At 43.1% G+C, this 72,089-nt stretch overlaps 2 protein-coding genes across 2 annotated transcripts in view; both read right to left on the bottom strand.

The window, feature by feature from the left end:
- The window catches only part of LOC120530510 (guanylin-like), a 14,652-nt gene extending 5,421 nt beyond the window's left edge, over positions 1–9,231 (bottom strand). Inside the window, exon 1 of the mRNA XM_039754941.1 lies at positions 9,105–9,231. Within this exon, the coding sequence (XP_039610875.1) occupies positions 9,105–9,173 (69 nt within the window). The 5' untranslated portion in view covers positions 9,174–9,231. The remainder of the gene's footprint in view (positions 1–9,104) is intronic.
- Positions 9,232–47,986: 38,755 nt separating this feature from the next.
- On the bottom strand, positions 47,987–63,350 carry si:ch211-220m17.5 (guanylin family protein). The gene is made up of 3 exons (XM_039754940.1): positions 63,256–63,350; positions 49,202–49,388; positions 47,987–48,621 (listed from the first exon to the last, which is right to left on the bottom strand). The coding sequence occupies exons 1-3, from the start codon at positions 63,325–63,327 to the stop codon at positions 48,557–48,559; spliced, it is 324 nt and encodes a 107-aa protein (XP_039610874.1). The 5' UTR covers positions 63,328–63,350; the 3' UTR covers positions 47,987–48,556.
- Between the last annotated feature and the right edge of the window lie 8,739 nt (positions 63,351–72,089).

Here is a 72,089-nt window from a genome sequence, read left to right as displayed (position 1 = left end):
GTCTTTATCTTCGAGACACCTTTTTCATCTCTTGTCTGGGTTTTATACTTTTCAATTTTGAAGGCAACTCTCAGTGCGTTTCATCTCAGTCCTCTTCTGATTGTGTCACCAAAACCAAATCAGATTGCTCAGAGGGATTGGACACACAGACCTGAGGGTTTTATTAAATAGTAGATTATGTTTTTCTTTAATAATGTTTTATTTAAGTACTGCATTTCATTTGTAAGCATTATGTTTTTTTATATCTTTTGCTTTAATCCCTTTTGTTTTTTGGGTAGAACCCAAAGAGGCAGGACCAGTCTGACAGCACAGCTAAAGCACCACCCTCAGACTATATATTAAGCAGATACTTCAATGGATCATTTATGGTCATAGATAGCGTTTATAAGTACAGTAAATCTTATCTGCAGATTTGGTACCCACTGATTTGCTTATCAGATATTATAAAAGTGTGACCCGTTTTGCAACACCTGTTGTCTACTCATTCCTATTCACAGATAAGGTCCTTGTGGCCAGGTTGGGGATGGGACGGGATGAACATTAGATGGATTGTATTCACGATCGTGTGCAACAGATTACAAAATTCTGAGAAGCCTCCAGCACATGAGCAACACGTGAGATTAAACAACAACAGGTCTGTGATGTCCTTAGATGTCCAGGACTGCACACACACTAAACTGAATGGATCAAAGTGTGTTTGCTTAGTGCTGGGAGGTAAGGGGAAGCTGCTGAGTGCTGTTTGTGATGGGCACTGGGGCTTGCAATTATTCCCTACAAATTATCTCCCAAGCCTTTACCACCTAACAGCTAAGGTGTGGTGAGTGTATTGGTGCAAAATTGCTGCTGTCGTGGTTGAAGTGGCTCTCCACTTACTATGTAAAGTGCTTTGAGTAGTGAGAAAAGCACTACATAAATTTAAAGAAATTGTTATTACCAATCCATCCATCCATTATCCAACCCACTATATCCTAACTACAGGATCACGAGGGTCTGCTGGAGCCAATCCCAGCCAACATAGGGTGCAAGGCAGGAAACAAACCCTGGGCAGGGTGCCAGCCCACCACAAGGCGCTCACACACACACACACCAAGGACAATTTAAAATCTCCAATGCACCTAACCTGCATATCCATGGACTATGGGAGGAAAACAGAGTACCCGAAGGAAACCCACTCAGACACAGGGAGAACATGCAAGCACCACGCAGGGAGGACCCAGGAAGTGAACCTGGGTTTCCTAACTGCAAGGTAGCAGTGCTCTCCACCGCGCCACTCTAATTATTATTAGTATTATTGTTATTATTAAACAAGGAATTCCTTATAAGTATGGGTCATAAGCTTGCACTGATGTTCTTTGTACACACTACCCTTCACTACTGCAGTGCTGGCACATTCTCCCCGTGTCTCTGTGCATTTCCTTCAGGGACTCAGATTTTCTACCCACATCCAAAAGATGTAATGTTTGGCAACTTGGAATTGGCCTAGTGTGAGTGTGTGTGTTAGTGTGGCCTGAGATCGACTAGTGATTTGTCCAGAGTTGGGTCTTGCCTTGCACTTGATGCTGCACCAGCCTCCCGACCCTGAAATGGATGAAGTGGCCAGATAATTAATGAGTGACATGAAACAATATCAAAATAAGAGAGAGATGTTGGGAGCATGCACATAACAAACCACTGAATTGGGACCCGAGTGCAATGGGTGACACCTCAGATCCACACTAGAAAAGTGTAAGGTTTTTTATGGTGGCTGGAATGCCAGTCCTGCCCCCAACCCCCACATAAGTCCCTGTAAATTGGAGGATCCGCTTTGCAGGGCTGGATGAAGATTAACGTCATACCCAAGATGGAGCAATTGCAGGTTAAGGGCCTTGCTCAAGGATTCAATGGTGTAGGGTCACTTCTGACATTTACAGGATTTGAACTGACAACCTTCTGATTGGAGGCACAGATCCCTAGCCTCAGAGCGACATTATTTCTTCAAGGACACTTTATTTGTTGAATTAGTTATACATCCAAATTTTATTGTTAAATTAAATCCAGAAATATGAGCAAAATCCCTCCAGTCTAAAATGTAACACACTGCCTGAGACGCTTAAGGAAGGTAAGCAGAAATCATAAAAATGTGAGTGCATGGGAGGGAGGATCGGTGGCTGTGTAGAGTGCAACATGTTCGTGTCTTAGGGACATGACGCATTCAATGTACTCCGGTTACACAGTTTGAAAATTTCTGAGTATCTATCTATCTATCTATCTATCTATCTATCTATCTATCTATCTATCTATCTATCTATCTATTATATAGTGCCTTGCCTATCTATTCTGTCTATCTCTCCATTTATACGTAATTGTCTATTTCTCTATAGTATTCTAAAATATACTGTATATTAAAGTGAGGACCCAAAACATGCATATAAAATTGACATCTATGTTGTTATGGTCATGTGAAAAAGTAAGTATACATACGTATATGTTTTTGTTTTCTTTTTTTAACATGTGGAAGTATCAAGACTTGATCTTCATTTTTAGATAAAGGTGAAGTAATTGAAGAAAACAATGAAAATTCACCAACAATTTATTCACCAAACTGATATGCCATTTTCATCAATGGTAAATGAAGTTCCCCCCTTGGTTAGGTATTGACCCCTCAAGTAGGCGTTTTTGTAACTAGTAGACTCTGACATCAACTGGCAGTTCTTCCCACTCCTCCTTGCAGAATTCCTTCGGCTGTGTGATGTTTTAGGGTGTCTTGTGTCCACAGCACAGACCCCCACTAACCACCACCACCACTGTATCTCTAAAGGATTCAGACCCCGGCTTTAACCTTGCCATTTTAGAACCCTACATTGCGTTTCAGTCATTTCTTGGCATATTTCATATTTCCAGCACTAATTAATTGGACTGCAGTTCCCAGTAATTATGGGAGTATTATGCCATTGGGCAAGTTTGGATCTGCATGGGGGTTGCTGAGAAGAAACATGATTAGGTTCAACTTTTAAACAGGAGCCATAAGTCACCGGAAAGAATCACGATCATCCATGTCTGTTTGTTTCAATGCGTCACATTACAACTGGATTACAAATATTATTATTCTTTGGATTACAATTTCTTTGGATTTATTTTATTGTCTTGAGCCTGTCTGTACATGTGATTTTATCATGGGTGGATGCAGCTTTGTCTAGGGAGTGTTCCCAATCACTTCAAATCTTAACATTAACAGCTGGAACTTGGCAGGATAGCTCTTTTCATTACATTCAGGTGGCTGTTCACTCGATCATCATCGTTTGCATCTCTGGAACCAGACTGTTTGTGGGCCGCATCATGAATGTTTACAATTTACCGTTTTGCGCTTTTTGTCTGATTTTGTTTTGTGTTGGTTAAATATTTGGGTAGGATTTTGTGTGCATGTTGTTTGTTAATTGTTTATTGCTCTCTTTATTTGTTTAATATATTCTTTACTAGCCATCCCCCCGTGGCTTCACCTTCCTAGCAGTGAATCAGGACAGTGACGAAGGCCCTGCTCCCCATTCCTGACGTCATGCTTCTCCCTCCCCTTGGCCCACAGCCTCTGTCTTGGAATAGCATGAATATGTGAATTATGATACATAGTGAAAAGTTAGGGTGAGGTGAGTCTTCCATGAGCGTTATAGGTCATGGAGACATGGTTTCGATGACCTGAAGTGACAAACACTAATGGGTAATAAATGAGGTATCCAACCTATTGAGATCACCTCAGCTTCTTTCAGCGTATCAGGTCATTGGTTGTCATCACCGGAGAGCTGCCATTTATTTTGAGCATTTCTTCTTATAGTTCTGCGAAGGTGTTATTGCTGCACATTTGCTAAAGCAATTCCTTAGCTGCTAGACCACACTAGGAAATGGCAAAAAAACATTTTTACACAAGCACAAATCCATTTTTTTAAGTCACAGTCAATTTCTTGTAACATGAAAGATTGCATATGGTCTTTTACTTTGAAAGTCAATACATTTTCTGGCAATATTATGTCACTTTCTCAAAGGGAGAAGTTACGTCTTGTAGTACTACATTATCTACTACTTAATAAAGCCCTAAAGTCTGTGTGCTCAGTCTCAGCAATTGGATTGGTCAGTTTGGCTTTGGTGTCGCGACGAAAGTGAAAGTGTGAGTGTTAGACACACAACGGGGTGCATGAGAAGAGTCACCTTCAAAGATGACGAGTATAAAAGCAGGATAGGATGCAAGGAAGCTACTCAGAAAATAATGACAGAGTCTGAGAAACAGGATTTACAGGTGAGGGCGCCAGGGAAGAAAGTAGCTAAAAGTACACGTAGTTTGCAAATATTTGTAAATTATTCAGGTTTATACCACTATATCCTGAGTTGGGACTACAGTTCTGTTTCAAACTCAAATGTATGGCATTATTATAACACTTTTAACATGTCAGCACTTTAGGCTGCTTAGATAAAGAAAAGTTCTACCTGCCCAGCTGAACATCAATATAGAAGATAACCTGATGACTGCTGATATCTGCTACTGATCTAAAGCTGCATGTGCACAGCATGTGTTATAAATGTGTAGTGATGCACATGAGACTGTGTACTGAGAAGGACTAAAACGACTTCTTCAAAGTTAAATAAGGTGGGACACCCTAAGTGTCTCCACATTTAGGGTTTACCAAAATGGACCTCATAAAGAACTGCTAAACCCTCACTGCCACCGTGGACATTACTTTGTGGCATTCTGTTCAGTATGGTGTCATGTTAGTCAGCACACACTAAACCACAAGTAGGAGAGGTTGAGTTTGGGGGGCCTGTGAGAACCACCTATACGATTTTTTTTACTTCTGTTTCATTGTTAAGTGAGCAAGTAAACTGCATCATACATCCAAATACAGCTTTATATAAAAATTCAGTTGTTAATCAGGTTCTTAATGTTACATGCTGTTTGTATAACTTATACTTTATATGTTATAGCTGTGGTTGTTTACTGAAGTAAAGATTGCAAGCTTAAAATTGGGACATCAGGATGTTCCCAGTACCTTATGTCCCATTTACAAATAAACTGTATGCCTCAGTGCAGCTGTTGTATAATTGGATTTTAACCAGTACGTAATAAATAGCTTATTAAAAAACTGATTTGTATTTAAACACCTTATTTATAAAGTTATGTTATAATAAACAGGCAAACAGACATTAAATAATTTTTTTGTTCTTTGCTTCCTATAAAGGAAAAACATGTTTTTGAGTATTAAATATACAGAATGTGAAATGAAGTGAATAATTCAAAACAGCGCTTTTGGAAATGCCAGACTTCACCATATTTGTTCAGTGAGCCATATGGCATGTTCTCTAAATGAAATTAGATATACTTCTCATTAAGGAAGTAATTTAGCCTCAATGTCAAGAAAGACGGATACCTAAGGCAAATTTCAACTGAGCTCAAAAATTGGATTTGGGAAGAGAAGTTGTGTAAAAGCATTATTATTAGAGTGGCGACTTACAAGATTTCGTTACATTTATTTTGTTTTTTTCAGTTTGAACGCAGGTAGGTGATGTGACTTGCTCACACAGTGCCAGTAGTGGGATTTGAACACACAACCTCAGGGTTTTAAGTCCAAAGATTTAAGCGCTACTCCATATGGAGGCTATCAGCCTAGTAGTAGTGGTGGCAATGGTGTTAATATTGTCAAGGGTACAGAGTAGAGTGAAATTCTCACTTGCACGTCTGGCCAGCATATAACACATTGCTTCTCTGGGCTGTCATGATAAATAAGAATTTATTATAATACAGAACTTCATTTTAATTTATAGGAAGCACAAAGCATACCTGATGTATTCCGTATGCCTGCCTCTATGCTTCTATTAGCATGAGAGCATGTAACCTGATAGCATGTAAGATTACCAAAAGCAGAAAATTCAGGTATTTCTCTGCTATAAAAATCTTTACTCAATATATAATATAATATAATATAATATAATATAATATAATATAATATAATATAATATAATATCCTTCTATATAAAAGCAGTCGGGACTGTCCTTCTGTCCAGTGAGTGCTATGCAGGCGCGGAGTTTCACACAAGCCCCATCCATTTTGCAATGCACGATGGGATTTGTAGTTTCGTTTTCCAGGTAAAAGATGATTTTCTACTCCAGACTGTGTGATATCTTCTTCTTTCTTTCTTACTATATGAAAGCGGTCGGGATTGTTCTTCCGTCCCGTGAGTGCTACGCAGGTGCGGAGTTTCACACACGCCCCTTTCATTTTGCAATGCACGATGGGATTTGTAGTTTCATTTTTCCAGGTAAAAGATGATTTTCTACTCCAGACTGTGCAACATCTTCTTCTTCTTTCTTACTATATAAAAGCGGTCGGGATTGTCCTTCCGTCCCGTGAGTGGAAAGCGTAGCGGTATTCCGCTTATCACAGACTTACTACTTGCAGCTTGCGTGCAGTGACATGATGTGAGCAGAGTTCTGGTGCTCCCATCGTTCCCTTGCTTTTGTGCGATCGCTGGAAAAATAGACAAAATTATGTCTCTGGAAATAATTAATGTTGATGGAGTACAAATGCCTCACCGCGTAGTAAATATCAGGGGGGTTCAAAAGGGCGACCTCAATATAGAAAAAAGTTTAAATTTCATCACAAAAATAACAGAAACTATGAGTATTAAAGTAATACCGCTCAAATGCAATACAACCCAATTAATGAGTTTGTATAAAATATCAAATTGATCTACATATTGAATTGCCTTAAGAAGTGGTCAACTAAAAAGGCGGGTCAGCCTAGTAATATAATATAATATAATATAAAGTGGGCAGCACAGTGGCGCGGTGGTAGCACTGGTAAGGAAACCTAAGTTACTCCCTGCGTGGAGTTTGCATGTTCTCCCCTTGTCTGCATGGGTTTCCTCTGAGTTCTCCAGTTTCCTCCCACAGTCCAAAGACATGCAGGTTAGGTGCATTGGCGATCCTAAATTGTCCCTAGTGTGTGCTTGTTGTGTGTGTGTGCCCTGCGGTGGGTTGGTGCCCTGCCCAGGATTGTGTTGGTTGGGATTGGCTCCAGCAGACCCCCGTGACCCTATGTTAGGATATAGCTGGTTGGATAATGGATGGATGGATAATATAAAGTGACACATGGGCTGCACAGTACCACTGTGAGTAATGCTGCTGAATAGTTAAGTGACTAAGTCTCTACTATTAAAATCTAAAATAATATAATATAATATATCAATTATCTTGGACAATGTTCCTCAATATATTTTAGACTGAGGACCGCGTTATCAAAGTCAAAGATATGAAGGACCACCTGTGGCCAACAGCCCCTTATTACTATAAATTCTGTGTGTTACAATTAATTCTTTCTCTTTTCTATATGCACTCATGTGAAAAATACTAAAATGACCCAAGGTACAAAGAAGAAGACTTGGCATACAGACTGTAAGAGTGAGTTAGGAAGCCTGAGTGGGGCTGTTTATTGGAAAGCTCCTCCTCAGTTCATTGTCTGTGCTGCTCCTGCTGTCATGCCTTTGGAAGGCTCTCTAAGAAAGATAGCAGAAAGCCAGCATGAACAGAACTCGTATTGCTCCTCAGTCTCTTTTTGTGTTGCAAACTAATTCTCATAGTGCTATTCTATGAGCTGCCATACTGGCTTCTTTTTTGTGGATTTTACCCTGAGGTCTTCTCTGCCTCTCCAGATGTCTTCTCTCAGCTCTGGATGGTATTCATAGTCCCTATTTCAGTCTGTTGCCTACCAGTTGCTCAATATTGCCTACCTGGAAGAAGAGTATGCATTATAAGACTAATATTCAGAACATGTCGGGTTTATGTTTCGAAGTCCCAGATTTTAGTCAATTGTCCATAATAAAGCCTTAAAGATAGTGTTATGGCATGCAGACCTTCTGTAGAAAATAATATATCAGAAGCAGCATGTATCAGTGTCCACATGGAATTAAGGGACTGCTGTTGCCTAGGGTTGACTCTTGAGGCGATCATCAACGTGGATTAAAAAAATTGTGCCATGTAATAAGGAAGTTAGATTGCATGGGAGAAACACTGAAACTCTGAATTAATGTCAGAAGTGAGTAACAAAGAATTATTACCACCATACAGGATCAGAGTGGGAAGGAGTAACAAAAGCACAAAAGACATCAGACAGAATACTTTGCAGTTGGTGTATTAGAGCCATTGCATATGGTCTTATCAACAACAAAGATGACCATGCTCTTGGACCACTAATGGACCACTTTCAGGACTAATGATCTAGGAAGCTGGGTTCGGATATAAATCAATATCATTTTGGAGTTTGCATATTATCTCCATGAGGTCTAGATCCCCAAACTATGTCATTGTTAACATGTTAGAAAGTGAATGCATCCAAAAAGGCTTGGTAACCCATCTATGGTTGTTTCCAGCTTTCCTCATCCCCATTGCAGGGGTAGAATCAGCAGCTCCAGAAGATTGCTGGATGGATAATACAATATGCCACAGTCTATGGTATAAGTGACAAATGGGTGGCATGGTGATGTAGCTGCTATTGCCATAATTATAACCCCTGTGGTCTCTGTATTCAAATAATGTTTGGGTCACTGTCTGTGGGATGTTTGAATGTTTTCCCCATTTCTTTATGGGTTTTCATTGTGTGCTACATTTTCCAGAGGCATGTCAGTAAGCTTGATAGGTGACTTATTGGCCCAAAGTGAGTGAGTGTTGATATGTGTATGTGCATGTGCCCTGCAATTTAATTTATGTTGTTCTCCTGGATTGACTCCTGCCCTCAGTGCTACCTAGAAAAGCTCCAGCTTCTCATTACAATGAGTTAGAACTAGTAAGCTTATAATATAATATAATATAATATAATATAATATAATATAATATAATATAATATAATATAATATAATATAATATAATATATCCATCTATCTATTATCCAACCCACCATATCCTAACTACAGGGTCATGGGGGTCTGCTGGAGCCAATCCCAGCCCACACAGGGTGCAAGGCAGGAAACAAACTCTGAGCAGGGCGCCAGCCCAATGCAGTAACATAATATAATATAATATAATATAATATAATATAATATAATATAATATAATATAATATAATATAATATAATATAATATAACTTACCTGAACCTGAACACTGTAAGAAGAGTACTGAAGGAAGGCAAAAACAAACAACACCAAGAGAACTTTCATATTTTCTTCTGCTTAGACTTCCCTTATGGCCGAGTCACTTATGTTTTGCTCTCTGCTGTAGTTATGGAGCTGCTGGCCTTTTAAAGCCTTGCAGATCTCTTTACTTGGTGATGTATTAATTCGCAAAAGCTTTATAGTGCCTGGCACTAACACCTTCAGTTGTTATTGTTCTTATTTTATTACAATACTTGTCCAGGTCTTATCAACTTTTATTGGCCTACGACAACATCTCCATTGTGTGGGTGATGGAGAACTTTTACAACTTAATAAAATTTTACTAAGACAGACCAATTGCAATATAAGAGAAATGTATTCCAGAAAGAAATGTAATTTAGCTCTTAGAAAAACAAATCTTTGCTTAAGAAATCTGTTAAAGATTAATTTGTGAAGCACTTAACAGGCACTTACTCTTCCTCTTGTGCAGCAGATCCCTGACCTTCAGCTGGGAAGACCTAAACAACATAAGACATGATCAATCACTGAAATGTCTTATCTAAACTAACTCATGTGTATAATGGAAAGGGGTCTTTATAATTCAAACTCTCCTTGAGAGAAATGCCAAAAAATCAATGAGTCACCCCATACCGGAAAATGCATACCAAAATGCATTTTCTGCAATGTCCTTGATTAGTTTAACGTTATCTCCCACACATTAGGTTGGTAGCCAGTTGATATAATGTTCTCAGGAATGTGATTTATTTTTAAGGTGGAAGGGCTTCATTCATTTAGCAAGCAGAAAATGTTTCCACAAACTCAGTAATGGGGATCTGTAGCTGCATTTAATGAAACTCCAGAGGGCTGAAATATTCCATTCATATAGCGCTGGAGTTCAAGAGAAAGGTGTTGCACCCAAAATAAGCGGGTGGCTGAGTGACTCCTTGCCTCTTGTTCAGGCTCCACAGGCTCTGTGGGGCACCACTGAGAGACCACACCGAATTGTCTAATTACTAATGGGGTGGCTGATTCTGTTTTCAACTGGGTGAACAACACCTTGTTTTCTTTGTAAAAGATAATCTGGTGCAGTTTTAAACACATCTTTTTCAATGGCAGAAGTGCAGCAAGCACAGATGCTGGCTGTAGTTTTATGCGTCCTCCATAGCATCAGTGACTTTGACTAATCTTCCTATAACCGATTTCACATGCTCTTGAACATGAACTCTTTTCTCAGGCGCAAATCAGCTCTGCTGTACATCTACCAGAGCCTTCAGGGAACTTATTATGCAGCAGTTCACAAAGAACAGCTCTTCATTTAAAGAAGCCATTTATGTTTCCAAACAAATTTCCTTCCAGTAAAACATTAGAATGCATTGTGGGAGCACTCCCGAATATGAGAACCATGACAAATCAGAAGGGACGGCTGCCAGCCAGAGAAGAGATCAAAGCAGCCCTTTCAGAGGTTTATTAGGCACCTGCACTCCTTGATTTACAGCCCAAACGGTTTTCCAGCAACCGCTGCATGTCATATCCAACTTCAGTGTCTGCTTCTACATGTCTCCTTGTGATGTTCAAGAATGTTGTGAAACTTTGCGTGACAGAAAACGGCTCGGCCTCATGGTGTAATAGCCATAATGACAAACAGACGTCAGCTGGATGAATGTTCATAATGGAATGCTTACAGTTTAAGGATTTGTAATTACCGAGCAGAATAAATCCATCTTTGTACATGAACAGTATGTATGCTGCAAGGAACACTTTTAAGAAGTTGCTCCAGAAATGACAAAGTGAGTTAGGAAGTAGCAATGTGGAGAAAGAGAGAATGAGACAATCTGACAAAAGCTGTGAAAATCCTCTGGCTCGCCCATTCTCTAAAAAAGGGAGAGTTACAGAGAGCCTGAACCAAGTGAGCTGTAGGCGAGATCCTATGAATCCATCTGTACTGCTCACTTAATAATGCACCTTTCATGCCAGGCACCATCAGCACTTGAATTGGTATCACTAAACACTATATGTGCGTATTGGATATATGCAGTGGTCACTAGGGGGCTCATCAAGCTTAGAGATGAGATTTCAGATCTGCTTTGTTAGTACAGTTTACCAATGATTTGGAAAAATGCCTTTAATGTCCGTATTTCAAAAAAGCTGAATACAATGCCGTAGCCTGCACATGGAGCACAGCACCCCAATCTGACTCAGACACAAGTGTAGCACAACACTCAGGCCTTTATTTTGCTGTGGGAAACTCTTCCCAATCATTTCCCACACAATAAGCACGGTATAAAACAACAATACAGCAAACAGCAATACGCTTTTCTTCTATTTGTCTTTTCTTTCTCTCTATTCTTCTGCCTCCACTCCTCCTCCAGCATGCTTTGCCAACTTCCTCCCAATTCTGGCTCCCAGAGTAGTGGCATGCAGTTCCTTTTAAGTAATCCCTGGAATCACTTCCTGTTTTCCAAAGTCTTGGCCTGAGAGCTCATCTGGGTAAGGCTGGAGGCCCCCAAAGCAGGGCTCTCCAGTCTTTACTGTATCCCCCGGTGGCTCCCACGGGACCCAATAGGGCTGAGTCAAAGAACTCTAATTCCCATGATGCTCTTTGGGAAACCGTGGCACTGAAGCAACCCATGGGAGCTGCCATCTGGTGTTCTGGGTGAGGCAGTACCCTAAAGAAGACGCCATCCTTCCACCTCATGAGTGTCCTGGCCGGGTAAGGCTGCCAGCCATCTCTTATAAAGCATTATAATGTCTGTCTTAGATGCCAGGAACAGATTCCATTTAAAAGAAGACAAGCAAGTCACCCTTCTCTCATTTTCACTCTCACTGTTATATACTGTATGCCTATAAGGGGGCTGCTCTATTGTGGGTTCACACTCACACACCACGGACGGACCTCCTCAGTTTGCAGATTTACACTGTGACCAACTGCCGGTGGTCAGTCAAGAACCTGCAATGTCTGCCTCAAAAATTGTGAGCTAAAAAGAGAACTCCTTCAGTCAGAGACCATCTCTGAACACTGCCAGTGGATCCCTTCCTGGTGACGCCAGCTGAGCTCTCTCTCTCTGTCAGCCCCCAGCTTTCCTGTTCAAGCTCACAACTACAGTATATTCCACTTGTCCACAGTGCAAATCCCATACTCATCGCCAAGTGAATTGCCATGGACTCAACCCCACAAAGCATCTCAGGTTGAATCTTTGCATTGTGGAGAACTGTTGAAAGTCTTGTTTTGAACATTTTAGAACTATGGATGGGTTGAGTATAGTGGTGATGCTGTGCAGAAAAGGTGGGGGCTGGCAGAGAAAAATATGCTGACATCACCAGGAAGCACTCCGCCATCTCAGTTCACAGATATATACTGTGGTGAGCTGCCGGTGGTCACACACAAACTTGCAATGCCTTGCTCAGAAGTAGAGTCCTTAAAGTGTGAGCTAATAGGAGAACTCCTTTAGTCTGCAGTGATAAGACATCTCTGAACAAAGGTTAGGCTGCGGCCTTCTTTTAAACTGCACCTGGAAATGCTTCCAGTGTCATGGCAATGATCATCCGAAGCACTTCCAGGTCGTGTAAAAACCAGGGCAGTCCACCCCTGGCAGTGCCCTCTGGCGGCAGCCAAGGATTCAGACTCTTCCAAACTCTAATAACCTATGCCACCCTGCAGATGTCTTAATTGGGTTCAGCCCAGAGGAACACTGCCACCTGCCGTGTGTTTGGGGGGTTTGGGGAGGATTAACTGCTCCGAGCCTTCATGTTTGCAAAGTTGATCCATTATTCTCACAGCTGGGACAAAGATTGTAAGGTGTTTTGGCCAGGCTATCTCCCACTGTCCTTCCATCATGACCTCCTGGCTGGGCAAGAAATCATTGTTCATCCTTCCCAGGATATCTGTGCTTCCTCCATGGCACTTGCATTATGAATAATGTATATACAGTACTCTATTATATTGCATATAAACACACATAAGGAAACAGTACCTTTGATTTGCACTATTTAGAACTCACAGTACATACATGTCAAACTATATATAAAAAAAAAATACAGATTTATATTATACGAGAAGAAAAAAAGAAAGAAAGAAAGAAAGAAAGAAATCAGTGTTGACACAATTATACTAAACTAGGCAATAGGCTTCATCTGAGGCTCCTGATTCCTTTGTGCCCTTTTGTAGGAACATAATAAATAGTGATAGGCACCCATTGATCCTGAGGGCTCATGCATTGATGCCCCTGGTGAACTGGTTGTAGCAGCATCTGCTGTTGCTGTGGAGTCCAACTAGAGATTGGAGGTTCTTGCCGCACCATGTACAACATAACACTGAGGGAGCTTAAACATCTTGGGCATGAAACTTCCTATGGACTCTCTTATCATCAGCTTTCTGCATCACTTCGGTTTCAAACTTCAAGAGACCTTTCATCACCACCTGCTTCCAGGCAGTCCCACCTGAGGTGACTGACTGCCAACTTTTGATGTTGATGTCAAGAGCCTTAAGGTCAGGTTTGAAGACAATCTTATAGCACGTCTAGAATCTTCCTGTTTGCCTCTTGCCTTGAGGCACTTGTATGCGTGCGAAATATAACCCAGCCAGTTCGTATGTCTGTGCTTAAGGAAAGTAAAGATGGAGGTAGTGTCTGTCCTCACAAGCACTGCGTTTGAGGGTGACCTTGCCTCTCCAACTGAAGACAAATATACACCCGAGGAAAAGGAGTTGAGATGCTTTTGCTGAGTTGAGATGCTTGCTGATGTAAAGCAATGTGGTCAGCATGCAGTCAATATACACCTGGACTTTGGTGTTTTCTGTAAGCTTGTTGTTGGCTCATACTCTTGAAAAGGTTGCAGCATGTCTTTCTGATGCACTTGTTGATCTCGCTCTTGAATGACAGATTGGCTAAGATAGTTGAGCCCAATTATACAGTATGAAGTCATGGATGACTTACAGCTTGTAATCTATGACTAGGCTGACCCGCCTTTTAAGGCGACCGACTTTTAAGTTGACCACTTCTTAAGGCAATTCAATATGTAGATCAATTTGATATTTTATACAAACTCATTAATTGGGTTGTATTGCATTTGAGCGGTATTACTTTAATACTCGTAGTTTCTGTTATTTTTGTGATGAAATTTTAACTTTTTTTCTATATTGAGGTCGCCCTTTTGAACCCCCCTGATATTTACTATGCGGTGAGGCATTTGTACTCCATCAACATTATTTCCAGAGACATAATTTTGTCTATTTTTCCATCGCATCGCGCACAAAAGCAAGGGAATGATGGGAGCACCAGAACTCTGCTCACATCATGTCGCTTCGTACCGCAAGCTGCAAGTAGTAAGTCTGTGATAAGCGGAATACCGCTACGCTTTCCACTCATGGGACGGAAGGACAATCCCGACCGCTTTCGTATAGTAAGAAAGAAGAAGAAGATACCACACAGTCTGGAGTAGAAAATCATCTTTTACCTGGAAAAACGAAACTACAAATCCCATCGTGCATTGCAAAATGGACGGGGCGTGTGTGAAACTCCGCGCCTGCATAGCATTCACGGGACAGAAGGACAATCCCGACCATTTTTATATAGAAGGATGCTAATGGAGACGTACCATCATCAGCAATGTAAGTAAATGTCCATAAACCCAGAGCTGTACTTTGATGGTCAGCTTTCTTTAAATAATAGAGGGAAAGTATACAGTTCATCTGAGGCTGCCTGCTGCTATTGTTCTAGAGAAGATTTCAATTGTCTAAATTTGACCACATTTACTATTGTCAGGTAAATTACACAGGGCATAAAAGCAGGGATGTAGCACAAAACTTTGGGCACTGCACACAGCATAGTTTCTGGGTGCACAATGATGGAGTGGTTTAGGGACTCTCTCTAACTGTCCTTGAGTTGCCCAGCCAAAGCTTAGACTTAAACCACAGAACATGTGAAGAGACCTGACAATTACAGGTTACAGACACTTCCTACCCAGTCTAATGAAGCTTGAGTGGGTCTGCCAAGAAGAATGGGAATAACTGCCTAAATCCAAGTGTGCAAAGCTTGTTGAGACTTACCCTAAGAAGGGTGGAAGCAGCAAGTGCTCCCTAGGGGCTTTCAACAAAGTACTATACTGAATTAAGGACCTGAAAAGTTATATGAGTGAATGATTCCAGTTTTTGATTTTTAATACATTTATAAACCTTTTAAAAAACATATTTTCACATTGTCATCATGGGTTATTAAGTGTAGATTGATAAGCAAAAGTTCCTATTTAAAATAGAATCTACAACACAATAAACTGTGCTGAAAGTGATGGGGTCTGACACTTTTCTCAATCCACTGCATGACAACATTTAATAAGCATCCACAATAAAAGTAACCCAGAAGTAATTTGCATTTAATTAGTCTGTACATATTATATCACTTGTGGCGGACAGCCAGGTCCTTTATTAGGCTGGGACACCTATGTATTGGAAGGACTGGGAAAAAGAACATGCACAGGGCATAACCTCCCCCAGAGCGCTATATGGCAGCCCTAACTGGGTTGCTGTGTCACCACGGATTCCCACAGAGTTTCACGGGAGTTGGAGTTTGGTACAGGCCAGTTGGGTTCTCTGGGTGCCTCCAGGGGGTGCTGTAGGAGTTGCAGAGCTCTATCTTGTTGGTCTTCCACCTCACATGGAAGTGCTTCCGGATCATGCTAACGGACCACTGGAATATGGCAGCCCTATCTGGGTTGCTGCGTCACCACGGATTCCCACAGAGTTTCATGGGAGTTGGAGTTTGGTACAGGCCAGTTGGGTGCTCTGGGTGCCTTTAGGGGGTGTTGTAGGTGTCGCAGAGCTCTATCTTGTTGGTCTTCCACCTTACATGGAAGTGATTCCGGATCATGCTAACTGACCACTGGAATAGCTCCTGGGTATAGGATAAAAGGAGCCAGCTGCCACTACTCCGAGAGCCAGAGTCGGGATGGAGAGGATGATACCTGCCAGGTGGCATGGAGGAAGAGAAACAAAGACAAGAAGTCCTGTGTTCTTATTGTGTCACGTACTGTGCTTTGGTACTGCGCTGTGAGAAATGTTTGAAAAGTTTTTCCCACAAATAAAGAGCATGTGTGTGTTGAAGAACTTGTGTGTGTGTCTGCATATGTTGGTTTTAGAGAGCCGGTGCACCCCCTGCAGGCCACAGAGAAAATACTTCTGTATTATAATCACAGTTTAACAAAGTAACTGGTCATCAATTTCTTAATTTCTTTTTAATTTTTTTCTGGTCCTTCTCCCTCAAATTTCAACGTTTCTTGCATCTTCCATCTACTTGTATTTCCTTGTAGACTTACAATACTTCGTGAGGTGTTGCCTGATACTCAACTGGGTGCATCTCACATCCTGGAGCTTTCGGTTTTATGAAGTACCTCAGCCCCCTCCAGATCCACTTTCTCTAATATCTCTTACTTTTACAATCTGTAGCATTTCTTTTTTATTTCATTCAGTGATTTACATTTTCCCCACCTTTGTTTACTTATTTTTTCCAAACAATTTTTCTACAAATTCCATAGTTTCTGTATTATTAGTTACTCCCATTTTAATTATTCAACTTTTCTAGTTGTAGTTCAAAATTTTTATCCTTACTTTTGGTACAGCACACTGAATACTTTATGTTCAATCGTGCCAAAGTGTCATCCTTTATAGTTTGGGTGGCGTGATTTTCTATAGATTTTCCTTTATCTAGAAACTGGTATTATTTTCCATCTTGCATCACTGACAGTTATAGGTTATGAGACTTGTCTTATCTTGTTTTTTTATAGAGAGTATAATATATGGGAGTAGACATTTTAGTGTTTATTTATGTTAAACCTTTATCTTATAAGAAATGTTTGTTCTGTCCCTGCACTGTTAGTTTTAACATGTGTTTTCTTCACTTGACATCATTGAGAATTTACAGAGGCAACAGCAACTAAAGAGAGTATGAGAGTGAAAACATTCTACTACCACAGAGGAGTTTTTTCTTTATAAATTTAAATGTAATGTATTCTGGATGAGCTTGAACTGCAGGTCTAAGTGATTACTGAAAACTCAGCAGTGCTTCTCACTAACGCAGACATCTCTCAACCCTTTGAGGTCTACAAAGGTGCTAGACACTTTTGTCTCTTATCCCTCTGTCTTTTTCATAGCATACTTGAATCCCTTGTTGTTGTTGTTCTTTGCAATCTCGATTTAATTACCCCTATTAATGTTATTGTGAATGACACCTTTCATAAAATTTACCTATAAGCAGACAATATCTTTCCTCCCTCTTGGAAATGATCCTTCTGATCTCATTTACATTTTTAGTTTGTTCAACTCTTTTAAGACTCTATCTTGTTATAGAATCAGTTGTGCCAAATTCCCTCTCCTCCCTCTCATCTCTCTATGCTGTGTGAACCACCACGAGGCACTCCAGTCACCCCAACCCAGACACAGACAGACGCTAGGCACAAGTGCAGTACATTGTACATTTTATTCACAAGTAGGGAATCACTTTTCCCTCACTGCCCACATCACCACAGTATGAAGCACCAATATACAGTTCAAATCACTATCTTTCATTCTTTTTTTCTTCCTCATTCTGCCTCCACTCCTCCACGGGCAAGCTTTGCCCCTTTTCTTCCTGACCCTGGCACTCCAAACGGAGTGAGGTGGCTCCTTTTATGTTACACCTGGAAGTCCTCCAGATGGCTCAACAGGGTTGACTCCTGGGGTGTGACTGAAACCTAATACAGCAGGGCTCTGCCATCTCTGCAGCTCCCCATAGCGACCACCATGGAACCCAACAGAGCTACATCAAACTCCAACTCCCAGCATGCCCTGCAGGAATCTGTGGTGCCACAGCCACCCAAGGGGGGCTGCCCTCTAGGGTCCTGGAGAGGGTAGTGTCTTGTGGATGCTCTTTCCATTCCTTCCATTCAGCTGGCATCCTGACTGGGTAATGGCCGTGGCCATCCATTACAGCTGTCAATCTGTTTTTCTTCTGCACATTCCTCTGACAAATTCATTTAAATAACTAAACATTGACATTTCTCCTTTCTTGCTGCATATTGTAACATCCTTGCATATAATTTGATACTATCTGTATGTATGGTGTTTGTATCAATACCTCGACTCAATACAAGTTAGAACCAAGCAATGGGACTCTACCTCTGTAATTAGAACATAACGTGGCAAACACAGTATCGCATAATTGGCTAAGAATGTTCGAATGCTTCAGTGACACCACTGGACGGCCGAGTATAGTAAGGCGGTGTTGGTTCGAGCAGATAACAGTAAGTTCGGTTGGTTTTCAGAACATTGGTTTGGTGGGGCGTACTTTCCAGGACTAACATCGTCGAATGACTTAAACCCTTCGACAGTTCTGGAACCGTAAGTAATTTAGAACGTATCGCCATTTGCTTGGTATGTTGAAATCTATCTTTGGGCAGTTCGGTTTTGGCATCAGTCCTTCTGATATTAATTGGCAAACTGAGTAATGATGGCTAGGTATTAACAACGGTCATTGTTTAAATTTTAGCCGATCTCAGATCCAAAATGACCACGCCAGCATAATTATTACTCCGACTCTGATTAGAGTTGTAATATACGGTTCATGTTGAAAATTTATTTGCCTGAAAAAATCAAAAGAGGTGCACCAAAGAGCTGAGTTCACGTCTCACAGCCCCATTTAAACAGGAAGCTCTTCATTTACATCGGCCGAAAAGGTCTATTTTAACCACAAATCAGTGCTATTATAACAAAATCATTTCAAGGACTTTATAAAAGAAATAATTCTTTGCAGAGAAAGTATGGATTTCACAAACATAGAATCTGTAGCCCAATTCGATCGGGCTCCCAGTCACTAGTGGAATTATAATAGTATATGGAAAACTGTAACATGATCCTTTCATGATTGTCCTCTTATTATTTTATTCTACAATGTAGATGAGTAATTATTAAAATGAACATAGTCTTGCACTTCAGTTTTGTTTGCATGATGCTCCTTCTCCTCCTCCAATAAATTACTAATCTGAAGTTAGATCTCTTCTGCCTGCCTTCCTTGGGAATGGCAAGAGACCATGCATTAAGCACTGCATTCTGATTTGTGATAGGTTGAAAGGAGGAGTGTCTGGGTATTTGATCTCTGCCAGTTTGGAATTGTTTGAAGCTAAAAATAAACTCACTGTCCTGGATTCTTAATGAACATAATATGGTCTATGCCAGACTTCTTGCCATACTTCCATATACCTCACTGAAAATAAAATCTTGCTCCGGTAATTTAAACCCCTTAGTTTTCTGTACTCTCCAAAATTTATGAAAAGTTAAAGAATCATCTTGGTTGGCCTCTAGTCTGGCACATAAACATTTAATTCTCCCAAACTGATGCACTTTGTATTAGATGGAATACAAAGTCTTTCTTTCACCTTGGGCAGAAGAAGACATTATGGAATCAACAATAACATTTCAGTCACTGAAGATTCTTGGCTTCCACTTCTTCCTTCTTTTACTATCTCCAGCTCTAATCTTTCCTCGAGGCAAATGTTTCAATATCCTCTCCACTTCCTTTCCACCAACTCTATAACATTTTAAGTTGATGGTCTCCAAAATTAAATCCACTGCCATTGTTATATGCAACTCTACAGAATGCATTGGCTTGACCTCTACTATTAGTTTCTGTCTGTATTGTTCCTAGGAATTACACCTGAAATCTGACTAGAATTTTTATGTTTCCTACACCAGAACAGATGAGCAGCTTCATAGCTGGTAAGCCCACAATGTTGCAGATAGAGTTCCATCTAGAGTAGCAAACATAAGATTTCCTTTTAAGGATAGTGAGCAACCTAAAAGAGCCATGAATCCATTCTGACAATTGGAACTGATGCCTCATTGGTGTCAGAAGGTTGACAAGAAGACCTACCAAGACTACCAAGAAGTCTGATTTAGCAAAGCCATTAAGAAATCTGTTTTGGCACTTTGGCCCTCAATACTATATACTTTATGAACTACTAGGGGGCTTTGCCCCCTGTTCACTTCGCTCCCCAAAGATACCAGATGGCAAGTTCTCTGCAGCGTAGTGGTGCCCTGGATTTCTGCAGGGCTTCAAGGGATCTGTAGTTCGACATCACAGCCCTGCTGGGTACCATGGGTGCCACCAGGAGATGCTGCAGGAAGATCTGGGGATTTTTATTTTCCATATAGCCCGGAAGTACTCCCAAGTCACAGGGTCAGAAGCCCCAAAGTACTTCCGGGCTGAAGAAAAATCCAATACTCCATCTGACACGGAAGTGCTAGCAAGTCACGTGGGTAGAAGAACAAAAGCACTTCTGGGTCAAGGACTATATAAAGGACTGCTGGAGACCCAGCAAGGAAGCCAGAGTTGGGAGGTAGTAGGACAGAGCTTGCTAGGAAAAGTGGAGGAGTGGATTTATTGTATTGTTATTATTGCTTTTGCCTGTGTATGGTGGTGGAAGTGCTTCAGGGCAACACTAAAACAAGAATAATAAATAAATATCTTCTTGGTGGTTTTACCCTGTGTTCAGTGTGTCTGTCTGTTGGGTTTAAGGGGTGACAGTGACCCCTAGCGTCTTATACTATGTATGTTATCATTATTATTATTAATGATATTAATATTATTATTATATCAAAACACATCAAACCTGTTTATCTTAATCTTAGTACATTACTAGCATATGAGGTTAAATCAGACTCTCACATATGGCTGAAATTTTTCTTTACATTTCCTAAGCTGAAGTACTCAATCCTGACTACAAAAACAGTCACTTTGTGATCTTGTTCCAGTGCTTCATATGATCTTTTCATTTTTTTCATTTTTATAATTCTTCTTCATCATTTTTATGGACATATGTAAATATGGAATTGACGGTCAACTCTTACTGTGAGTTGAGCTGGATACAAAAAGCTATATCTGATATCAGCTTTGTGTGGGTGATGTTTAATGCTGTAAAATTCAGCAGCTGTAGCTGAGAAATCTGGAAATGTAATCTGAGATAGAATATCACATTTGCTTTATCCGGTCAAATTTAACAATAAGTCTCTAAAGCTTTAGTTTGTTTAGGCAGATGGTAAGCATTTATTATTTGCTTTAAAGTTGTTACCTAAGATTTTAGAGCAGAATTCTGCTACAAATTTCTCCAAATTAGGACATTTTTTTCTTTCAATATCTGTCTTAAGATTTTTCAAATTCATTATGGAGTGTATTGTATTCAGATTTTACATTTTAACACGGTTATTCTTTTATCAGTGGCTATCAACTTTAGTTCCACTAGTTTGATGCATGTCATGAGCTCCATATACTTGAATTTTATTCTTAAATGTATGTCTGTAGTACTAGGGTGTTGTACCGTGTTAACCATTATGAATGTAGAGAAAAGCCAAGCAAAATGACACCTTTTATTGGCTAACTAAAAAGATTACAATATGCAAGCTTTCAAGGCAACTCAGGCCCCTTCTTCTGACAAGATACATCTTGCCTGAAGAAGGGGCCTGAGTTGCCTCGAAAGCTTGCATATTGTAATCTTTTTAGTTAGACAATAAGAGGTGTCATTTTGCTTGACTTCTCATTATAACCCTGTAACAGAAGGTACCGGTTCAATAAATTGATTCATGAGTTGATGGTTGGCCTTGAGGGTAGAACACCTTTTTTTTTTTTTACAAAATATATAAATAATAAATACCCATCATCGACTTTTTCATTCTTCACCTTTACACCTGTTTTTCAGCTACCTGTCCAACTGGGAATAAAAGGTGTCATTTTGCTTGGCTTTTCTCTACATTCTAAAATGTACTATTTTTTCTTTAACTATCACTTTTTTCAGCTTTACATTGAAGCTTTTTCTCAAATGTAACCTCCTGAGCTCCTTTTGTCTGTGCTTCCATTTGTTTTCTTCATATACATCCCAAACTTCCACTTGGAAACCCCATCAATACAATCTTCCAAACAATGCTCTGATAGTTTTTTTGAAGTAGATGATGGGATGGCCCATGGTTTGTTTGTGAAGATTTTGGATGGAGATGGTAGATTTGTTTGTAGCTTATGTTTGATGAGCTTTTATCTCCAGCCTCACTTTACATATTCTGTAGGTTGCTAAATGATCCATGGAAGTATTCTGTGGTCATCTTCATCTGTCTCCTCATCTTCAAGCTTGGACAGGCTGTAGTGTAGCACTGATATTGGCTTTGGCTTTAGAGCAGCAAAGGTGAAAAGTCCAGTCAAGGATAGCAAGCCACTTTAAAGAGCCATGTAAAGAGCAAATAATCCATTGTGACAATCAGCATTGGTGCTAACTTCATGTTAGAAGTGGGTCTTCACCACGTCTTTATGATTCTTCTCACTTTTTTTTAGGCCTCTACCTATTGTTTGATTGGTATTGCCCCCTATACTGTTGGCAGTTCCTCCCGGATTATTAAATTACAAGAAATTTTGAATATCAAAAAGAAAAATAAACACCATCACCAGTAGAGTGCTTCTGCAGGGATCCATCCCAACAATGGATGAGACCAAACCTCACTCTAGCCATCTGAGATCAGAGGCAACACCACCTGCATTCACTTTCGCATGTCGGTGAATTCAGCTGATCCAAGCCAGAATCCTCCCTGTAATTACAGTCACCATCCTACTAACGCCTATGGACTTAAGGAAAGTATCAGGTCTTGTAATGTCTGCTCAATAAGTGCTCAGTCACCTCTCTTCTCAAACTCTCTGTCACACACACATATGCATACACTCAGTCTTCAAAGCTTCTCATGATGGCTCTACCCCTTCTGACAATGTCTCTCTGTGTGGTTCCACCATGATGCCAAAAACACCACTGGAATGGCTCCACCACTACAGTACCTGGTTATTCTTCTTTTAGGAATGTGTTTTTAACAGTATATGAAGATGTAATTGTAAACAAACACAGTATGGGATATTTTTACCCCATTAATAACATCTGGGGTCAATGAGTGCAAAGTCTGAACAAATATGATTCCAGCATATTCTATAAGTAAGAAAGACGTGCTCCGCTGTTATCTCTGCCTGTACCCCAGCCCTCCTTATTAACACCTTTAGTATTGCAGTGAGAAACATCAATTTTTGTTTCTTCCACTATTCTTTGTTCCTTTATTCAGTAAAGTTTATCCTTGTGATCAGCGCCCTTTAACCTTTTCTTTTCTCGCTAGCTTATGTAACTCTATCAGAATGAGGTATGAGCTTTTAGTAAGGTGATGCTGTGCCAGTAACTGCACACAGATCTTCCTGTTGGGTGAGGGGAGGGCAGTCGAGGAGGACTGGTGGAAGGGGAGTGGAGGGGCTGACCTTCAGAAACAGCAGGCTTAGCACCTCAGGGGCCACAGGGTGGTCAGCTCAGCAGTCTGCCATTGACATGTCACAGCTGGAGTTATACTTCTGAAGGCTTTGGCAAAATGTTTGAACCAAAAAGAAAAATAAAAGAAAAAGAAAATAATGCAGTGCATTCTCCATGTGGTGGGATCAACATATAGGGGCAGCAAGAAGTCAAGAGTTCTCAAACTTTTTTTATGGTAAGGAAACCCAAAACGCTGCACCATCTGGTCAGGGTCCCTCACTAATATAAGCCCAATGATGCTGTGTCTTTTCCAGGTTCCCAAAATCGAGCAGCTACTGAGTTGGCAAGGTAGGATCCAACATGATTTAAATGAGTAGGAAAAAAAATTCCACAATCCAATATAGTTCATTAAAAAAAATTGGTGTAAATTCAAAAAAATACAATTACTAATTGATTACTAATAGTTTGTAGTGTGGGTGTGTGTCCTTGGATTTTTCTTTTGTTAAGACAAGTGCTTTTTCATTTTTTTTTTCAGTTCACTTTGCCTAGCAATAAACTAACACACAGGCTAAACATAATGTACAAAATAGTGACTCCTCTATCACAAAGAATTTGATAGATAGATAGATAGATAGATAGATAGATAGATAGATAGATAGATAGATAGATAGATAGATAGATAGATAGATAGATAGATACTTTATTAATCCCAATGGGAAATTCACAAATTATTGCCATAGCAAAAACTTTTTTTAAAAAAACATTATTAAGGACACGTTTAAATCTATACTAATAAAACGCAAAGCCCTTACTGACTGACTCACTCACTCATCACTAATTCTCCAACTTCCCGTGTAGGTAGAAGGCTGAAATTTGGCCGGCTCATTCCTTACAGCTTACTTACAAAAGTTGGGCAGGTTTCATTTCGGAATTCTACGCGTAATGGTCATAACTGGAACCTATTTTTCTCCATTTACTGTAATGGACTTTAACTTGATGGCCGTGGGGGGCGGAGCTGCGTATCACATCATCACGCCTCCCACGTAATCAAGTGAACTGACTGTGAACGCAGTACGTAGAAAAGAAGGAAGAGCTCCCAAAGTGCGCTGAAGAAAAACGCATACAAGCTTATTCATAAGTGCAGCTACTGCGGAAACAAAGCATGGTGTAAACCATAAGTTTAAATTAAGTTTATGGACACGCTCCCGCTGCCGTTTGTCATGCCTTCGTCGAATACTTTATTCGCGAGATACAAGTTTAATGAGAAGACACGAGGTATAAACGAGACTTTGCATCACTTTGTAACGGAGTTAAAATTTCTGTAGCGAGAAACTTTTAAGTGCCAGGTCTTAACTAACATTAAATAAAGCTGTGGACATTGCAACATCACACAAGAGAGCAGCAGCTCACGTGAACTGGCTGAACGCAGTACGAGTGATCACTTCCATGCATCAAACCTGTTCAAAAAACGCATTACACAATTGACAAGGTGGGAAAAGAATATGCTCTGAGCTGAGCTCCACAGCTAACGCGGTCATGCGGAAGCAACTTTGTCACTCTGCCACCAAATACTCACAGAAAAATCCACAAGTTAATACACACGCTGTCCCTAGAGTTTCTCCACACTCAATGTATTCCTCGCATCCCCGTTACACCCTCTGATCTCCCATTTCAATTCAGATGCCTCCAATTTCCAGTAAGGCTCTGCTGCGCGATGAGAAGTAAGAAGTCTCAGGGACAGACCCTACAAAAGGTTGCCATTGATTTCAGGCAAGATTGCTTTTCTCCTGGACAACTATACATTGCATTCTCAAGAGTGAGCTCACGCAGCTTCGTCATATTACAACCAGAGTGCTGAACTGACAACGTGATATATAAAGAGAACTATAACAACCGTAATAAACAAACAATAAAACAGCGGAGAACCCATGGATTAAATAAAAAGGCAGCTTACTTGCAAAAGCAAGGAAAAAGGATGGCTTTATATGTCGTTCATTTATAAAACAGCGGAGAAGCTGTGTGAAGGCAGCTACACAATAAACAGCAGCGCGCCACACTCTGAATGTATTCCTCGCATCACCTTTATACCCTCTGATCTCCCATTTCCAAATGCCTCAAATTTCCAGTAAGGCTCTGCCTCGCGATGACAATTAATAAGTCTCAGGGACAGACCCTACAAAAGGTTGCCATTGATTTGAGGCAACATTGCTTTCCTCCTGGACAAAACTATACGTTGCATTCTCAAAAGTAATCTCAGTGCACAGCTTGGTCATATTACAACTGGACTGCTGAACTGACAACGTGCTATACAAAGAGATCCTTAACAGATAGTTATTGGTATATTTTCCCTCAGTTTAAAAAGGTTTTCTTTTCTTCTTAATAAAAATTTAAAACCAGTTCTTCGTCGCTGCGAAGCGCGGAGATTTTGCTATATACAGTATATATATGTAGATATATATATATATATTGTGGACGCGGCCCGGGCGCAGACAGGCGGACATGTTGTTCATCACCACCACACATTTATTTTACACTATTTACAAGTTCAAAAGTCAGTGCACACACGAAACCCCACACAGTCCTGGCCAACACACAATGCCTTCTCTTTGGGCTGCCTCCTCTCTCTCTTCTCCTGCCTTGTCCTGCTTCCATCCGACTCCAGCCTCGAATGAAGGGAGATGGCCCCTTTTATTTCATCCCAGATGGGCTCCAGGTGTTTCCCGGCACTCCTCCCTGGGCACGCCCCAGTGTGGCTGTTCTCCCGGAAGCTCTCCGGGTGTCCCTGCTCCTCTTCCCCCCAGCACTTCCTGGTGTGGCGGAAGTGCTGAGATCTAGGGTCTCCAAGGCATTGGGGCGCCCCCTGGCGGTGACCACGGGTCCCTACAAGGTTGGGCTTCCAAGCCCTCTACCCATGGCCCCCAAACCAACCAGGATGGCAGGCCCCACGTGATCCATGGCGAGCGTAGACCCTCTTCCGGTCCCTCAAGGCGTCCCGGCCGGGTTGTTGCCCCAGCATCCCTGACAGTGCCCCACAACCAGCGAAGACCACTCGGGAGGAGCGACACGTCCCGCGAGGGCAGCTTACCCCTAAAACGGGTCCTACTCCTGGGCAGCCGAGGTCCGGCCCTGTTCTAACAGGGATAGGGGCGGAGACGCCACCTGAACACCACCACTTGGTGCTCTCATGTGCCTCGCACAGGCTGTGCTCCCCCCTCTTACCGGTACCCCGGTGCCTACTCTTTCGGCACCCCCTCCGAGGTTTTCACGCCCCTTTGGTTGGAGCCACTCGCTCCCTCGTAGTCTCCTCCAACCGTGGCGGCACCCGCACGCCAGCCGAGAGTCCTTCCAGCAGACAGCCCGTCTCCTGAGGGCAGGTTCCCAACAAAGTGAGTCCTACTGCTTGTCCGGGGTCCGGTCCTGAAACAGACAGAAAGAAAGGGGCAGAACCGCTGCCTGGACACCCTTCCCTGGCGTCCTTCTGTGCCATGCACTGGCAGCATTCCCTCCTCCATCCGGCACCCCGGCACTTGCCTGTTCGGCACACCCTCCGCGGGTTCCGTGGCCCTCCTGTCGTTGGAATAGACGGAACCGCCTGCACTCCTTTTCTCTCCGCTGACCACAGAGGGTGGCCAGCACCCGGACGTGTACACCCAGCACCACGTCCCATCCTATCGGAGGAACCGGCATTCACCCTCCGATTCCTCCTGTCGCTCTGGGACGCCCTGACGGTCTGAGTCTTCTTATTGGAAAGAAAGAGCCTCCTTCCCATCTGTGTCCCTGTAGAGCGGCGTGAGACTGCTGCCGACTCAACAGCCCGTGTCCTGCCAGCCCCCTCGCTGTCTCTCCTCTCACCGCGCGCACAGCCCCCTGTGCCGCATCCACTGTCGGAGGACTGCTTACTTGTTGCTGATCATTACAATCACAGCTGTTTTCAGCAGACCCTCCTTCATGCTGTACGGGGACGACTGAACTCACCTTCCCCGCCGTACACCTCTGGCTGAAGAATCCAGCATCGCGCCGTCTGATCGCCACCAACAGCTCCTCGAAAGATGCGACTGCCTTCATCTTCAAGACTCGCAGCTCTGCCCGGAGGGCACGTAGCACCTGTGACACACGCTACTCCGTGGGCTGAAGGCACGCCTCAAGCTCCGATAGAGCAGCCGGCAAAGACAGGAAGTTAACCGACGTGGAGCCTACCTGACCGACCATCAGGTCCAGACGCCGGCAACTTCCTGTGGGCCTCTTCCTCCGGCTCAATCGGGTCTCCCCCCGGCACGTGATGGACATTCCTTCGTCCCGCCTCTCTCCAGTCATCAGCGGGCACGTAAGACACACCATCCAATCGTGTGCCTGTCAGGAGGAGGGACTTCTGGTCCGCGGCCATTTTGGCTCCCCTCCTGTGGCGGCGACGTGCTTGCTGGCAGCCTTGCTGTTGCCAGCGGCTCTTTTGCTGCAGCGTCTCCTTCTCCGCAGCTCCCACAGCTGCCACTACGCTGTCGAAGCCCCGCAGACCGGCATGCGCCCACCACTGACGCGGATCTGGGAAGCCCCTGCCTAAAAAACAGAAAACACGCCCGGCCCCCATGGACAGGCTGCCAATAGGCACGGAACTCACCTCCCAGGTCTCGTCTAACTGAGGAAACGTCCCCGGCGTGGCCTCTCTGGACGCAATGCTGTCCTGGGTGCCTCCAGCAACGGTGCACTTGTTGGAGACCGCTGCACTCGCGCCATGCACGCTGCCAGCCCGCGACAGGGGAAAACGGCTCTCCTGCGGACCCCTGGCGGCCAGCTACGCCAGATGTGGATGCGGCCCGGACACAGACAGGCGGACATGTTGTTAATCACCACCACATGTTTATTTTACGCTATTTGCAAGTTCAAAAGTCAGTGCACACACGACACCCTACACAGTCCTGGCCAACACACAATGCCTTCTCTTCGGGCCGCCTCCTCTCTCTCTTCTCCTGCCTTGTCCTGCTTCCACCCGACTCCAGCCTCGAATGAAGGGAGATGGCCCCTTTTATTTCATCCCGGATGGGCTCCAGGTGTTTCCTGGCACTCCTCCCTGGACACGCCCCAGTATTGTGGAAGTGCCGGCTGTTCTCCCAGAAGCTCTCCAGGTGTCCCTGCTCCTCTTCCCCCCAGCACTTCCTGGTGTGGCGGAAGTGCTGAGGTCCAGGGTCCCCAAGGCATTGGGGCGTCCCCTGGCGGTGACCACGGGTCCCCACAGGGTTGGGCTTCCAAACCCTCTACCCGTGGCCCCCAAACCAACCAGGATGGAGGCCCCCACGTGATCCATCGCGGGCGTAGACCCTCTTCCGGTCCCTCAAGGCATCCCGGCTGGGGCGTGGCCAATGAGGGAATGCCGGGAGCCACCTGGAGCTCGTCTGGGAGAGGATAAAAGGGGCCGTCTCCCTTCATTCAAAGCTAGAGTCGGGTGGAAGAGGACGAGGCAAGATAGGAGAGTGGAGGCGGCCCAAAGAAAGGCATTGAGTGGCCAGGACTGAATATTGGGGTTTGTGCACATGGGATTGGGTCTGAGTGACCATTACTTGTAAATATTATTGTACATAATAAACGTGTGGTGGTGAGTAACAACATGTCCGCCTGTCTGTGTCCGGGTCGGCTCCACATCTGGCGTAGTCAGCAGGATGCTCCGCCTGTTTCAAGGCGGGGACCTGAAACAAAAAATATCGTTGTGGACGGCCCGGCGCAGCAGGACCCCACGCGTGCGCGGGTGCTGTGTGCACACAGCCCCGCGGGGTAAGAAACCCCACGGACCACCAGGGGTCCGCAGGAGTGTCTTTTTCCCTCTGAACGGATCAGCGGTGTTTGGAGCCGGACTGCAGCAGGCTCTTGTGGGTGCACAGGTGCTAGAAGTGCCCGGGACAACATCGCGTCTACGGAGGCCACGGCGAGGACGTCTCCTCGGTCGGACTGGACCCGGGAGGTGAGTTCCCTGCAGGGCTGGGAGTGTGCTTTATTTTATAGGCAGGGACAACCCGGATCCGCGTCTGTGGCAGACACATGCTGGTTGGCGGGGCTTCGACGGCACGGTGGCGCCTGCGGGAGCTGGTGAGAAGGAGCCACTGCAGCTGCAGCAAAAGCAAGGCTGCCGGCAAGCACGCCACCTCCGCCTAGGGGTGTGAAGATTGCCGCGGACCAGAAGTCCCTCCCCCTGATAGACACGCGGTTGGACGTTGTGTCTTGCGTGCCCGCCAATGACTGTATAGAGGTGGGCCCAAAGAATGTCCATCATGAGCAGGAGGGAGACCCGATTGGGCCAGAGGAGGAGGCCCACAGGAAGTTGCCGGCGTCGGAGGCTGACAGACAGGTAGGCTCCGCGTCGGTTAACTTCCTGTCTTTGCCGGCTGCTCTGTCGGAGCTGGAGGCGTGCCTTCAGCCCGTGGAGCAGCGGTTAATCCTGGTGCTACGTGCCTTCCGGGCAGAGACGCAGGTACTGGAGAGGAAGGCAGTTGCGTCCATAGAGGACCTACGATCGGCGATCCGACGGCGCGGCGCTGGATTCTCCAGCCAGAGCGACACGATGGGGAAGGTAGGTTTCGCCGTCCCCGTATAGCATGAAGGAGGGTTTGCTTAACATGGCTGTGATGCCAATGATCAGCTTCAAGTAAGCAGCCCTCTGACAGGAGGTGCGGTGCCGTGGTCGGTACGCGTGGCGAGGGGGGAGTCCGTGAGGACGCTGAGTGGACACGGGCTGCTAAGTGCCACGGGTCCTAGCGCCATTCACCCCGAGTCGGCTGCGGTCTCGCGCCGCACTGTAGGGTCGCAGACAGGAAAGAGGCTCTTCCTCTGTAATAAGGAGTCTCAAACAGTCAGGGCGTCCCAGAGTGACAGGAGGAATGGCAGGCTGAGTGCCGGTTCCTCCAATAGGAGGGTACGCGGTGCTGAGTGCACGCGTCCGGGTGCTGGCCGCCCTCTGCAGGGGCAGAGGGAATCCCTGAAGCCGGTGGAGAGGAAAAGAATGCAGGCAGTGCCGGCAGCTCTAACATCAGGAGGGACATGGAACCCGTGGAGAGGGTGCCGAACAGGCAAGTGCCGGGGTGCCGGTTGGAGGGGCGAGCGCTGACAGTGCATGGCACAGTGGGACGCCAGGGAAGGGTGTCCAGGCAGCAGCTCTGCCCCTGTGTTTCTGTCTTTTGCAGGACCGGACCCCGGACTGGCAGAAGGACCCACTCCATTGGGAACCTGCCCTCAGGAGACGGGCCATCTGCGGGAAGGACTCTCTGCTGGCGAAGGGGTGCTGCCACGGCTGGAGAAGGCTGCAAGTTAGCGAGTGACTCCGAACAAAGGGGTGAGGAGGCCTCGGAGGAAGTGCCGAACGAGGGGGCCCCGGGGTGCCGTGTACAAGGCACAGTGGAGCACCAAGTGGTGGTGCTCAGGCCGCGTCTCCGCCCCTATTCCTGCTTGGAGAGCGGGACCGGACCCCGGCTGTCCTGGAGTAGGACCCGCTTCGGGGCTATGCTGCCCTCGCGGGACGGGTCGCTCTTCCCGAGTGGTCTTCGCTGGCTGTGAGGCGAGTGGTCTTCGCTGGCTGTGGGGCACTGTCAGGGATGCCAGGGGCCATGACCTGGCCGGGACGCCGCGTGGGACCGGATGTGGGTCTGTGCCCACCCTGGATCACGTGGGGGCCACCTTCCTGGTTGCTTTGGGGGCCACGGGTTAAGGGCATGGAAGCCCCACCCTGCAGGGGCCCGTGGTCACCGCCAGGAGGCGCCCCTATGCCTTGGGGACCTGTTCCATCAGCACTTCCGCCACACCAGGAAGTGCTGGGGGAAAGATTTAGAAGGGCACCGGAGAGCTGCCGGGAGAACAGCCGGCACTTCCGCCACGCTGGGGCGTGGCCAACGAGAGAATGCCGGGAGCCACCTGGATCTCGTCTGGGAGAGGATAAAAGGGGCCGTCTCTCTTCATTCGAAGCTAGAGTCGGGTAGAAGAGGACGAGGCAAGAGAGGAGAGTGTAGGCGGCCTGAAGAAAGGCATTGAGTGGCCAGGACTGAATATTGGGGTTTGTGCACATGGGATTGGGTCTGAGTGACCATTACTTGAAATTATTTTGTACATAATAAACGTGTAGTGGTGAGTAACAACATGTCCGCCTGTCTGTGTCCGGGTCGGCTCCACAGTATATATTTATGTATATATATATATGTGGATATGTATATATATATATATATATATATATATATATATATATATATATATATATATATATATATATGTGTGTGTGTCTGTATGTATATGTATGTATATATATATATATACAGTAGATATGTGTATGTGTAGATATGTGTATATGTAGATATGTATATATGTATATGTATATATGTTTATATGTGTGTGTGTCTGTGTGTGTGTATATATATATATATATGACAGCAACACTCATTAACAGTGACAAAACAATTACATTGACAATCATATTACGTTATTTTTAAAATGTTTCCTTTTCTTTTTCATTACTTCTTTAACACACTACTTCTCCGCTGCGAAGCACTGGTATTTTTCTAGTAAACAATAAACTTCATTCATTGTCCTTTCAGATCCCAAAACCACTCAGTTATTTTAAAGGCTAATGAAAGACTATAAAAAATTTAAATACAGCTCAGATCACAACAAGTACAAATGGTTTCCACCATTACAGTGTGATGTTTATTTTCAATGTCTGTTAAAGAAGGCCAAATGAAACCATGTGCAAAATTACAGATGATCTTTGTTAGCATGTACTTTTTAATTTCCTCCCAACATACAGACCCCCCTCCCCACCCTAACAATAAAAAGGTAAAATATGGAAATGTTTAACCTCCATGGATTCTTTTGGATTACATTACAAACCTTTCACAAGCAGGTCCTGAAACATCAAACAAGCCTGCGTAGGGCAGTCACTTCAGGGTGACCAGTTATGGTGTCAAGAAACCCTCTGAACCGAAGGCAGTTGCATTACATGCTACTTGGTAGTCAGTTTGTCGGTAATGCTGCACATGACCACAGCTTCTAAGGTGGCAAACCTCCAACCTTTGCTTCCATGAACCCAACAGTGGAGTGACCGCATCATAGTGGGAATACAAATCAAGACAGGCAGGCAGTAGAAAAGCTACGGGAGAAGGTAAGGAAAGGGCAAAGAAACGATTATTCCTTGCAATTCAAAAGGTTTAGGGGACCGCCATGAATACGAATATCCGCCAGTACATTTTGAGCCCATAATTTCTGTATATTTTAAGTTTAATTGCACTAAACCAGATGCAAAAGGTTTTGATAAATGCAAAATAGATTGATCACTGTGGAGTCAAATCATATGTGTGAGGCTGGCTGCCAAGTCAAAGACGCGTCAGTTCAGCAGTTCTCTAGTTCACTGTAACTTTTTACAAAATGTAACACCATCATAAATGTGTGTGTCAATTTATGATAGTAAACAACAAAAATGGTTAATATTATAGACACAAAAGAATTCCAACAGAACATTAAGCACGAAAACGATAAGCCCTCATGACACAGTCCAGTTTTACAGATGCAGATGATGGCGGTGAGGTTATGACATCAAGTTCCCTGTGAACAGCCTCCGAAAAATTATGCAAAGTTTTGTCCTTCTGTGATGCCGATGTAAGTGAAGATTTGTAGAAGTTGTTGCACTCCTCAGACGAAGACATTTTCCAATCCAGACAAAATCACACAAACAAGCAAGCACAGGACACGAACATAAATCCAGAGAAGACTGTATGGGTATGATTGTAATGCAATTGTGCAGTGAAGCACTGAAACAAAAAGACACCACCGACTGTGATCCTTCCAGCTTCTTATTGTTCACTTTTAGTCTTGTTTCACTCAGCAACCCTTGCGTAAACTGCCAAAGTTGGCCAGTGATGCAGTGCTTCCGGGGTTGCTGGGATTTGCAGTCCACTTAAGAAACAGGGTACATGCTTGTCTTTAATTTTCCACAATAGGTCGTAAAACTTGCAAAATAATTTCCATTTAATTATTGATGACAAGCCTGCCAATAGGCGAACCCATGAATCTTCAACCCGTGTATCACAAGGGCATACCTATATATATCACTGTAAACCATAATATAAAGAGAAGTCAAAACACTGAAACTCAAGCAGAGCACAAGAAAATCAAATCAAAACCTTAAGCAGGAATAAAAATGCAAACATTAGGGCAAAATGTCAAAACCGTACATCACTAAACAGGCTACTAAATAGCTTTGACAAAGACAATCATAAATATCAGAAAGCTTAGCTGCCCCTGTTATTTCACTCATCCCATATACCTCTTTAATTCAGCACAATTACCTACTCCACCAATATGTTACTTACCCTATGGTGTTTGTAGTGATGGCCAGGAAACTTTATAATCTTAAATGTTTACATGGAGAAGGTTGGTAATAAACATTCAGATAGAATGGGCATTCATGAAGACCAATGCTGGACCACAGCAAACAATATCAAAAACGTTCATGAAAAACCCTCACCTTACTTGTGTCGTATTATCTTCACATCATGTCACCCAGTTATATGATCACCATGTGCCAAACACATATTTAAATATTTAAACAGAGACTAGCACCGTCAAAGAGAGTAAGCCTGTCTCTGAAACAATCAACTCCATTAATCCCAAGCTGACTGGCTGGACAGTTTGGATTTGTTGATTATTTCTTCAGTGCTCTAACCAAATTCCCAGTAAACTTTCTTGTCCCAACAAATACAGGTCCAACCTCCCCAAAGGTAAACTTCAGGCACTACTGCACCATAGAGATGATTGTCACCAAATCTGCAGACAAGAGGTAGTCTAGCAGAAGGACCTTCATGTTGCAGAAGCTTTGAAATAACTCTTTAGTACAGCCACCTATCATCCCTTCACACAGGATCTAATACCAGCAGGAGGTAACGTCTACTATTTCTCTTCTCATCAGCAGAAAGGTATTGAATCCCAATGCTAAATGCTTCATTGTTGATAACCCACAAATCTCTCAGTTGTACCGTCCATCCATCCATTATCCAACCCGCTATATCCTAACTACAGGGTCACGGGGGTCTGCTGGACCAATCCCAGCCAACACAGGGCGCAAGGCAGGAAACAAACCCCGGGCAGGGCGGCAGCCCATCGCAGGGCACACACACACACACACCCATGCACCAAGCACACACCAGGGACAATTTAGGATTGCCAATGCACTTAACCTGCATGTCTTTGGACTGTGGGGGGAAACTGGAGCACCAGGAGGAAACCCATGCAGACACGGGGAGAACATACAACTCCACACAGGGAGGACCCAGTAATCGAACCCGGGTCTCCTAACTGCTAGGGAGCAGCGCTACCCACTGCATGTCTGTGCATATAGTGTAAGTTGTGTTCAGGTGCCTTTCTTGTATTCATTTGGCATCTTGTCTTCTTTGAAATGGTTTATTGCAGGTGCTGCTTTGCTTCTGTGTGGTTTTGGGTGTCATTTTGTAAAAGCCTTGCATTATGTAATGAGTGCTTGCCTTTGTGACAGCAGCCATATAGGAGCTGCTCTCTAAAATGCAGGGGAGGGCTGCCACCTGCTGGCTAATCAGAGAATTGTAAAGCCAGTTAACAACCTAGGCTGCTGATACAATGCAAAAGGCGCAGACGTTCAAAGCAGAAAACCTAAGTGCAATAATTGAGGGGCATTATAATTTTTAAGTTATTCATCCATCCATCTTCTGACCCAGTTGAATTGAAAGTAGGTATTCCTTATTCTATTAGCATCAGGCACAAGGTGGGTACCAACCCTGGATGGGACGCCAGAGTACACTTATGCACTCACCTACATTTGCTCACATGTTTGTTTGGCTGTTAGGTAATATAACATTATGTCTTTAGTAAGTTCCAGGATAACTGTCAGAAGACAGGAAGGTAATAAAATTGAGAAGATGGAAAGAACTATGAGATGCCCGCAATTGATCACTGTGTCCCAGTGTCTTCCATATTTCTATCTGACTGAATTAATTCATTATATTATTATACTGCACTGGAGGGGTTTCTTTTCCATGTTTTTTGCGGTCACAAATTTCAAATTAAAAAAAGTTTGGAATATTTATGTCAGAATGCTCACTATTGGCCTCTGTAATTCAAGTCCTATCAAAGAACCTAGGAATATCAGAGGTATTCAGGGTAGAATATGTTCTGTTCCCAGTAGTGCTGCCTTCTGCAAATGAATTAGCATGATCTTGTCTGGCGCCATAATTCTTTGGGACTTCTTGAGGTCTCTGGTAATTATGAATACGGCTCCCCTCATTCCTAGAATTGAAACTTTCTAATCTTGACATCTACCTTCAGTTCTTTATACTTGGTGATCCCCTCCAGTTCTTTCAGCTTGATTTGGCTCTCCTGACATTGCCACGTGCACCAGTCTAACCACAGTGATGTCAGGCTTATTCTATAACTGATGCTTTATCAGCTTGTACCTTGAAGTCCATAGAATCCCAATGCCATTTTCCTGCAGGGCTTTCTTGGCCTTGTTCTCTCACCCAGTGGTAAAACTATGTACTGCCGCCTCAGAAGAACAACTAAACCCAGGGCTGCCACACGATCAAAAAAACACTAGATTAATAACAGTACAAATCTTTCGAGGTTAATGTGACCAACGGTCATCCTATTTGACCCACTCACTACACGACCCAGATAAACATATGATAAAAAGTATATTTACATATTAAAGATACAACAGTTTAAATGTACTTCCCCAAACAACAAGTACATAACAAGAATTAAACAGAAACATTTACAAATTAGGGTGTGAGATGCTCTCACTAGTGATAACCCAATTCTGCCAAATCATCACACATTGGTTTATTGTCCTTACAGTGCAAGAGGATGGTGAAACGTTGGAAGTCTAACGTAATACGCCGGCAGCCAATGCCAATTACATAAATGTTCTGTTCTACTGATCCAATGGTCAGTCACTCCAGTGAAATCCAGTGAAACTACAAAAAAAAGTTGGTCTTCAGAGACGCACCTTCCTTGCAACTCTGAGTAAAACAAAAGCTTCTTCCAGCAGGTGGCTCGCAAGTGGATTCTCAGCGCTAATGCGCTGTTGCACCTCGCTTCAACAGAATGTAATGGCAAATGGCAGTACCTATGAGGCCAGTCATGTAAAGCCCCAGCATCAAGAAACACCCTCAACGTCAATCATGTAACACCCATCTTATTAGTTTATGGTACACATTAGGGCCCCGTTACACTATGGTTAAGATTAGGGTTGTGTTAGGGTTATCTGACTCAAAGACCATTTTGTGACTGACGTTGTGGTCATTGCCTGATCTATGTCATAAGTATTGCACACTGAAGTGATACCATTCTCCCTCACTTCACCACTCGATGTCTCTATCTCTCTCTCTCTCTCTCTCTCTCCCTTCCCTTCTGGGTTAATTCGACTTCAGCCCAACTGTGCTGTCAATGCTGTGTCTTTCCCTTAAAGGTGTAGTTTCCCATTTTCAGTGAACCCAGCAACCCGTTTCCTGAGGTACTCCTTAAGGAGACACAAACTAACAAAGGGACATTAGCACATGTGGCACCTGCTACAACTATAGGCAGCTGCACCAGGGTCCATGGTGACTTTATGGTTATTGTTGTTTCACAAGGCTTTATCATTAACGCGCTAGGCAATTTGAAATCAGAACGAAAAGTTAATGATGTCTTAATTCCCACAACTCCATTATCATGAATTATGAGCATAGATATGTTAGGAAGCTTAGATGCTTGCCATATCTCATTGATGGTGGTCATTTTTTAATTTGATTTAATTTAATTTCACATGAGGAGGGGCTTATATTAATTTCTGCACTGGAGTTTTATCAGATTCTAGTTACACCAGTTCCTCTTGCCTTGTAGCTCTGTCCTTAGCATCCTTTTCCCAATATACCCAGCATCTCTCCTCTGCACATGTCCAACCAATGCAATCTCGCCTCTCTGACTTTGTCTCCGGACTGTCCAACCTGAGCTGACCCTCTAATGTCCTCATTTCTAATCCTATCCACCCTCGTCACACCCAATGCAAATTTTAGCATCTTTAACTGTGCCACTTCCAGCTCTGTCTCTTGTTGTTTTGCCAATGCCTCCGTCTCCAACCTGTATAACAATGCTGGTCTCACTACCGTCCTGTAGACCTTCCCTTTCACTCTTGCTGATACCTGTCTGTCACAAATCACTCCTGCCACTCTCCTCCCTCCACCTATTCCATCCTGCCTGCACTCTTTTTTTCACCACTCTTCCATAATCCCCATTACTCTGTACTGTTGATCCCAAGTATTTAAACTCATCCATCTTCACCAACTCTACTCCCTCCATCCTCACCATTTCACTGACCTTTCTCTCATTTACACACACGTATTCTGTCTTGTTCCTACTGACCTTCATTCCTGTCCTCTCTAGAGCATATCTCCACCTCTCCAGGGTCTTCTCAACCTGCTCCCTACTCTCACTACAGATCACAATGTCAGATTCTAGTTACACCACTGCTCCCACCATTTGTCAGATGCAGGAACATTGTGGTTCTTAGATTCCAGTGTAGCATTGCTGTTACCTTTCCAGAGAGTCAGTCTGTGCCATTTTCCTGTAGATACAGGTGCTGACCAGGTGGTCTTCTGTTTCCGCCTTTTCTGTATATGTTCTTAACAATTGCGTGGTCAATGTATGCCTTTATTTCATTAATCCTCATAGCTTGGTCCTGAGCTGCTGGTATCAGCCCCTCAGTTCTCTCTTCTTTTCAGTTTTTCTAATTTTCACTTTTTCCTCTGATGTCCCTCTAGTATTGTCCAAGCAGATCCTTTTTCTAATTCCTGTTCTCTAGTATTTCCTTTGTTCCTCATGTTTTCAGCAATTTAAATTCAACAACTTAATTGAAGGCACCTTCTGTACCTCTGTGGATGTTTTTTCTTGCAAGCCCTCTTCTCTTCTGCTGCTGACTGATTAATCTAAAGCCACACTTTCTACCAGGCATAACTGGCCATCATGACGTTCCTCATTTTGTGTTCCAACTCATCCAATTTCATTCTGCATCCTGCACACCATTCTTATGGTGTATTTGATGACCAGCACTTCCCAGATGTTGATAACTTGGATGGCATTGAAACCATTCAACTTGGACTTTTGGATTCTTTTCAGGTATACACCACCCAAAGTCTTCTTGATATTTTGCTCTTTGATGTTATGAACCTGGTGGATGCAATGAAATTTATAGTTCTTACTAGCAAAATACCCGCGCTTCGCAGCGGTGAAATACTGTCTGAATATTTTAATTAATAAAAAAGTAAACATTTTTAGACTGAACGAATTGTTAAGGATCTCTCTGTATACCACGTTGTCAGTTCGGCCCTCTGGTTGTAATATGACTAAGCTGTGTGCTGAGCTCACTCTTGAGCGTGCAACATACATTTGGCCATGTGAAAAGCAATCCCGCCTCAAATCAATGCCAACCTTTGTAGTGTTTGTCCCTGAGACGTATTAATTGTCATTGCGAAGCAGAGCCTTACTGGAAATTGAATGCGTATGAATTGAAATGGGAGATTAGATGGTATAACGGGGATGCGAGGAATAAAAACTGTGTCACCTGAGGCACTGCCAGTAAATATAGTTGCTTCAATTAGGTTGTTTTGTAGAGATGTGACCTGAAGTCTTGTGCCGTTACAAAGTTTCGGTGGTTGTAAGTTTCTGCTTCCTTGGCGAAGGTCGTAAACGAAAGAAGACACCGCAGTGAACACAGAAGAGAACCCGTGGATTAAATAAAACCTACACAACAACTGTAACAATCGTAACAAATGAACAATAAAATAGAAGAGAACCCGTGAATTAAATAAAAAGGTTGCTTCGTTGGTGAAGCAAGGAAAAAGCACTTTCTTATATGTCGTTCGTTTTAAAACAGTGCAGAAGCTGTGAGAAAGCTGCTTCCTTGGCGAAGCTCGTAAACGAAAGAAGACACCGCAGTGAACACAGAAGAGAACCCGTGGATTAAATAAAACCTACACAATAACTATAAAAATCGTAATAAATGAACAATGAAACAGCTGAGAACCTGTGGATTAAATAAAAAGGCTGCTTCGTTGGCGAAGCAAGGAAAAAGGACTTTCTTATATATCGTTCGTTTATAAAACAGTGCAGAAGCTCTGAGAAAGCTGCTTCCTTCGCAAAGTAAGGAAACGACTGAAGAGATGGCGGGACGCGTAAGTGTTCGCAAGGCAGCTGAAGCGCTGCATTATGGGATCTGTAGTTTATTGTGTTACCAGTGCTTCATATCCCCGGGCCATTAATAACAATAATACAGTATATAAAATGATCTCGGGCGGATATAATTACACGCTGGGCGGATGTTGCCTGCGGGCCTTGAGTTTGACACATATGGAGTAAATAGAACTTGAAAAGATATATTTTTTAATACATCAAGCCCGCGTGCTATTGTGGTTTTGCTTGCATGCCTCAATAAGTCATCCTCCCCTCGCTCTTACTTTTTTACCGTTCATCTAATGAATACACTGAGTATGGCTTTACCAAAACAATCATTGATGGCGAATAAAGTATCCATTATTCGAGTATGTAGATCGGGTATATATATATACATATATATATACCCGCGTATCGCAGCGGAGAAGTAGTGTGTTAAAAAAGCTATGAAAAAGAAAAGGGAACATTTTAAAAATAACGTAACATGACTGTCAATATACAGTATTTGTTTTGTGAGTGTTACTGAGTGTTGCTGTCATCAAGGATTTGATTCTCATTATTTCTTTCAATCAGGTTCGTATTTGTAGGATGTGTTGTGTTCAAGTTACATTCCGTGTTTGTCAATCGTTGTAAAGATGACAGGTTTCATTCATCGATTCGTTTCTTACTGCATCAATAAACAGCTCGTCTTCTTCTTTATCTGAGACCTGACACACTACATGCACGGGTTTTTTTACACTGTCTTCCTTTAGCAGGACATTGACTTTTTCCAACGTGTGCTTTGTTTCCGCAGTAGCTGGATTTATGAATATGCTTGTATGTATCAAACGCTTCATATTTTTTGCTGCCTTTTCAATTGTGTAATTCGGTTTTTGTTCAGCGCTCTTTGGAACTGTTGCCTTTTATCTGTGCACTGCGTCAGTTCACGTGAGCCGCTCGGTGTACATGCATCGAAGGTTCCCAGCTGTGCTGGTGCCATCTCGTGCTATGTCCATGGCTGTATTTAATGTTACCTTAGTCCTGGCACTTAAAACTTTCTCTCGCAGTTTCGCTGAGTTTGTGTCAAACACCACCCTGACCATCTCATCTTCCTCTCCATAAGCACAGTCCTTCACCCGTGAATATTTACCCGTGGCAGTTTGCTATTGGATTGCCGCTGACGGACGGCCTTATTGGGGCAGGCACTAAATTACAAACGCCAGCGCAGCCTGTCTATGAACTTAATTTAAAGTGTAGGTTTACATCGTGCTTTGTTTCCGAAGTAGCAGAACTCATGAATATGGTTGTATATGTCACTCGCTCGCTTCTTATTGTTTCGCTGCCTTCTCAATTATATAATGCATGTTTTCTTCAGCGCTTTTTGGGCCTCTTCCTGGTTTTCTACATACTGCGTGATTACATGGAAGGCGTGATGATGTCACACGAAACTCCGCCCCCACGGGTTTCAAGCTCATCTCCATTACAGTAAATGGAGAAAAACAGCTTCCAGTTATGACCATTATGCGTAGAATTTCGAAATGAAACCTGCCCAACTTTTGTAAGGAAACTGTAAGGAATAACCCTACCAAATTTCAGCCTTCTACCTACACGGGAAGTTGGAGAATTAGTGATGAGTCAGTCAGTGAGTGAGTGAGTGAGTGAGTGAGTGAGTGAGTGAGTGAGGGCTTTGCCATTTATTAGTATAGATACAGGTCAGATCATCAATATTTCATCATTATCCATCCTTTCATCGATCCATTTTCTTATCCACATATCCAGGGAATGGTTCTAGGGCAACTGGAGCCTATTTAGGGCAGATTTCAAAATCCTCCTTTTAACATATAAAGCATTCAACGGCCAAGGTCCAGCTTACTTGTCTGAACTTATCATGACTTACAAACCTGAGCGCACATTAAGATCTCAAGATGCCGGTCTGCTTAGGATTCCAAGGATTAATAAAATAACAGTGGGAGGTCGAGCTTTTAGTTACAGGGCCCCTAAACTGTGGAATGGTCTTCCTGCTTCCATAAGAGATGCCCCCTCGGTCTCAGCCTTTAAATCCCGGCTGAAGACTCACTACTTCAGTTTAGCATATCCTGACTAGAGCTGCTGATTAACTGTACATACTGCATCTCTGTTGTTAGTCATTAGCACTATAACATAAGTAACATGAATAATTATATTTGAATACTAACCCTCACCTATTCTGTTTCTTTTCTCGGTACCCAAATGTGGCCATTGGTGCCACGGCCCACCTGCCAAGTTGTTTGCCTGCCTATGGTAAAGTCATCCCTGATGGAGGATCACAGGAATCATGGGAAAGAGGGGTCCTTTCATCGAGCAATGTTTCAGCCGTGGCATGGCCAAATGGAGATGCAGCTAGATGGATGAGGTCTCCAGGACTCTAAAAATATCGAAACCTAATTATGTCATATCATCTACTGTTAAACCGTAATTCTAAAATTTTTATTATTATGCTGTCTTAAGGAATTGTTCTGTTGTGTATATTGTATTGTATTGACCCCCTACTTTTGACACCTACTGCACGCCCAACCTACCTGGAAAGGGTCTCTCTTTGAACTGCCTTTCCGAGGTTTCTTCCATTTTCCCTACAAGGTTTTATTGGGAGTTTTTCCTTGTCTTCTCAGAGAGTCAAGGCTGGGGGGCTGTCAAAAGGCAGGGCCTGTTAAAGCCCATTGCGGCACTTCCTGTGTGATTTTGGGCTATACAAAAATAAACTGTATTGTATTGTATGTATCCCAGCAATCACTGAGCACAATATAGAAACAGGCCTTGGGCAAATCCACCAGTCCATCATTGGCTGAACACATCCACACAGACACAAGGTTCAATTTAGTTCACATAACCTGCATGTCTTTGGATTGTGGGAGGAAACTGGAGCATCGGAGGAAACCCATGGAGACACAGGAAGAGCAGGTAGGGGGGAGCACAGGGGACACCCAGGACATGAACTCCAGCCTCCTCACTTTGATGCCAGGGCATCTCCACTTTGATGCCCCTTATGATGATGATGATGATGATGATTAGGTGTTAGTGTTTTGGAATGAGGATCACTCAGTCACGCAAATACTGTACATTACTTCTCAGGACAGGGTGGCATTCACTGCTCCTGTTTGAATCTCCTGCCAACCAAGTGCTCAGTCCTCAACACTTGGAAGGATATTCTGCATTAGGAGACTACTGTTCAAACCTTGCTGGGTTAACTTTTCAGCATTCCATACTTTAGCCAATGGTCCATTGCAATGTCTTTAAGATGATATTACAGCACATAGGCTGTGTGTTTCAGCATCCACATGGAATTAAGGGATTGCAGTTTCCAGGGGTTGACTCTTGACATGAATGTCAAGATGGATTTAATAGTGGAGGATTTAGGTTGGATGGGAGAGAGACAGCAAGTTTAATGATATGTCAAAAGACAGAAAGAGAGAAAGAAATCAAATGACTAAACCCATACAAGATCAGTGTGGGACGTTAGTGGTGTAGAAGTAAAAGACGATATCATCCATGAGAAAAGGAAGACAGTGCAGTCCATGGCTGGTGTCTTAAAACTGTTTCATGTGGCCTTATCAGCAAGTTAGTTCTTCCAAGAAAGATGACTAGGTCAACCCGTGGACCACTTGGCACATGCTCACGGACCACTAGTGGCCCATGGACCCCTGACATACAGCGCACTGAGCACTCAGAATAAGTTTACTTTCTTCATCATTTTCACTGTACTTTACTTTCTATCTTTTTTGCACACTTTATACCAGAACTGACATTTTAAAAATCAAGTGCAACCCTCATTCAGAAAAACAGAACAAATACACACCTTTTAATGCAATTTAATTCTATTATTTTTGAAAGTGATCAGCATGGTACAAAATCCTTACCCTACAAAAAATATATTTTCCGAACATGATAAAATATACTCAGTGAGAATGTGTGCATAAATACAGTATAAAGAAAATTAGACATCCCAGTTAATCATTTTAATGTCTCTTTCAGCTCACAATTTTAATTTCTTTTATCTAAGCAGCAGCATGAAACTAACCGTGCTGATACTCAGAATTATAGTCAAGAAGGAAACAAAGAGTTATGCAACATTAAACGGCAGACAAAAGTAAATTACACATTTTACATTATTTTAACTGTTCTATTTCACACCATAGGTTTTCTAAACAGCATGGGATAATAAAAAACAAAACTACAGTGATCAGTTAATTTCTCTACAGATCATTCTTCATTTAAAACATGTGTTAATAAAATCGCAGCACAATCTTGTCCTAATGTTAATTTATAAAAATACATAACATCAATCCACCAAACTTTGCAGTATAAAGAGCTTTTCACAGAGCTTTCAAAAAGCTTTACAAAAGCAATTCAACTTAGGAGATTAAAGCAGTGCATGGTATGCCTACGATAAAAGCAAAACACATCGATATCTCAGAATCGAATAAAGTATACACAAAGCTGGATAAATGGAGAGCCAACATGACCTTCCTCAACAATATCTGATAGACAAATTGAGCATGTATGTTCTACTGAGGGGTTGTGATTTGTGTTTAGTCTCTTCAAATTCAGAAGCTATTTTGATCAACGTTCAGATCTAGAGATATGGAAGACTTTCGTTTTTTGCATCTTTCAAGCATTGATGCTGAGAAGCTGAGAGGGGTATGGCTTGAACACCACAAACCTCCATCCCAGTAGACTGTCGTCTGCATAGCCCCCTCATCATAGCAACGTAATGTGTGTATATGTATGTGTATGTCTCTCCTGGAGCCACACACATACAACAGAATGCCATGAATCAAATTCAGAATTTAGGAAAAAACCCAATCAGTCTTAATAGAAAGGGTCAAAATTGTATATTTAAGACTATAATATTCATGCATCTCCACATTATTGGTCACACAACATATTTTCCTCAAAATAAACAAAAATGCTTACAAATAATCTTCTACTCTTACTTAAATAAAATCATAAATTGCAGTATGAATAAATTAATCTTACAAATAATTTATATTTTGAATGTGTGTGGCCAGAATGAGGGATCTATAGTGGTAAGAGCTACAAGGAGGGAGGTCTCTGGGGCTCCAGCCGCATTTCTTTGCAAATGCTGGATGAAGGTGTAGTTTTAGGCTGGGTCCACTAGAGGGACCCCAAAGTTTGCATAGCATTGGATGTTGCAAGTGGGGCTGATAGTTTTAAAAAACGGAGCACTTCTTCAGTGAAGTTTTTGTCATGATGCACCATTACAGAAATTCAAGAAAAAATATTTTAGGCCAGCAAAAATACAGTAATCTGCATGTGAAAACAGCCTTAGTGTAAGACACAACACATTGTTTGAATTGTGTGATACTCTGAATGAATGCATTATCCTACAATAACATACAGAATAGTGCATTCGCTCATTCATTCATTCTACAGCATTATGGAGCCTAACGCAGGAGCATCAATTGCAAGGCAAGAACCAATACTACCTACTATAATTATGAAAGCTCAAGAGGAGATATATAGGTGATTTAAAAATTATTATTATAATTTATCTACTCTCTATATATAAAATCCTAAGCCTAAAAGTGCAACGAGTTTGTGCAACGATTTTATGTGATGTTTTTATGTCACTTTTTTGTCACACTTTAAATCAGGCTTATTTTAAAACCTACATATATATGTTTGGTATCATTCTTTTCAGAATTTAACTAACTTTAATGTGATGTTGTTTGATTTTCAGATTCTTATTCCATTTTTAAATTATAAACTAAAAAATATTAAGAACTCATGTCCCGCAAGACGAGACTTTAATAAAATGTGCCAAGAGATTTAACCATGGCCTGGGCTGGAAATAAAAGACAAAGAGTAGGACAGCTGCTGTACAGGCTTTTAAATGTTCGAAGCGCCGCACAAGATGCAGATCACGCTGCATGGCAGCAGCAGCTGATCGAACAAAGAGGAGGTAAAAAAAACTATTTGTTTCCCAGTGTATCACCATTTAAGAGGGGGCTTCAGAGTAGCGTTCAGCCCCCCTCTTCACAACATGAGTGGCAGAGATGTGAAGTGGCTGGCGCATAGTGCGGTAGGTTGGCGAGCGAAGCGTGCGTGGGGTGAACCCCCTAGTTGAATATATAGAAACTAAAATTTAATGTAGTCATTTTCACAGTGTGTGTCATATCAGAGCAGATTACAGCACAATAACAATTATTCATTATTTATTAAAAAAGATCTAGACATTGTGATTTGTTTGTAATGCTCAAATATTGCCAAACGGTCACCTTCCAAAGGGTTGGTGGTAATTTAATATGAAAAAAAATATCAGTTTGGCCAAGTCAGTAAAAACGGCTCTGGAAAGTACAAGACAAATCCCACCGCTGCCACCATTTGTAATCTCAGTGCCACTTCTCTTACCAAAATGTTACTGTGACTGTATTTTTGAGCTGAGGGTCTCACTGTGATTGATGCAGTCTGTAATGGTCAAGAAGCACAGAACAGTAAAACAGATTTTTGATTCATTTTATGTATAGTTGGGGGCAAGGAGGCCTTTATGAATGTCAGCATAACAGACCCTGATACCCGTAACGTTTAATGGTATTATATGGTATTGAAAGCATTACATGGCACACAAGAAAAACATTAACTTTGAGGTAACTCTTCAAAGTGTATATATGAAAAGAGTGAAGTTAAACATACAATTAAAGCTTTAATTTAACAGCAGCGGTTTTGCTGTGCATAAGGATATCTCAAACGATTCTAGCTCTGGATCTCCTCTGTTGGATTTCCTGGTCTACACACGTTATGTGTTAGCCTGGGTTTATATGCATTTCTGTTTCATTTTTGTTATTTTTATTTTTTATTTTCTGTAATTTATAAATATTAAATATTTTTATGTTCCTTGTGTTTTGTGACTGGAAGTCCAAAGGGCAGGACCACCCTGACATCACTACTGTTGTGTCCTCCTTTGAGAAGGGTCTAGCTGCAGACCTCTAGAGCTCTGTGTTTCAGGAGCTCTGCTGAACAGCCAACTGAATTGCATGTTTATGTCACATGGTTTACACAGCAAAAAATCTAAGAAGCCCCCAGCACTACATGACAGTGTCGCTACCTGAAAGCACAGTCACACTACAGGAAATGCCCACTGCAAGACGTGCTTACTCGACAGTCACCATTATTCATGAGTGAGATAACAGTCCCACAACCCTAACCTTAACTATTGTGTAAAGATGTTTTATGAAACCAAGCGCAAGATACGCCTTCAAAATGGGTGCGTTGGGAACGATGGAAATGATTGGACGTATTGTGTAACATCACTGATGGATAACTCAAAGGATGCTAGATGTCATAGGATGTGTGTAATTTGATTGGCTCTTTGATAGAGCAAAACACCAGAGGTCTGCAGCTAGAATGTATTGCCTCCTTCTTGCTTTATAAGTCAGCCAGAAAGAGAAAGCCAGCTGTGGAGCATTGAGTTTGTGTTTAGAGATGATAAGATTTGATTTTTTATGGATATACTGTCTTTTGTGACTCATTACTCTTTTTTACTTCCTTTTGATATTCTTTAAATGAATTTTCAATTTAAAGAGATACCATTTATGAGTTTTTTTAACAAGCCAGAGGTTTATGTTTATTCTCTCCCTTGTAGGGTATTTTTGTATATTTTTTAGACGTTTCTTATAGTTTGAACTTTTTAAGCCAGCTCTCAATGTGTAGGCCTGCTTAGGCCAAAGTCCACATGTAGCAGTGGGGGGCTGGCTTTTATTCAGTGAGCCTGTTTTTGGACAGACTAGCGAAGGTCCATACCTGCTGTCTGGAACTTTTTGGAGGCTGTCATACCTTTCATCTTGTATTTGTCTTATTATTATAACGGGGCTGTTAAATTTTATTCTCTCCATTTGAAAATTATATCTCCAATAAGTGTGGACACCCACAGCTCAAAGAGTTGCTGGATTACAGTAGAACTAATGTTATTCACTTCTGGACATAATTAATGATGAGACCATATAACCTCAAAAGTCTGTGCCGCCTGCTTTAGGGTTGGAAGTGAGGCCTTTCTGTGGGCCAAGAAAAAATCTTTCCCAGTTTAACAGGTAGCTGAAAAACAGATGTAAAGGTGAAGGATGAAAAAGTTGATGATGGGTATTTGTTATTTATATATTTTGTAAAAAAAAAAAAAAGGTGTTCTACCATCAAGGCCAACCATCAACTCATGAATCAATTTATTGAACCGGTACCTTCTGTTACAGGGTTATAATGAGAAGTCAAGCAAAATGACACCTCTTATTGTCTAACTAAAAAGATTACAATATGCAAGCTTTCAATGCAACTTGGGTTCCTTTTCGAAGCAAGATGTAATCTTACATCTTTCCTGAAGAAGGGGCCTGAGTTGCCTTGAAAGCTAGCATATTGTAATCTTTCTAGTTAGCCAATAAAATGTGTCATTTTGCTTCACTTCTCATTACATCCATAATGGCTAATATGGTATATATGGGGTTATGAAATTTATTCTATTTTGGCAAGACTCAACCCTAATTGGAATGCCACTTCATTCCTGAACACATTTATCCCAATACAATCCATGGGTACCAATTAATGAACCTACGTTAGGAGAAAACTGCCTGGAGAAAATTCAGAATATGCAAACATCACACAAAGAGTGGCTGATCTAATGATGGAGCCCCCATCAAACATATGCTGTAAAAGGTAGATTTTAAACTGATGTTCACAACGGGCAGTGTCCTGTGTCATTAGCGGCACAGGGGCTATTTGCTCAGCCTTATAGCATCAATGCCAGAATCTAATTCGGGCAAGGAAGTGTCAAGTCAGTTTAAAGATGAACTGTGATTCCTGGGAAATGTGTCCATTTCACATGAACATATGCCACTGCTAGCTTCAGCCTTGATATAAGAATTATAATGGAAGCACTTTCAAATTGTTGTCCTGAAGAACACGTCAAACACAGAGCACAGCAAGTCCATTCCTGCTCCTCCTTGGGTCCCTTAACAGCCGGTACAAGCAGCATAGGCGCAGATCTCACACACATCCGGATTCTCAGCTATTCGGGCTGTAGAAGAAAATCATGAAAAATTTGGGTTAGTCTCCTAAACAATTTCATTGGGCTCTTCTCATGTGCTCTTAGATGTTGTACAACAGAGGTGTTCTGGGAGGGCTGCAGTCGCTGATGGCTTTCATTCTAGCTAGTTCCTCCAAATCGTAACCTTAGATCTTCAGATGAGTGTCTGCTTGGGGACCCCTGCTTTGTACTACGTGGTGCCTTTTCTAGACAGCACAATCACGAGCTGCCTTTAAAAAAGCAGGCATCCATCTTTCTTTGCATTCATTTTCATGTTGAGCTTCTGCACTCCCCAAGTGTATTCTTGTGTATGGTTGCGGGAAATTGAGGCTGATTTCTTGACAGTGCCTAGCTATTTAAAGTCATTATAGCTCATAAACAGATGAATTACTCATTATGTCTCTCTGTATCTTAATTTTCAATGTGCCATGTCAAGACACTTTAAAGAGCAAACAGGACTACAATACAATGTCAAATATTCAAAAACAAAACCTGGGACAGTCCTGGGAGTATAAGATCTAAAACTGAAAGTATGGAGAGAAGCAAAACACATCAAATTGTTTCCACTCACCAAGTCTTGAAAAAATGACGTCTGACTGCTGGCTCTCACACACTGGCAAGAACTCTTTAGGCAGAGCAGGATTGGTGCATACAGAGAAAGTACCCTGGGACATCCGAGTTCTTTTCACACCTCCACTTGCAGCCATCAGAGTTCCTAACGTCTTCACAGAATCCAGGGAGAAAACCAAATCTCCATCCTAGAGATAACATCAAACACTCATTTAGTTGCAGCCCTTTTAAATCTAGAATCACAGCCATGCTTCTCACAATTATGAAATTATGTAGATGCTTAGTGTGATTGGTTGACCTAAAAAGAAAGGGGCGTGTCATGGTAATGTGACAACTTTGACTTAAGCAGTTATCAAGAATTGATTTGCTTAGGTCCATCCTTCCACTTATTCTCAGACTCACTTAATCCAATTTACAGTTATGGGTCTAGTGCCTAATTTTTGGGCAAAATACATTAAACAGCCCTGGATGGGGTTCCAGTCCATTGCAGACTACTCAGTCACTAATTAAGGACCAATTAAGATGTTTGCAGTGCACCACCCATTGGAATTAAGTTGGTAATTAATAAAATGCATTGCATTTTTTATTCCAACAGATGGCACATCTCAAACATTTGTAACAATAAAATTGTCACGGAGACAGTTTAAGGGTTTTGGTGATGGTAATTCCCCAACTTTCCAGGGTTTGGCACTGTGTGGTGACATTCTCTCTTTTCTGCAGACTGAAAAATCGACAGTTTTCCTTCATCAATGTGACTTCCACCTGGACCCGCCCCTTCCTGTCCGACTGCCATATAACCGGAAGTCACCCATCTACCTAATGAAACCTAAGTGTGGCAGCACTTTTTGTGTTTTACATGTTTTTTTTTATTTTTAAACTAATGTTCAATTATATGAGGTATGCCCAAGATTGTTCCATCACTTTGACGGTTTCTGTCTTGTTTATTACAATATGCATTTAATTTTTTGCTTCAACAGATGGCGAATCACATACATTAGAGTTGCTTATATGAATCCCATACCAATGGCATACAACGGAGACATAGGAAGTGGGTTGATACATACATACACAAACAAAAATATTAAATGATATAGTGTTACAGTTTTTTGCAGAATTTGGCATTGTAGGCCCTCACTTTTTTGAGGAGGGTGGAGCAACGATCACTGTCACTTCAGAACGTTACATTGAAATGCTAGAGAACTTTTTGAGGCCCCAACTGGAAGAAATCGATGTGGTGGATGTTTGGTTTCAACAGGATGGAAGAGCAGCTTATATGGTGTGGAGATCCATGGAAGTTTTGCAGGAGATGTTTCTGGGGAAGCTGACCTCACTGCATGGCGATGTCGGGTGGCCTTCACATTCGCCTGATTTCGCTTCATGCAGTTTCTTCTTGTGAGGCTATATCAAGTCGAAGGTAAACACACACTGACCTCAAAACCTTGAAGCCCTCAAGGATGCTATTCGCCATGAAATCATTGCTATTCCCCTTGAAATGGCTGTACAAGTCATGTGAGCGTTCAGAAATTGTCTCGAAGAGTGTATCGCTAATGATGGCCACCACCTTGAAGACATTATATTTAAAACATAGTGAAAAAAATCTATTTTGTATACTCCTTTTTGTGTCATAATGAAATTTATTTTATCTTGCAGCGTTTTTGCAGAATAAACATCTGAAATGCGGTACTTCTTTTTGGTTCATCCTGTATTATATAAAAGACTAATAAATAAACAAGTTGTTAGTTAATAGCTTCATTAATTAATTCAGTACAATCTGCTACCCTGCGGTGGGTTGGCACCCTGCCCAGGATTGGTTCTTGCCTTGTGCCCTGTGTTGGCTGGGATTGGCTCCAGCAGACCCCCGTGACCCTATTCGGATTCAGCGGGTTAGAAACTGGATGGATGGAATCTGCTACCTTTGCACATAATATAGCATTCTCAAGCCTACTTAATTTTAGTTAGAGTTAGAGGGGACAGCATGCAGCATCAGGCACAAGGCAATAATCAGCCCTGAACAAGGTGTCGGCCATTTTACAATGGCTGCTAACCTGTGCTATTTGTGTTAAAGTATGTCCTTAAAAGTTTATATATTGTATCAGAGTGTTTCCATATCTTTACTTTAGTGTTGCTGACTTTGTGACTTTGAGAGTCAGTTGTAATCAATGGTAGTGATATTGCTTTATGAACTCTGCTAACCAGTCGCAGAGCAAGGGATCTGAGCTCGGAGGGTTCAAACTTGTTAGTGAACCCCTCTCGTTATATCATCTTATTAGTGTTGTTGGTTTCAGGGTTTGGGGGTAGTTATCAATTGCAGTGCATGGTTTAAGACAGAGGGGATGCCAATTATTTGCTATGCCTGATTTCCATTTGGATAGTTTGTTTTTGTGGGTTCATGGGCCCCATCAAGCGCCAGTGCTGCTAACAGAACTGGGAAGGTCCCACAAACCCTAATCCAAAACCCTGACATGTGGGTTGCCCTGTCTTGGAGTTACTTCATTCATTAACTGTCAAAAAGCTTTAATTGCACTTAGCTGTGAGCCTAATGTGAGATTTGGGATTGTTTGCTCCTTTCAAATGAGCCTTCAACCTTCCCAAGTTCAGCTGCAATAAATATAACCTGATTCTTATTATTTATATTCATTCATCTTCAGAATGCAGGCAAAACAGGGTATGATGTAAAAAAAAAAATAAAGCACTTCCACATAAGACTGAACTGATTTGGAAATCACTGTCTTAGGGGCTGCGGTGGGCTGGCGCCCTGCCCAGGGTTTGATTCCTGCCTTGCGCCCTGTGTTGGCTGGGATTGGCTCCAGCACACCCCTGTGACCCTGTAGTTAGGATATAGCGGGTTGAATGATGGATAGATGGATGGATGAATGTCTTAAGGGGAAAAGGCACAAACCCTCATCCCATGTGACTTTTCAATGTCAGTTCACTTATAAAGAACGAGATATTCACTTAAAGCAGGGAAACTCGGTTATTTCTGTTAATGACAAATAGGAATGAGCCTTGCCTATCTGGCCATTGGATTTAGCAGCCGCCTGATGTTTGCTCAAGTCATGGGAGCCTAACCCAGCAGCAACAGGTGCGAAGTGGAACAGTGTGCGTGACAGCACGTCAGAACATTAAAGGCGGCAGAGACTCCCACGCAAAGCAGTATCAGGGCATTAGTGCAGTCAGTGACCTTCAGGGCATCGGTTAACTTTGAATGGTAAAAATGATGAGATCCGCTCCTCACACCAATGCCAGCATGGCAGTGGATCTGAACACAAGTCCTGATGGTTACCACAGCAGTATCTGCAGACTATCGGCAGTGGTGCCCATCTCATCTCTTTCTTGATCTTCTTGATTTAATACTTACAGGAGACTGATTGTTTAACAATTTAATCATTATTGTTATAATGAGATTCTTAAAATGATATATTCCATTTTAAGCCTATTAGGAAACCACAGCGGGCTGAACCTGCAAACCCTACGAAGACAACCACCAGGTGTGGAATTTTAAAACCAGGATGCTGGAACCCTAATATGGTTTTATTCACACTGAAATTAATGTAGATTAAATTAAAAGAAGAGAAAAAAATATATTCTTGCTAGTTCAGTAGTCAGAGGCAGCAGTCGACTTCTTTGTATACGGTATTGACTATTTAACCTACAACACCATGCTGGCGCTGGCATCATTGCAGCTGCCTCCTCATGTCAGAATGCTGGGTTCAAATCCCAGGCTCTGTTTGGGTTTTTTTTTTTTTTGTATCCAAGTATTCCAGTTTTCCTCCTACTTCCTAAAGATGCCTGTGTGCGGATTCTAAATTGGCCATGAGTGAGTGTGAGGGTATCCAGAGTCAGAATGGTGGTCCACCAACAATTTTGAATCTCACTAAGTAGGCTAAGTTATGGCTTGGCAATGGATTGTGCAGATTGTGCAAAGCACAAGGGCCTACGAGCTTGTGGGGACCCACTCGAGGTCTTACAGATTACAAAAAATGAATAACTTAAATCACTTGCACAGTGGGTGGCACGGTGGGTAGCGCTGTTGCCTCACAGTTATGAGACCCGGGTTCGATTCCCAGGTCCTCCCTCCGTGGAGTTTGCATGTTCTCCCTGTGTCTGTGTGGGTTTCCTCCGGATGCTCTGGCTTCCTCTCACGGTCCAAAGACATGCAGGTTAGGTGCATTGGTGATTCTAAATTGTCCTTGGTGTGTGTGTGCGTCCTGCCTGGGGTTTGTTTCCTGCCCTGTGTTGGCTGGGATTGGCTCCAGCAGACCCCCGTGATGCTGTAGTTAGGATATAGCAGGTTGGTTAGATGGATGGACTTGCACAGTTCATTGCGTTAATAATTCAGTTTCAGTACATTTTTGCACCATCACCAGGCAAGTCCAATCCAATCCATGATGATATTACATATCTGGCATGCCCACCGTTTACACGAATTTAGACTTCAGGAGTAATCTGTAACAGACGGGTATCAGCAAAAGTGAAAGGGAAGGTCTACAGGACGGTAGTGAGACCAACTATGTTATATGGGTTGGAGACGGTGGTACTGACCAGAAAGCAGGGTTAAAGATGCAGTGGCAGAGTTAAAGATGCTAAGATTTGCATTGGATGTGATGAAGATGGACAGGATTAGAAATGAGGACATTAGAGGGTCAGCTCAAGTTAGATGGTCTGGAGACAAGGTCAGAGAGGCAAGATTGCGTTGGTTTGAACGTGTGCAGAGGAGAGATGCTGAGTATATTGGGAGAAGGATGTTAAAGATATAGCTGTCAGGCAAGAGGAAGGCCTAAGAGAAGGTTTATGGATGTGGTCAGAGAGGACATGCAGGTTCTGGAGGTGACAGAGCAAGATACAGAGGACAGAAAGATATGGAAAAAGATGATCCGCTGTGGCAACCCCTAACGGGAACAGCTGAAAGAAGAAGAAGAGACTTCAGTAGTATGGAGGCTAAGAGCCTAATCGGAGGCACAACACAGCCCTAGTCCGCCTTACAGAGAAGTGCACCTTCCCAAATTTGCCGACCTTTGACATGCCACAGCGGCTGTGAATGGAAGAAGTTTTGAAGGACGTCACTTGAATAATGTAAATATACATTATCATAAATAATTGTTACTTTTGTGCTTTGATTTGATTTCAACAGTTTTCGAAGTTTGAACTCGTAAACGGTCAATATTCATTTACAGTCCCCGTTAGTCAGCAAACGCCGAAAATTTGAACAATTTGATGCTTTTTATACTCTCGCCATGTGACGCTATGTCAGCCAGTAGCAGTGGATCTGGCAAACATTGTAAGAGTGGTGCTGCTAAACATAAGGCACGCCTGCAACGGGAACTGAAGAGCGCTAAGCTTACCAAGATTTCTGCCTTTCTCAAAACTTTGCAAGGCCTAGCAGTAGTAACTGAGAATGCTGATACTGGTGAATCGTCGCAACATTTGCAAGCAGGTTAAGCAGACAGTGCAGGGAGTGAAATGGTTGCAACTACTGAGTCTGGAATTAAGTAATCCAATGGCTTCAGATCAGGTACTATCTGCTAAAAACGTTAAAAATGGAGAAACTACTAAAGACAAGCAAGCAATATGTATGACAAAGCAATTTTCTACTGGCAAAGCAAATTTCTTGGGACCATTGACACCTCGCTTTATGATGCCCATTTTCTCAGAACTTGTGTAAATCAGGTCGATTGTGTAGCAGTATCCTGTCAGGCGGTGTTGTCGTTTTAATTTGCTACAAATTGAAATAATTTTATAGCACAGAACAGATTCTATCTACTTTTTAGCTTATGTTACATTTTAATCATCTTCCTTAACAAATTTGTCTTGGTAAAGTAAGCGGGTCCACATCTTAACTATATCTATGTACTACTACTACCCACACCTCCCACGTTCCATTACCACAATTTTATTTTTGCTAACTTACAGCTGCTGTAATAAAGCGATTAAAAAAGTTATTTCTAATGCCATTTAGGGAGCTGGTTTGTTTGTCACCAGCATGTGATCTTACACCACTGCCCACCCGGCCCCTAGGACCTAGTTGCGAATAAACTCCTAACAGTTATGCTGGACAGGAGGGGCCCTCCTCAGGGTGCTGCACAGGGGCCTTCAGAAAACTAACTAGACCACTGAGGTTAAAAATATGAATACTAGTATGCTATGCTTCCAGTAAAATTTCAATCCTCTAGTACAGTATCTATGAGTTCATATTCCTTAAAGCAGGGGTGTCAAACTCCAGTCCTGGAGGGCCGCAGTGGCTGCAGGTTTTCATTCTAACCATCTTCTTAATTAGTGACCAGTTTTTGCTGCTAATTACTTCTTTTAATTAACTTGATTTAGGTCCCATAGTTGTTTCGTTTTCCTTAATTAGCAGCCAAACAATAATGAGACACAAAACAAGCCGCCACATCACACAATATCTGAAAATAATGAAAGGTGAAGGTCTCAGTAAGGTTGATCTCTCAACTCACCAAAACACTTTGGTGATGTTCTTATGAAAAACAGAAAATCAACAGTTTTGGAAATGTCTGCTGTGGGAGAATGAAAGCAGCAATGAGCTGGAATTAAATAACGAGTTTAATTAACAGCAAGAATTAGCTTCTCATTAAGAAACTGGTTGGAGTGAAATTGGCTGGAGTTTGACATTCCAATTTATCTGGTCATCGGTTGGCTCGTTTCACATCTCAGTTCTCTTTGGCTGCCAATTAATGGAGAAACAAATCAATTCAGAACACCGAATCCTTAAAAACAGGGCCATTAAAATGAAAGGAAAAGAAGTTACTTAGCAGTGAAAACTAATCGTTGATTAGGAAAAGGGTTAGAATGAAAACCTGTAGCCGCTGTGGCCCACCAGGCATGGAGTTTGACACCCCTGCTCTAGAGTGTCTCTTTCTATTGCACAATTTGGCTGAACGAGAGCAACAACAAACCATGGAATTAAATAATGAGTTTAATTAACAGCAAGAATTGGCTTCTCATGAAGGAACTGGTTGGAGTTTGAAGCCCCAGTTTAGCTGGTCATCTGTTGGATCGTTTGACGTCTCATTTCTGTTTGGCTGCATTTTAATGAGGAAACGAATCAATTCAGAGGACTGAATCCTTCTCACAGAGCTATTAAAATATGAATTAGCAATGAAAACAGGTCACTGATTAGGAAAAGGGTTAGAATGAAAACCTGTAGCCGCTGTGGCCCACCAGGCCTGGAGTTCGACACCTGTGCCCTAAAGGTTGGGAGCAAGTGCTGCACCCACCACATTCCAAACCACCTGGATTGGGACCCGAAAACAGAATTTTTTGAAGAACTCCCATTGAAGAGTTAAAATCGGCAGTATTCTGACTGACTGACATGAGTATTTTGAAGTCTGCTTACACACACAACTAGTTGATGGGACTGCGAGTTCCCAGTCAGGCCCTGATGGTGGATTTGAAAGGTGTTATGTTTACTGAATATTGTAGTGGCCGCTTGGCTCCTTTACAGGTAGGACTGATAGCAGTAAAGCCTGGTTTTTACTTCCCACTTGAAGCATTCCAGTGGTAAGTGACAAAACGCATTTGTACTTTTGTGGCCCGTTGATAGTCTCCTAGTCAATAAGTGACAGTGTTTGGTCTGAGTTACATAGCTAATAAATGTCACAGAAGAGGATGAGAGACTGCTGGTGTAAGAAATGTAGTGCTTTCTATTTATGACTTTAAGAGGAAAAAAAGGAGAAGACAGAATGTTAGATCTGTTGACCAAAAGAAAGAACGTGTAAAGTATTCTCGTGATCTCATGATAATCCGATGCATTTCAAATGTTTTTGCACGATTTCCTTGCGTTTTGATGACTTGTTGCGTCATTTTCAGCCCTTTGTTCATCATTCTATCATCTTCGTAGAGCTGGTTTATGCTTGATGACTCCAAGTGAAGCGGGAGGGTCACTCTGCGAAAATGACGTCCGATTTGGAGACACGCCCACGTGCGCACAGGTTGTGCACGCGCTGTACAGATATTTTCTAATTATGCGGTGCGGCGTATCCAGAATGGTTAATTTCAACTAGATGCCAGTAACGAATGTGCCTGCAGGGCTGAATGTGACGTAACAGGTCATCAAAACGCAAGGAAGACATTCAAAAACAATTGAAATGCATCTGCTCATCACGTTGATGAAGACGAAGGGAAGTGGGCGGAGTATGGAGCCAAGCGGAAGGATGACAAGGGGGGCAAATGTGGAAAAGTGTGACGTTGAGTAAGAGGCTAAGCATTTACGACATTACAACGACGAATACGTTAGTTTAGCAGGCGTTTCGTGTTGCCTAAATTGGTGGGAGGTTTAGCAAGCGCTTCAAAATATTGACTTGTTTGTTTGAAATAAAGTCGCCCAATTCGGGTTTATGTACCTTGGCATGTGTGTCTCGTTATTGTCATTCCGATGTTCGCTATAGTATTAATCGTGGTAATACAGATAGTGCAAATTGACATGATATAAATAAAGCTTAATTGATTTTTTTTTTTTTTTTAAGTCGAGCTGCTGCCAATTCTTTGAATGAAAGCCGGACATTTCAAAAGATAACATATTTCCAGAACTTTCATACCGTTGAGGTCACCTTAATGCCACCGGTTTAAACATTAAATATATTTCAAAGTTCGTTTCTCGTATACCGCGTATAAAAAAGCCATTTTTTTTGCAGAGTTTTATAGCTCAAGCCTTTTGATTGCAGAAAGCCTAAATAAAGAGTCTTCTCTTTGTGCCAGCTCCCGTAGCAGACTCGTTTAGCCGTTTTAGCTGCCGTAACTTAGCGACTGTAACAAAGCCCATCTTCAGAAGATCTGTCGAGGAACAAGCAGCAGGCTGTCCCTGTGTGAGCCGCACAGTTTTAGGGCACCCAGCTGCCAGGTGGCTTTTATACGGCAGATTTTGGTGAGGCGTTTACTCCCATTTAAGTCTGAATGTGAACACACTGACAGCGATCGTGTACTTCATAATACAGCACGGGTATAGCCGTGATTTGATTTGGAAATCCCTGACAATTCGAGGGGCGGGGGGATAAATAATTGCGAGGTAGTGGGTTTCAGCAGGCATTTTAGCTTAAGAGCTGTCTGTCTTCGATTGTCATCAGCAGGACTTGCAAAACCTGCAGCCTCATCTCCACCGGTAATGGTGTCTAGAAGTCAAGCAGGTATTAGCAGGTATAAGCAGGTGTTCCAGACATGTCTAACTGGGAGTAGGCCATGGGGAAGACCCAGGACCCCCAGAGGGACTATGTCTCCCGGCTGGTCCGGGAGCACCTCGGGATTCCCCCAGAAGAGCTAGAAGAAGTGGCCGGGGAGAGGGAAGTCTGGGCATCTCTGCTCAAGATGCTGCCCCCGCCACCCAATCTCGGATAAGCAGATTGGATGGATGGATGGATGAATACTTATCTAAGTGAGAGATTTCAGTTTTTGTGTTTAATAAGTTTGCAAACCTTTCTGAAAACATGTTTTCACTTTTTATTATGAGGCACTGAGTGTTGACTAATGGGCAAAATTGTCAGACTTACCCTTTTAAAATGAAATCTACAACACAATAAAGTGTACAAAAAGCTAAGGTGACTGAATGCTTTCTGAATCCACTGTATATTCTATCTTCCTCATGGTTAGTTTTCTCTTGGCATTTTGGTTCAGAAGACAAGTGTTTTTGCATTAATTTTCAAGTTTGAAACTGGATGGGGCAAATGTATCCCACAATAGAGTGGCACTGCAGCTGGGTGGGGCAAATGTATCCCACAATAGAGTGGCACTGCAGCTGGGTGGGGCAAATGTATCCCACAATAGAGTGGCACTGCAGCCACGGTGGGGTCCTGCATTATGAATGACCCTACCAGGACATGCTCTGACAGCCCCGTGACCTTTCATCTCAGTAGTAGTAGCAGATATTCATATGTCTTTGTGAGCGCTTTAAAGGCTGGAGTTGAGCTGAGCTCCACGTGAACAGTAGATGAACATGGATCAGTCGGTCCTAAGGGATGGGCACGAGCCTTTCCGAAGTGTAAGGGTGATGGCTTCCATCACACTCAGGCCCATTGAAACGTTGTGGGGATCCGAACTCCAAATCCTTCCATTGCAAAAAGCAAAATAGGAAAACAAATGAGTGGTGGTGGATCTCACAGGCCAGGTGTCTGTGCTGACAAATACTGGAAAGAGAATTAGATAGATAGATAGATAGATAGATAGTTAGATAGATAGATAGATAGATAGATAGATAGATAGATAGATAGATAGATAGATAGATACTTTATTAATCCCAAGGGGAAATTCACATAATCCAGCAGCAGTATACTGATACAAAGAAACAATATTAAATTAAATAGTAATAAAAATGAAAAAAATTTAAATAAAATTAATGTTAGCATTTACTCCCCCGGGTGGAACTGAAGAGTCGCATAGTGTGGGGGAGGACCGATCTCCTCAGTCCGTCAGTGGAGCAGGATGGTGACAGCAGTCTGTCACTGAAGCTACTCCTCTGTCTGGAGATGATCCTGTTCATTGGATGCAGTGGATTCTCCATGATTGACAGAAGTTTGCTTAGTGCTCTGCCACAGATGTTAAACTGTCCAACTGTAATCCTACAATAGAGCCTGCCTTCTTAACAAGTTTGTCCAGGCGTGAGGCGTCTTTCATCTTTATGCTGCCATGCAATTAAAGTGGCGGCATCAAAATTCCCGTGCAGATCTCAGCCTGGTCTGTATTGTTTTAACATTCTTCTCATGATTTCGATTGTAAAGTTGCTCGTCGAGTCTAAATTGCGTACATTAGAGTGTAATGTGTGAGAGTGCGACTGGGTGGAAGATTTGGAATTGACGGGATTTGGTTCTGATCCCTGTGACCCTGAACTGGAGTGAACAGGTCCAAGGAATAGCTGGAATGATTTAAAAAAATTCAAGGCAATAACTGGAAACTCCACTTCTGTCATGTGGTAGTTCAGTCATTTCTAGTTAAAGGTTACACAACTCAGAGATCACGACTGCTGAAGTCTGGCCCAAGCTCTTTAGATCACGTACACAAACACCTTTTATATTGGCCTCTTGTCATTTTGTGCAGCATGAATGTCAATTATCAATGAGAAAAAGAAGACACACCCTGACATGATTTGATGCATCTGCAAATCAGTAACTTGATTATCTTGGACCTTGACTGCGCCTCTTTCATCTTGTTTTTTGTTTTTGGTGAGATGAGAGAAGCTGTGTGCTTGTACACTTGTCTTCTTAGACCCATTAAGTTCAGTCAGATGGCCAGAATTGTATTAAAAGGACTTAGATCAGCTATGCAATTACCGTAATTACCTAGCAGAACAAAGCCACTTGTGTTAAATGTGAAGTGAAAGTGTTAGGACAACGCCATCGAACAAACCTCTGGAGGCAGCACGGTGACGCAGTGGTTAGTAGTGCTGCCGTTCAGCCCCACAGCATATGCATGTTGTGTTTGCCTGCGTTTTCTGTAGCACAAGACATTTAGATGTGGTTTATCAAGGGGCTCATAATAGGCAGGTCTGTACATGAGGCTGCCCTGCGATGGACTAGCAGCTAACCCAATGACTCCATCCTCCTCATGGAGGATTATTGGAATTAGAAGGCATCAAACATGGATGGATAAGCAACGCAGTTAGCATTTAAAGAAATATGACAAAACATATTTAAGGGGATCAAAACCTCTGTGATATCTGATTGTGCCTGGCTGACTGTGTCTGCCTCACGCGGGGCCGGTTACGTCAAACTCTGTTACCGGTATGTGTAGACTACATTAACTTGCACGAGGATTTAATAAAAGATTATGTAGGTAAACATACACTGAATTTTCTCATTACAGCATTCAGCTAAACTTTTGCAAGATAACACTTGCGACTTTATCAAAATATAACGATATAATCTATTAAAAAGGTGCAAATCATAATTCATGACAATACCACGACAGTGCGAAATGCGATGCGGTGTCAGGCGGAAATTAGCAGGGCCTCTTCTAGAAAACGTACCCAGAGTGCAAGCATATATGAAGGATGTCGCAGTCATAACTCGCGTTGATGTCATGTCAGCCGGTTATCATTAGCGATACATGTTTTTGCGCATTAATATTCGGACTATGGAATGTTTTCAAAGACCTACATGTATTGAATTTAACCTTGAAGGGGGATTTTAAAAGTGTTCCTCTTAGAAGCATCTCAAATATATATATACTGGATAATATAACTTGACAAAGCCACTTGAACTGACCTCAAAAGCGGAGACCGCCCCACTTGCCACCCACAAACACCAGAGAGAATGCATGCAAAAGTAAAAGGACAGACTAATGAATACCAAATGAAAGGATTTTTTTACAGATTGTTTTGTTCTCTAGTCTTGTTGTAAATGACTTCTTTAAATCATTTTAGTATATACACAATTACAAAGGCAATGCATGAAATCAGCACAAACCGGACGTTTTTGTAAACCCTTTCAATACACTATGAAGGGCACTGACTTAGTTGAGCCAAGGCAGAAAAAGAAAACTTTATAATAGCAGCTTTTATGAAAGGTTAATTAAATAGTGGATTATACATTAGTATAAATCGACAAAATAAGCAGTTACCTGGTCATTTTTAAAAAATGTAATGTCTTGTCCGCTATTGCAATGCTATTTATAATACATTGTCATATATTTTTAAGGAATCACTTTTGTCATGTCCTAACATGCTTAATCCAGACTAGGGTCCTGGAGCCTATCCTACTTATAGATTGCAAGGCAGAAACAAATCCTGGACAGGGCGCCAGTCCATTGTAGGGCTATCGCGAACACAAGCCAGTTTACCAACAGTGATTCACCTAACCTGCACGTCTTTGGATGGTTCAGGAGCACCCAAAGGGGCCAGGAAGAAGGAGAAGCGCAGGACGCACGCGTTCAGTGCGGCAGTAGCGCTACCGCTGCGCCACCGTGCAGCTCTTAAAGCACTTCGGCTCAATCAATTCGGAAACATCGCTCGTTTTGTAGACTGCATCGTGATCGAACTCACAATAAAACACGCTATGCTAAAATAAAGTTACCTCATTTCATACCTTGATTATAATGTGGTCATAATAAAGAAAATCAAAGATATAGTAGGGCCTATTATATAAAGGAAGATGATCTCGTAAATATTTTGATAGCAAAAATCAACAGTATTTTATTAGATCCAAGCAGACTTTATGATAGCATTTCCAAAGAAAGACACTAAGTACAGATAAAGTGCCGCCGTTGTATGGTGTTTTGGATCGTGACACAATAATGAAAGACGCTATATTAAATCAAGTTAAGTGTAATCTCTCATGTTTAAATATTCTTCTCTTCTAAGGTGGGGTTTCAATGCTGTTTTGTTAAATTCGACTTGATTGTATGGAATGTTATTTTCTTCAAATAAATAAATAATCTTCTCTAATACCGCCTATAATGAAAAGCACTGTATGTGCGATTAAGTTGAAAAATCTTCATTAAAAGAAGGAGCTATAAACAAAAAAAGATCATTTTTATACTACCATTTAACTGTGATCGCGTATTAATGCTCATAAAAGATACAGATAGTGATCCATTCATCCATTATCCAACCCGCTATATCCTAACTACAGGGTCACGGGGGTCTGCTGGAGCCAATCCCAGCCAAAACAGGGCGCAAGGCAGGAAACAAACCCCGGGCAGGGCGTCAGCCCACCGCAGCAGATAGTGATTCTCTGTCAAAAACATTTATAAGAAAGCCGTCCGTCAAAGCGTGCAGATAAACTCTGCAAAGGAATGGCAGCGATGCGGTGTACTCTGACTGCCCCGGACCATTAAACTGGACTAAGAGAGTTCAGTACAGGGTGGTCCAGGTCTAATTATGCAACTCTTAATGCAATACAGGAAAACGATACAAATATCGGGTGATTGGCGCTACTAGTCCCGTCAAACATTTCGTTGATTTGGGAGATCGTGTTCCTATGCACCGAAGGCGGTCCAAATTCCTCCAACATTCTGCGTTGCACGTTGTTACAGCGTAATGAGAATTGCATAACTAGATCTGGACCACCCTATACTGTACATTAAAGAATGGATGCATGGACGACGATTTGTACTTACTTTAACCACAACTGCGTTGGAAAGCAGGCAGACTGTACACAGGCACAGAGCGATTACTAGACAGACCCTCATGTTCGGCCGCTTGTCTTCACGGAGTGTTCAGTACTGAACTCGTCTTTGCTCTGCATAGGCACCTGCCGTCTAATAAACCCCGTCTGTGTTGACTCATTTATTAAACCGAAACAGCTTTATCGGGTTAATGTTTAGTGTAGCGGTGAGATCAACGTAGTGACGCCTTGCAGGTGAAAGGAGTCATAAATTTAAGTGTGCTTTGGGTGAAAGATTTCGCCCTGTAACTCTTCCTGGTAAGCAAAGAGTTCTGACTCCTAAGAGAGGTACAGCATTTTACTTCAAGCATTTCATCTATTTTTTTTCATAATGATAAAAGGAACAGGTATTCAAAAAACATAGTACTAGTTTATAGGGGCACTACTGTTGTGTTTATAGAGTAAGTTGAAATTCATATTTGGATGTGCTAATCAACATTTAACATGTCGATTCTCCACTCTCTTAGTGCTATTATAAATAAGCAGAATTGGCTTCCATCCATCCACTTTCTAAAGCTGCTTATATGGAGTAGGGCACGGGGAAGCTGGAGCCTATCCAAGCATGCATCTGGAGCAAGGCAGGAACTATCCGGGGACGGGGCAAACCCACTGACACACATGGCCAATTCAGCTCTGTAATCCTCTAACCTTAACTGGAAACTTTTGCTTTCCTTACCTGAAAAATATCAAAAAATAATCTGAACAATGATTATCAATTATGACAGATGTCTTAAACGGAGCAAATATTCTTAGATAGATAGATAGATAGATAGATAAGTAGCCAGTGCTGATGATGGCTCGTGAAAATCACTGTCAAGATTTTCTCCAACAGTTGGCAGCAAAGTGATTCACTGTAAACTTAATTTTTAATCATCATGTATGATTAATGGATTCAAAATGGATCAGACAACAGAAGACCTCACATTGAGCTTCTTTAGGCATATACTCTAAAAAGCTGTTCTTACTAAAATGAAACAAACTATTTAAAGGTCATAAAGAGTGTCGTTTTTCAAGAAGCACAATCACTACTTTATGATGTTGGTGTAACTATACTTCCTGACAGTTTACTTTTAGGGAAGTAAGACATGGATGTGACAGTGAAAAAAAAAAAATATATATATATATATATATGTTGCAAAGTTTTACTGTCAAATAATGCAAAGAGTACGCAACACGTGTTTTGCCCTAATTCTGGGCTCATTAGGCGTACACACTCACTGCACCCCCTCTTGGGAATCGAACCTCGAACGTCAGCGTGGAAGCCTCTTACGTTGTGCCACAACGTGTGGTTTATTTATTTGACAGCATGTAGATCGGATGGATATATATATATATATATATATATATATATATATATTGTGGAAGCCGGCCCGGACACAGACAGGCAAACACGTTAATGTCACCCAAACTTCAGTAACCTTCCGATGACACAACCCTGTGTGGCGGAAGCACCGGCTGTGTACCCGGAAGCACTTTGGGTGTCCCCGATCCTTTTGCCCCTAGCACTTCCGGGTGTGGCGGAAGTGCTGAGATCCAGGGCTCTCTTGGCACAAGGGTGCCCCCTTGTGGTGACCATGGGCCCCTGCAGGGTAGAGCTTCAAAGCTCTGTACCCATGGCCCCCAAAGGAACCAGGGTGGTCGCCCCCACATTGTCTGAGGTGAGCATAAGCCCTCTTCCGGTCTTCCTGGGTGTCCCGGCCGGGTCACCACCCCAGCCATCTCCGACTATATATACTGTATATATATATATATATATATATATATTAAAACAGACAGAACTATTCCTATTCAAAAGGACACCTTACAATTTTCACAACAAATCTGTGTTTTGTAGTACTATCCATCTTCTATTTTTGATGGTGTTGGCTGAACAATGATGATATTGGCACAGTTGCAATGATAAAATCAAGCAGCATGAACTAAATTATACTATGCTAACTAACTAAGTGAAACAAAAGATAGATAGATAGATAGATAGATAGATAGATAGATAGTGTCACACACGTGCCCATGCGAGGCAGCTGGTTACAGTCCCAATACGTCACTTCCGGTTGAGACGCCGAGGACATTACTTCCAGTTCCTGTCCGATGATATCATTTCCCATTTCTCACTTAACCACTATGTTTGCCTGCTTGCTTTTTTCTTTGTTATGGACTGATGTGTATCATTTGAACCATTTTTCTTCAACTTTGGAAGCCAATTGCAAGCATACAGGTGGAGACAAGGTACACTCCAAAACACAGAGGTAGACCGACTCCCCACTCCTGACGTCACGCTTCCCCCTCCCCTCAGCCCGCAGCCTCTGTCTCGGATTAGCGCAAATATATCGCTCCTGCAAGCGAATTATGATTCTTAGCATGATGAGAGAAGTCACAAAATCAACCAGAATGTTTACGCAAATTCTAGAAAAAAACCTGATCTAAATCCGTTAAGTAGTCCTCTCATGAAAAGCGGAAAGACATACATACAGACAGACGTTGGGTTTTATATATATATATATATACTAGCAAAATACCCGTGCATCGCAGCAGAGAAGTAGTGTGTTAAAGAAGCAATGAAAAGAAAAGGAAACATTTTGAAAATAACGTAACCTGATTGTCAATGTAATTGTTTTGTCACTGTTGTGAGTGATGAGTGTTGTTGTCATATATATATATATATATATATATATATATATATTTACACACACACATAAACATATATATATATATATATACATATCTATACATATACACATATATACATACATTGTAAGAACTGGAGACCAGAGGCGTGGAAAGGTTTGGGGCAGCCACCCGTTTAATGCGGTTTCCCGGCTGCAAAAGTATTTGAGGCATTTTCAAACAGTTGTTCACACAACAGAGTCCAAAACAGAACTGCCTGCCTAAGCAAAGGCAGTGAGCTTTATAGCTCAGAGGGCGGAAATGATGTCGCCCTCTGGGCCGGAACTGGAAGTGACATCACCCTTGGGGCGGAACCGAAGTGACCTCATTCTTGGGGCGGAACCGAGGTGGTGTGTCCTTCCTGGAAATGGCGGCTCCTGGTGGGATTTCCGGTAAGACCTGCAGAGAACTCAGAAAGAGCGTCAGCGTACCCCGCCCCCCCCGGGCAGATGTATAAACAGTATTGTCTAAGCCCTTCAGCTGCTTCCCATGCACACGTGTGTGACAAGACTCCCCCCTCAGCCCAGACCCGTCGGGTCGGGCGACCTGCACCGAGAGGTCGTGGGCCCGGGAGAGGGCATCGGCGTTGGCATGAAGGGACCCCTGTCGATGAACGCGTATATTTGTACTGCTGCAGGTCAAGAAACCACCTCGTGACCCGCGGATTGACTCCCGGTGAAGGGCCATCCACTTTAAAGGCGCATGATCCGTCACCAGAGTGAACACGCGACCCAAGAGGTAGTACCGCAGCTGCGTCACCGCCCATTTGATCGCCAAAGCCTCCTTCTCCACCGCCGCGTACCTGGTCTCGCGGTCCAACAGTTTCCGGCTCAGGTACATAACGGGGTGTTCAACACCGTCGACGCTTTGGCTCAACACGGCTCCCAAGCCTGTGTCCGGCGTCCGTCTGGAGGACAAAAGGGAGAGAGAAGTTAGGGAGATTAAGATAGGTGCTGAAGTCAGAGCCCTTTTAAGTCACTGAATGCAGCCCCGCTTTATCAGACCATACCACCGTATTAGGAGCTCTTTTCTTTGTCAAGTCGGTCAAGGCGCCGCTCTCGAGAAACGAGGCACAAACCGGCGGTAGTACCCGCCAAACCGAGAAAGGATTGGACTTGCCGCTTGGTTTTGGACGGGCCAGGCCATTATGGCTTGCAACTTGGAACACTGTGGCCTCACAGTACCCGCCCACTAGGTAGCCCAAATATTTGGCTTCTCTCAACCCAGTAACATTTCTTGGGGTTGATGCGAGCCCGCCTCTCCCAATGTCCGTAATACTGCTGTGACCTGCTGTATGTGCTCCTTCCAGGTGCTGGAATAGATGACAACGTCATCCAGATAGGCAGCACAGAGCGAGTTATGGGGCGGAGCACTTTGTCCACCAGACGCTGAAAAGTCGCAGCCCGTGTAACCCGAATGGAAGGACACGATACTGCCAGTGTCCGCTAGGAGTGCTAAACGCGTTTTTCCTTGCGGACTCCGTTAAAGGAACCTGCCAGTACCCCTTTGTCATGTCAAGTGTAGTCAAGAATTTGGCTGGTCCCAGTCTCGAGGAGGTCGCCCACGCGAGGCATGGGATAAGCATCAAATCGGAAACTTGGTTGAGCCGACGGAAGTCATTGCAAAACCTCCAACTGCCGTCAGGCTTAGCAATCAAGGCGATGGGGCTGGACCAGGGACTACTACTTTCCTCGATCACTCCTAGTGCCAGCATTCGCTTGATTTCCAGTTCCACTTCTACTTTCTTTGCCTCCGGAGTCTGTAGGGTCGCTCACGGACGATCACCCCGGTCAGTCACTATGTAGATGCGCAATCAGAGAGGTCCGACCTGGTTGTTCACTTACCACCTCTGGGACCGGCGGATAGCTGCTTCGAGCTCCTGTCTCTGTCTGGGAGATAGCTGTTCGCGAAATTAAGGGCACTTACTTCCCGAGAGAGAGCAGGGCTGTCGGAGGAGGGATCGGGATCCCTCTCCTTCCACGGTTTCAGCAGGTTTACATGATATATTCGCTCAGCTGGTGGCGATTGGGCTGTTTCACCAAATAGTCGACCAATCCCTTCCTCTCCTTAATTTCGTGAGGGGCCTAGCCAATGTGCGAGCAGTTTAGAGTGTGAAGTAGGAACCAATACCATGACGCATCCCCGGTTGGAACTCCCGAGAGTCGCCACGGTCATACAGGCGGGCCTGTGCTGATTGTGCCTCCTCGATATGACTTTTAGTATAGGTCTTATTACATCAAATCTATCGCGCAACTGGGCGATATACTCCAAAATGTTAGTGGAGGGCTGTGCCTCCCCTTCCCAGCCCTCTTTTAAAATATCTAATAAGCCCCGGGGCTGTCTTCCGTATAGTAATTCAAAGGGAGAGAACCCGTAGAGGCTTGAGGACTTCCGGTAGGCAAAGAGGACAAGGGGAGGAGTTGGTCCCAATTCCTCCCATCCTTGCTGACTACCTTACGTAGCATTTGCTTGAGAGTTTGATTGAATCTCTCCACTAGCCCATCGGTTTGAGGATGATACACGAGGTTTTAAATGCTTTATTTTCAGTAACTTGGCAGTCTCCTTGAACGCGTTCCGAGGTGAAAGGCGTTCCTTGGTCCGTCAGGACTTCTCTAGGAATGCCCACGCGTGAAAAGACTCCTACTAGTTCCGTGCAATATTTTTAGTGGTAGCCGCGCAATGGAACGGCTTCAGGGAATCGGGTTGCATAATCCACGAGGACGAGTATATATTTATATCCTCGGGCTGAGGGCTCCAGGGTCCTACTATATCCACCCCAATCCTGTCAAAGGAACGTCAATAAGGGAAGGGGAATCAGAGGAGCACGGTCCTTCCTAGGAATTTGCCGCAGTTGACACTCCGGGCAGGAAATGCAAAAGCGGCGAACCTCCTCATTAATCCCCGGCCAAAAAAAACGGAGCTTAATGCGCTCTAATGTTTTATCGGAGCCGAGATGGCCTCCAAGAAGGTGAGAGTGGGCTAACTCGCAAACCTGCCGCGGTAGGTCCAGCGGGACTAGCAACAACTTCGGACCTTCCCCTCATGTTCAGCAACCCGATACAATAATTCATTATCCATGACAAAGTGAGGTCCCTGTGGCATGGGCAAATGCGTCGTTGGCGTTAACGAGAACCACTGCATTCTTTATGTGCTTCAGAGAGTCGTCATTCCACTGTTCTCTTGAAAGAAGCCGGAGTCGCTCTAAACTGAAAGTGCAACTCAGAGAGCGGGTCGGTCTGACCTCAAGGGGCGGAGAATCCTCCCTCGCTGCCGGGGCGCTAGTGGATGACGTAGTAGCCCGCGACGGTCCGGGAGTATCTTCGTCACTCTCTTGGCCTACGCCCCACTCCCTGTCGGCTGATTACACGGTGTGGAAGCAGCTTGAGATGAGTCTTTATCATCTATAACGAGGCCAAAAGCTTTTCGGGAATGCTTTCTAAACTACAGCGTTACTGTCAGACCAGTCCGCCCGAGGATTACGGAAAGCGGAGGATCCGGGTGTACCGCTTCTGTAAGCGCGAAGGGTTCCTCCGAGACATACGTAACACGGGCGGTATTGTACGAGCGGATATCTCCGTGTATACATTTTAGACTGGTCTTTTCTTAATCCATTGTTGCGGTAGAACAAAGCGGCGAGCAACGACAGACACGCTACTGCGGAATCAAACAGCGCTGTTATCATATGTCCATTAATAAGAAGCTCTCCCGTATGTTTATCCGCCAGGGATTGCTAAGGGCACACAAACAACCCCGCCATTGTCCCCTACGGTCCGCCTTGTTCCCGACAGGTCGCAAGCCAGACGGCCCGGCGACTTCGAACAGGCTCTGGATTGCGTGGAAGGGACTGCTTTGTAGGACATAACTCCCGGTAGTCCACAGAGCGGCTGTTCTGCCTCCCGGTTTCACAGCCGGCCTCTGGGTTGCAAGAGCTGTAGCAGCTCGTCCAGGAATGGAATTCCCCAGGCCGGCTGGGCAAATTCCTGGGGTATCGCTGTAGCAGCAAAAACAGGCCACTTGCTGCACTATTTGCAAGGGGTCAAATCAAATGGCGTAGCCACTCACCCACCTGTTGCCAGAGAGCCATAGCCTGCTCTGACAGCCCTTTGTTGGGTTAAACTCCCAGTCTATTATATTCTTCACCTGCCGGCCTGGGAACAGCCCATCGCTAACAGGGACCTTGGTCCCGATGGGCGGCTCGGCTTTCCTACCCAGAAGAGCATACTGAGCCACTCGTGTGTTTTCCCCAGAAGCCAGCCCACGCCTGTGGGTCCCCTCTACCTTCTCCACGAGATGGGTTGGTAGCCCCGGGTTATGCTCGTGGAGCAGAGCCTGCACCGCGTCCTTCCTGACCCTCCGGCGCACTCCCTGCCCCGAAACTCGGCCCCGGTACTCACCCACCTGGTTCCTTGAAAGTCCGTGTCCCGGTTCTTCGGGGACACCATCCTGCCGACTACGCCACTGTAAGAACTGGAGACCAGAGGCGTGGAAAGGTTTGGGGCAGCCACCCGTTTAATGCGGTTTCCCGGCTGCAAAAGTATTTGAGGCATTTTCAAACAGTTGTTCACACAACAGAGTCCAAAACAGAACTGCCTGCCTAAGCAAAGGCAGTGAGCTTTATAGCTCAGAGGGCGGAAATGATGTCGTCCTCTGGGCCGGAACTGGAAGTGACATCACCCTTGGGGCCGGAACCGGAAGTGACCTCATTCTTGGGGCGGAACCGAGGTGGTGTGTCCTTCCTGGAAATGGCGGCTCCTGGTGGGATTTCCGGGTAAGACCTGCAGAGAACTCAGAAAGAGCGTCAGCGTACCCCGCCCCCCCCTGGGCAGATGTATAAACAGTATTGTCTAAGCCCTTCAGCTGCTTCCCATGCACACGTGTGTGACAACATATATATCTACATATGTACACACACATATATACACACATATAGATACATACACACACATATATACACACAAATACATATATATATATATACATACATACACACACACATATATAAACATATATATACATATACATACATATCTACATATATACACACACAGCTATTTCGTATCAGTGCAATACTCTGTTTGTTAAAACGGTTGACTCGCTTTACGCGCAATAACAAATCAAATCATTCAGTTGTCTTTGCTCATATGTCATTTTAGAGCTGGACGCCTGGCATCTTTTTTTGGCCACAAGTTCGTTTCTGTTTGGTGTGAGGTTCTGTGTTGTGGAGATTCTCAGGATGGATTGCAGGTGCTCATCAGTGAGGCGACTCCTGTGTGCTGTTTTGTTAGTCTTTATCACTGAGAAGAGCTTCTCACACAGATATGTGCTACCAAACATGCACAAGGTTCGAGCCGCATGTAGACGGACTTTTTTTGTTCTTCAAAGTCACCAAAGCGCCGTGCAAACTCAGTGCGCAATAACTGTAGCTTCGCAATAACTTGCAGCATCATAAGGTAGACTTGATTAACGCGGTAAGTACGGCAAGGCAGCTGAAGCGCTGCATTATGGGATCTGTAGTTTATTGTGTTACCAGCGCTTCATATACCCGGGCCATTAATAACAATAATACAGTATATAAAATGATCTCAAGGGTCGGATATAATTACAGGCCGGGCCGGATGTGGCCCGCGGCCCTTGAGTTTGACACATATGGACTAAATAGAACTTGAAAAGATATATTTTTTCAAATGTGATCGCTAATTCAGATAGAGTTGACGCCAAGACTACAGCCTGCATGCCTCAATGAGTCATCCTCCCTCGCTCTTACTTTTTACCGCTCATCTAATGAATACACTGAGTATGGCTTTACCAAAACATAATTGATGGCTAATAAAGTATCCATTATTCGAGATGTAGAGCGATATATATATATACATATATATATACCCGCGATCGCAGCGAGAAGTAGTGTGTTAAAAAGGTAGAAAAGAAAAAGGAACATTTTAAAATAACGTAACATGACTGTCAATATACAGTAATTGTTTTGTGAGTGTTACTGAGTGTTGCTGTCATCAAGGATTTGATTATCATTATTTCTTTCAATCAGGTTCAGATTTGTATAATGTGTTGTGTTCAGGTTACATTCCGTGTTTGTCAATCGTTGTAAAGATGACAGGTTTCATTCAT

This window comes from Polypterus senegalus, chromosome 6 (genome assembly GCF_016835505.1).
Source record: "Polypterus senegalus isolate Bchr_013 chromosome 6, ASM1683550v1, whole genome shotgun sequence".
In the NCBI taxonomy this organism is placed as follows: Eukaryota; Metazoa; Chordata; class Cladistia; order Polypteriformes; family Polypteridae; genus Polypterus; species Polypterus senegalus.
This window is presented reverse-complemented; position numbering and strand designations above follow the sequence as displayed.

Excerpts from the sequence above, each read along its gene's own strand:
- si:ch211-220m17.5 (XM_039754940.1), bottom strand. The coding sequence starts at position 63,327 with ATGAGGGTCTGTCTAGTAATCGCTCTGTGCCTGTGTACAGTCTGCCTG. Across the intron at positions 49,389-63,255 it reads CCAACGCAGTTGTGGTTAAA|GATGGAGATTTGGTTTTCTC; the intron begins GTAAGTACAAAT and ends TGTTATCTCTAG. Across the intron at positions 48,622-49,201 it reads CGTCATTTTTTCAAGACTTG|CCCGAATAGCTGAGAATCCG; the intron begins GTGAGTGGAAAC and ends TTTCTTCTACAG.